The 64,424-nt window shown below is 39.0% G+C and overlaps 1 protein-coding gene across 3 annotated transcripts; it reads left to right on the forward strand.

Annotated features, from left to right (window-relative positions):
* Positions 1–8,986: 8,986 nt before the first annotated feature.
* Positions 8,987–59,289, forward strand: TAF1B (TATA-box binding protein associated factor, RNA polymerase I subunit B). Of its 3 annotated transcripts, XM_087776317.1 has the most exons (16): positions 8,987–9,146; positions 10,072–10,170; positions 10,666–10,753; positions 12,610–12,707; positions 12,992–13,087; positions 13,706–13,838; positions 17,232–17,388; positions 23,972–24,071; positions 45,958–46,105; positions 48,233–48,410; positions 48,711–48,757; positions 51,544–51,634; positions 52,092–52,162; positions 54,312–54,537; positions 57,322–57,411; positions 58,625–59,289. In XM_087776317.1, exons 1-16 carry the CDS (start codon positions 9,129–9,131, stop codon positions 58,815–58,817), a joined length of 1,833 nt encoding a protein of 610 aa, XP_087632443.1. In that variant the 5' UTR covers positions 8,987–9,128; the 3' UTR covers positions 58,818–59,289. The 3 variants fall into 3 exon arrangements, with proteins under 3 accessions (XP_087632443.1, XP_087632445.1, XP_087632444.1); XM_087776319.1 differs by lacking the exon at positions 57,322–57,411 and having other exon boundaries at positions 8,988–9,168; XM_087776318.1 differs by lacking the exon at positions 57,322–57,411 and having other exon boundaries at positions 8,989–9,146.
* The last annotated feature ends 5,135 nt before the right edge of the window (positions 59,290–64,424 follow it).

A 64,424-nucleotide genomic window follows, 5' to 3' on the forward strand; every position in this document is an offset into this window, starting at 1 on the left:
TGTCATTGCCTAATAGTGTATGTTTTCACAGGCAAGTGGAAAAGATTGAAATGTGTATGATGAGCTACAGAAAAACATTTTGACAACTTGAAGTGCATGTAATTTTCAACTTTTTAGCCTAGCAATTATTTAATTGTAGATTTAAAAAAAAAAAATTTCAGACAAAAGTTTTTCTTCAGTTTTTCCTCAACATTTCCACTTTTCAGCATCAGAAAAAGGGGAAAAACATTCCCCTGCCACCACCTCCCAATTTATTTTTTCAAACCTTCACATATCTACTTCTGCCTTATCTCTCCTTTCCCCACTTCCCTCCCTCTTGAGACAGAAATGCTGATGAGACGGGGTTTCCCTTCCTGACTGAACTTTGTAGGGCTTCTCCCAGTTAGGAGACCAGCTCCAGTCCCAGCAAATGCTATGAGTTACAGGGAAAAAAACAACCAACCAACAACTGTTGGCAAGACCGCAAAATACAGAGTGTAGGAGGAATATATTCTCATGCTGGGGAAATACTGAATTTTCACAACATTGAAGCAGATAATCTGGAGGAGGATGGAATTTTTTCCCTAGCACTCCCTAGTACAAATAAACACCGCTGAGAAAACAAACTTGTTTAGGTGAGAGAGGGTTGAATTAAACAGCGGTATCCATTTGTGGTCACCTAAAGCTGCTTCTATGCAGATCGCTTATCTTTGTTTACTGCTCTAAATTGCCTAAATGGTGTGAGCAATTCTGGGGATGGGTGTATGCTGTTTATGCCTTTGTTTGGGCTGGCTTGCCCTTGTCATATGGACAGGGATAAGATGAGAATAAGATTCCTGGTTTGACTTTCAGATCTCCTTTTTCTTCCTTTCCAATGATTGTGAAGGATGCTTAGAGTACATTAGAATTTTTAAATCAGTAGATTATTCCTTCCCTGTCTTGGATATACTTTTGAATTAGCGCGTAGTGTCTTATAGGCATGGCTAAAAAGAAGAAATAATAGAATAAAGATTGTGAAGGCACCAGTAATTTGGGCACGTGGCTTTTTTACCACACATTATATTCATATAAGAAAGCAAGCATCTATTTGGCTACCATCGAAAAAAATCCCTGAGTAAAATCAAGCCCCAAATCCCTACTCCATGAGGCCACATGATCTCACATGCTACCTTCAGAGTGTGATCAGACCACAAAGCAAAGGTGACTTTATTACACAGGTATGTGCTGGATTTTCCTCGGGGCGAGGGTGGGATTCCCATGTGTCAGGGATTTGCATCCCACCTTCCTGGTTTCAAAGTCTCTTCTGAGGAGAGCTCATTTGAAGAGGTGCTCTAGGTAGGCAGCAAGGATAGGGAAAGAGACTGACTATTTGTTTAAACCTCTATAGCCAACGTGAAACGTTTGCTCTGTGCAGACTGACCCAAGAAGTGGGGGCTGTAAGAAAATTAATTACTTATAATTTCTTCACATGCCAGGAATAGAAAAGAAGGTATAAATAAATAAATAACAAAGACACGGTGGGGAAAGAAATCCCTGATGCAATCGTAAGCTATCACCCCAGAATTACGTGCTGCAGGGTTATGCGTTGATCTGACTAACAGAACTCATAGTGTGCAGATCTACAGATCCATCTGCAAGTGGTGACAGCGATACTTCTGTTTCCCAAGGGTGAGCTAAGGCTAAATACATTCTTCCATGGTAATTACTACAGTACGCATACATGTACCTAGCCCAAGTCAGTGTCCAAGAGGGCATGATCAAAAATCCACTGAAATGAGTGAAAAATTTTCCACTGTCTTTAATGGACTTTGGATGGGATCTTGAAGCTTATACTTTAATGAACAACCAAATAGTTTTATGTTTAAAATCAGGAAAACAACTGGTGCAGGAACACAATGAGTACTTTTAATGGCATTGAAAGGCCACCAGATGGACAATTTTCAATCATAATTAAATCACTGTCCTCAAGTAGAGACTACATTGTTTAACAACTAAAAAGTTTTCAGATGAAACATATCAATCAGCTGAAAAAAGCATGACTCACCACTAGCTTTCCTCTTCTCATCCTCATTGCACAAAAACTCTTAAAAATTCATTTCAGTGTTTTTGTCCTCATTATAACGCTTGATCCCTTTGTCACTGCTAAACACATCCTCTTAAGCCAAAAATTTGCTAGAACTGTACTAATAAAACAGGGCTGCAATTTAATTTGCTATACTCAAAACAAGTCTTCATGGAGTCTCAGGTACACCTCAGTCGTGGCCAGAGCCTTTCTACACTTTTGATGTCCCCATTGTATAACTGATACCTGAACTAAAGACGTGTGCAGTCTTCAGCATTGCAGGAGCAAAGCTTTCCTCTGCGACCTTACTGTGTATCTACAGAAACAAGTTGTTTTAAGGATATTATGTAGGGGTGAGGCAAAAAGGAACCATCGTGGCTCTGTCCCCTTGTCATTTTGGTCTATTTAGTAACACCACCACCACAAATGCCCCAGTGCACAGGTGAGCTCAAAACAGCACTGAACCTTGCTGAGGCACAATATATTCACGCTGGTGTGAAGCTGTCTAGGTCCCATAGCATGCTGTAACTTACAGGCTTAATCAAGCTTTGAATAGGGATGGTGACCTTTTCTTTCTTCAGAAAGAAAGGACAGAAAAATAGATGGTCAGAAAAGGAGGGCAAAAGCTGTTGGGGAAATGAGATTGCAAGTCAAAGCAAAGCTATGTCTCTACTATTTTCATTTTTATTATTATAATAGCAACCACAACTACTTTTTATAGCCTCCCATTTAAAAAACAGTTCATGAACTGCAGGGGGTCCTAGAAATTTAATTGCAATTTTTTAAAATGTTGTACTTAGTTAGAAAATATATGTTTCTAAACTCTCCTTTTAAACTCCACAATCCTGCATAAGTATTTACAATAACAACTATCATAAAAGCTGTGTATTGGGGATGGGGAATAGAAATTGAGAAAGGGAAATATTTTTTTTATTTTAAGGGCATATTAAATATTAGTCTTGGTTTAATTTTCTTTGCGAACATTCACTTTGCCAGGACCATGTCTAGTTTAGAACGGCGTTTATCAAACATCCTTTGTAACCTTGAATGTGCACATCGGTTTTGAAGAGTACAGCATCCTGGCTAGGGTGATCCTACTGGTTCTTCTGGATTCTCCTGAATGCTGCTGCGCTCTCCTTTTGACAGAGACAACTTGGGAAGTGCAGACTTGAGTCCAAAGCTTGGGAATGTTCTGAAAAGAGGGGTTTGCATTCTGCTCACTTCTATTTCTTCTACATTTGGCTCTCCTTCACCTCTGTGTATTCTAATGTGGAATCATCTATCACGGTTTGTTTGGAACAAACATTGGAAACCTGCTCCTGGTGCTCTATGGATCCATGCATGATGGCCTCTTGGAAGCATGATGCAATGAAGTATGATAGGAAAAGTTACACCTTTTTTTGAGATTTCATTTTTTGAAACCACAACAGAAGTTGTCGGTTCCTTGCCATAGCCTTGTGGTGTCTTTTTCTGAATTTTCTCCTGCTACCACGTGCCATCTTATACGTGGTTACATTTAAATTACTGGGGAAAAATTAAACCAGTCTGAAGCGACCATTAAGGATACCAATAGATATCTCCTGTTTACCAAAACAATGTCTGAACAAAAGGGGAAACTAAACTCTATTAAGCATAAAGGATACGTTGGGCTTGTTTGTTAAGACTTGACCTAAAAAGAATGACTTGCTATTTGCTTTGTAGCGTGCTTTGGGATATTAATGACTGTTTAGCTAACAAGGATTTTGAAAGTGGTATCTTTTTTTACACTTAATTTCACTTAGAGCTCTGCTAGTGCGTAACTAATTAAAAAAGCTTCTGGAGCTGAAACCTGGCTCACTACAAGCTGGGTAAAAGCATGTAGAACTGCTCAGCGTTCAAGTCCTGCTCTGGACTTGGTTGTGTCACGATTCAATAACCAGACTGATCACCAGCAGATTATCAGCCATTTACCTCAGCAATGGCTTCTCCAGCACTTGGAGAAACTCCAGCATCACAGTCCCCTCTTTTCTGTGTGAGCTTCTTTAGATATTTAAGATCTACTGCTTAGAGGACTTTTAAAATTTGTGCTTACATAAAATACATTTTAAAGACATCATCTAATGACAGTATGTGCTGAAGATAAAGCTGCTGCTGCGTTAAGGTACTGAACAATATCAAACACCTCTCCTCTTGTTTTGGTAAGACCGTGTGCTGGTATCCATGTATTGGTACTGACAAGCAGCTCAGAGTTCATCATGAGAAATGATGGGAGAGAAATGGTAAAAGAACCATTTTATAGCTCCTATTGCAACCTCAGAACCAAGACTAATCTTTACTTCTATGCAGGAACAATGACTGGTGAATACTTCCAGTTATGGGTTATGTCTATCAGTGATCCCATCTTTGCTGTTTCTCTGGTTAGGGAGCATTTTTCCGTGACTTACATTCCTGCCTCCACTACCCACAAGTATATTTCTTTGCTGTCCGCTTTTAATCAGCAGAGGAGCCGTGTACTGCGCACTCACTGAATATGCGCAGACATGTGCATGTTTACCAGATTAACAACCTCCAGGATCCCGTTGGATCTGAATTCCTAGCAGTGAATAGCTGTTCCCAGCAGTATGATTTGGAGCCCCTTCGTGAATCCCAGCTCCACAAGGTGGCTCTCGATTCCTTTAAAAATACCACTGTGTTTGTGGATTAAACACATCCTAGAAGGATCTTGACAACGCTGTTCAGGGCTTTATGGACACACAAGGCTACAGGGGAACCCAAGATCCCCATCAGCATGCTGTGTATTTTTCTTTCAGTGAAGCTGGAAGCTAGACAAAGTCTGACACTATTAAAGTATTATAATTTGAAGGAATGTTTCACGTTAGCTGTTCAATAAAATCTGAAAAAGGAGAAAATAAAGGCATTATACCTGCCTGGAATGTGAAATGGGACACTGAAACACCCACTGCCTGCTCTGTTCCTTTGTGGCTGCTAAGATCACCTTTTCTCCTAGAAGCGTCCTTCCCCTACTCTGTATCTCTGTGGTATCAGGTTAACATAGTCACCAAGTACTGAGGGGTGCAACCTCTGCCAGTATGGACAGCGAGATAGCAGCTTGGTGCTCCTCTGGAAAGGTGAGGACCACAATGACGTCTTTACCTGACTCCAGCCAGCACTTCAGCATCCCCAGGCAGACCTCCCAAATCACTTCGTTGCTGACCACACATTAGCATGGCTTCAGGTCACACAAGGAGGTTGAACCCAAGGAGTTTTACCTCCTAGAGCAGCTCATCTGAATGTGAGGTCCTCCCCTGTGGTCTGTGTCTCCAAACACCCCTCGTTAGATGATCGCAGATGATCACCAGCTCTCTGAGGCATGGACAGTCACACGTGAAACTGGAGTGAGACTGTGGCATCGCAGTGCACCTCTGTGAGACGGGCTGGGCTGCAGCCTATGCGCAAGGCAGAAGCTGATGGTGAGAACCGCATACTCAGTGCATAAGACTGGATAAGTCTGCCCTCCCTCCTGGGTGCAGTATTGCTGCTTTTGGCAGTCAAAAATTCAACTTCATGCTGCTCACATCCTAAGAACAGCTCAAGAAAACCTGAATAAACTTTGGGAAAAAAGTTATCTGCTTTCTGTTGTTTTGGATGTTTGAGGTTGTATTTTCAAGTTTTCCACAGCAGGGCAAGAAATGTATTTTAAAAATAAAATTTGAGAGTCGAAGCTATATCATAAACACTATCGCAAGGCAATGCTGGGTGTGTCTGAGCTGTAACGTTAAATTCATTCTTCTTCTGGCTTCCTTCAAAGCTCCGCTGAGCTCAGCCCCTCCCTGGTTATCCTCTCCTGCCGAGCTTGCTGCAACCCCTACGCTTCGTGGCTGCTCCCACCTTTGTCCCTTCGCCTGCCGGCTTCTTGCACAACTGTCTCTCCCTGCCTTTGCCTCCACCGCGCTTCTGCTTGGCACAGCTTTTCCCCTGGGCCCTTTCTATAGTGTGGTCTCTTTTAAAGATCAGTTAGAGTGAAGCCATCTGCTTCTTGTTTTCCTAATTTCCCTTTTGTTTTCTGCCTGTCTTTAAACATGAGTTCTTCCATGGAGAGATGGTGCAAAAATCAAATTGTGGGTCCTCATAACTATGTATATTTTCTATGAACTTGAATCTGGTAGATCTGCCCTGTGTTGATCTGCACAATCTTTAGGCAGTTGAGGTTGCCTTTCTGCTCTAACTCTTTGTCGTAGGTGTCTGACAATGGGCAAAGACTCTGGGGAGAATCTCTGCTACAGAAGTTCATATCCTGAAGCCAGCACAATTTCATGAGCAATATCCCGAAGGATAGGCCAAAGGACATATCTTTCAGTCCAATATGTAGTTTTTAGGTTTTTACATGTAGAAAGTCTGCAGTCAAGAGCCAGAAATGTGATATCAGCAATGGAACCCAGTTCATTAAAAATTCAAATCAATGGAAACAACAGGACGTATTATTTATCTAAGCCTTGAATCAATCTGACTACTATGTGTAATGATCTTAATTAGAAAAGTGAGCCGAAGCAGGAAGACAGTCTGTCTCCTGGCTTTGAAATTATCATACCCCTATCAGTATGCTTGGGTAACTTGTAATTAGGGACAAAGGTTACACATAATTTTATATGCTGAAAAACCGGTTTTATACATGTCATTTCAAAAAATATTTAAGAAATAGACACAAGACTTGCTACCCCTATTACGCTTTGATTTTTTGCTGCTAGATTACTAGTCTGCACTAATTATTTGATGGTCTTAAGAAACACTGATAGAAGCTTTGCATTTATATAGAGCCTGGATACTGATAACTAACTAGTAATATCAGTATTAGTTTTTGTACAACTTCCCTTCCTATAGTTTGGTAGGTTTTCATATCTCTGTTTCACCTGCATGGAAAATGCAGTTCAGAAAAGCAGCATGGGTTGTCCAAAAGCAGAGAGCAAGCGCTTGCCTGTTCCAAAACTTCACTGGCACGTTACACCAGTATGCCCAGAATTACACCAATACAGTTCCCCGTGCAGTCACCCCCACTTTTCTTCTTGTCCTGCTTATCTTCAACTGCTGCCATTGAATATGAAGTGTTCTGGTTCTGACAAATTGACAGAGTCCTGTGATTACGCTTTAACATTTTTTTTTGACCAGCTGTAATTAGAAAGCAGAAGTCCTAACTCCGAGGTCCTGCCTCATCAAAGCAGTCACTTCCACGCTTAATTTAACCAAGTTCTTCAATGTAGTTAAATCCACTGAGCAGGCCCACTGCCTGCTCACAGCGTCGCGTCACACACGAGCACCGCTCTCAGCAGGAGCAATGCCTCATCTTCTGAACTGGAAGACAACTCCTCCTGTTTTATCACAGATACAGCTGCCCTGATTTTTTTCAAGGTAGTATTTAATCTTAGAAATTCATTACAAAAAGATCAAACTCTTTCTGTCGCACGAAATGGCCTTGCTTTCCCAGAACAGTATTTCCACAAACAAAAAATATGGAAATTAAAATCACAAGTAGGATCTGTTTCATCAAAGTATTAGCTACAGTTCTGTGAGGCTGACAATCACCTTTTTAACATGTCAGGAATTACATGCGTAATTCTCTTTAATGGGTGTTACAAATGTTCATCCCACACTGAAAAAAGATCACAGTTGGTATGAGTAATAACTTTTTTTCTTGAACATCAACAGTTCCCCTCTAGGTCTGTACATATCCTCCAACATCAATGTAACCACAGCTGTCAAGGCAGCCTCACCTCTTTCTATGTATATTTTAGCTTTAATTTTTTCCCATGCTTTCACTTAGTGGACCTTTTTTTTTTTTTTAAGGGGCCTAAACCTGTTCTCCAATTTTGTGGGCAAATTCATTGCAATAACAGATCTCAGTGTTTAGACATCTTTAAACATTATTATTAGCGTGCAAAAAATTAGAGACCTACATCAAGATCTAGAGGTTTGGGTTTTTTTTTTTAATTGAAAGCGAATTTCAAATCATAGTTTCCCTCATTCAAGGATCTCCAAGCACTTTACACAGTTAAATGAGTTCTTGTGGCCTCCTTTTGTACAGGCAGTAGCAGTTTCCCCTTCAACAGCTTCGGCACAGCCGCCCCCGCCGCGGTCACCCGCTGTGTGTACCCGGCCAGGGCGACGCAAGGGCAGGGACGCAGGAGCTCAGCGCAAAGGCATGGCGGTGGGCTGGGGCTGGAGGGGCATGTATCCCCTCCATTCCCTGGGACACTGCTGTGGAGAAGTGTCCCGTGTCCCCTCAGTGAAGCACTCAATGTCCTCTCAGAGGTGAAGCACCCATGTCCTCTCAGTGAAGTGCTCATGTTCCCTCAGAGGGGAAGCACCCATGTCCCCTCAGTGAAGTGCTCATGTTCCCTCAGAGGGGAAGCACCCATGTCCCCTCAGTGAAGCACTCAATGGCCCCTCAGAGGTGAAGCATTCATGTTCCCTCAGAGGGGAAGCACCCACGTCCCCTTAGGGAAGTGCCCAATGTCCCCTCAGTGAAGCACTCAATGGCCCCTCGGTAAAGCACTCAATGTCTCCTCAGAGGTGAAGCACCCATGTTCCCTCGGTGAAGTGCTCCATGTCCCCTCAGAGGTGAAGCACCCACATCCCCTCAGGGAAGTGCTCCACGTCCCCTCAGAGGCGAAGCACCCCATGCCACCTGAGCGGGGACGCGCCCACGTCCCCTCGCAAGGGAAGGGCCCCGCGCCCCCTCGGTGCCCCGCTCTCCCCTCGGGGCCCCAGGGGGCCCCCGGCCACCGCAGTGGGCCTGCGCCACCCCAAGCAGCGCCGGGGCGCAGAGGTCCCACAGCGCCTCCGGGCCGCACCGCCAAGAGCTCTTAGCCAAGGGCGAGGGGAGACGGGGAGACGGGGCGGCAGGGCGATACCCAGGGGCGCCCGAAGCCGCCGGCAGGGCGGGCGATGGCGGTCCCCCCGCCGGGGACAGGCTTGACAAAGGCAGCCAGGCCGGGGCTGCCCGGCCCCGCGGCGACCGCGGAACGCAAGTGCCGGGGCTGCCGTTTCCAGGCCGGCCCGCAGCGCCGGCGCTCGGCGCGGTTGCCATGGTGTGGGCCCCGGGGCGGCTGCCGGCATGGACGAGGAGGCCACGGTGGGGGCCGGCGCAGGGAACGGTGGGGGCGGCTGGCGGAGGGCGCTGGCGGAGCGCGGCGGCTGCGGCCGCGTAGGAGGCGCTTCCCCGCCGGGCGTTCAGCGGCTGCGGGCTGGGGGGGGGGGGTCCGGCGGGAGAGCGGAGGCGCCGCTGGGCGCTGCCTGCCCCGGCCCGGCCCTGCCCCGCCCCGCCCCGCCTGCCGGGCACGGCCGGGGCCTGGAGGCGGCGGGCGAGGCCCTGCCCGGACCCCTCGGCGAGGCGGCCGCGGGGTCGGCGCTCGGCAGCCGGCGGCGGCGGGGGCTTTGTCCCGGCCGGGGGCCGGTGCGGGGCCGCAGGTGTGCCGGCGGGTGCGCCGCCAGCCGCCCCGCCAGCCGCCCGCCCGGGCCCAGGGGAGCTGCCCGTCCCCAGCACGCTCCTGTGGGGTGCTTCTGAAAAACACCTTTTTGTAATCTGTTGTTTTCCCTCTTCGCTGCTTCCTCCTCCGGTTTCTCCAGGAAGTCGCCCTTTCTCCCAGCACGTCTCCTCACCGCCTTGCGCAGGCTTTCTGCCACTGCTTCTGTTTCTTCACAGTTCCAGAAATTTATTTTTACTTTCATCTCCCCCTCTCTGCTTTTTGTCTCTGCTTCCATTTATGATGTTCTGTGGTTTTTTTCAAGCCATGTCATGTGTGCTAGGTGTGGATTATTATTCCCCTTGCACTAATGTTCACATACACAAGAGCTCACGCTTGCCAGCTAAAATTATTTGTTCACAGTTATCTAGGACTGATAGCAAATGCTATGATTACTTGGTATCAACAAGAGCTAACATAAGGGGCATAAATATTCTCCTGTGAATAATCTCAAAAGCTGTGCAATAGCCTAGTAATGGTGCCATTTGTTTTACTTGAATGCATGTGAAACTCCGTATTTTTTTTTCCTTTTAGAGAGATTTTAATGAACGCTGTGCTCAGTGTTCAGAAGTGAACTGGGGTCTCACTGATGGAGGCAGATTTTATTGCAGATCTTGCCACAATGTTACTGAGGTAAAAAGCTAAGCTACTGGCCTTGGAAAAGGTTTATTTTGACTGTTTCTTGGGTTTATATTAAGAAAATGTTAGATTTCCTCTTTGGCATTAGGAGTTGAAGGCAGTATTGTGATTCTTCCTTTTTCATGCTTTACTTGAGACTGTTTAAAACTAATGTTCCTTGAAATCACAAAATTTAAAATGAGCTGTTTTAAGATGCTGTGTTGCTGTAGCTGTAGTGCCAGCACGCTGTCTAGGTGCATTAGAGTTATTGCCTGGGTATTGATGCACTTCAGTACAGCACCAATGTAGGCAAACCCTGATGCATGTCACCTGTATGTCCAGGATAGTAATCCTCCATTTTTGCAGTTTCTGAATGAAAAGTTCAGAATGTTCTGTCTCCCTTTAGTTTAGGAAATTTGAACAAGTTCTTCCAGTATGTTTTATGGTGGGACAATCTAGGCAAGTTAGGCCTGGCTTTTTTTCTTGCTAAGATATATTCCTGTTTTGCAGAGAACTAGAGAAGTTGTAAATGCCGATTTTGTTTCTAATGTAAGAATCCAGACAATCTCCAAAGGTTTAAGAAAGCAGGAAAAAACAGGTATGTATGAGTTTCCCTCTGTATTTTGCATAAGAGTGGCTGTTCAGCCAGGGTTCACCTAGCCCATTATGTCTTTGACAGGGGCCAAAAGCAGATAGCTAGGAAAGACTGTAAGAACTGGAACAAAAATACACCCCGCAAATGCTGTCAGTACCTCAAGTGCTCACCTTTGGTGACTTCCTGAGCCACAGGTGACCTTTGTGAGCCCAGTGGTGTTTTTTTGGCATTGAACAGAACTATGTGTTACTTATTGCCACTTTGATTTGTGGAAGCCAATACTCACTAAAGATACTGGTGGCATGCATTCAGATGTGGTGATCCCTTTGTTCCTTCCTTGTGATGGCTATCACAAAACCAGAAAAGTTGTCTGTCTTCGTAAGTGAGATGTGATGGTGATCCAGCTCTTAGAATGTCAGTCTGGCTTGCACTACAGGTACTTGGCCCTGTAACCTACACACAAACCTACATGGAGGAGATTTCATGCAGTTACAATAGCTAAACCAGCATTACATCTTTCATCCAGAGTCACTTCTGTACTTTTAATTTCATGATTCAGAAGAACAGTAGTCATTACCTATGATGATATATGCCGTGAGGATGTTATGGTAAGGCTGCTGCTGGAGCTATGTATGTATACTGTGATGGCTGGATAGATGTTTTACTGTTGTGGCCACTTTCAAAAATCAAAAATGCATTACAGTGCTAAATGAAGCACAGGGTTATCTTGGTCTCTGATACGCTGACCTGTCTTTGCTCTGCTGCGGTGGCAGTGGATTACTACATTCCTTTGAAAAGAAAAATTGCGGGGAAGCGAAGGGAGGAGTGAAAAGAGGAACAACTGTAACACCTTCACTTGTCCTTATCCTGTGTTGCTCCTAAAGTCTGAGCTGTGTACCACTTCAGACTTTTTATTTCTCCTGTTAGGAAGGTCATTAGCCATCCCCCAGGCTTCTTAAGAAAGCAATCCTTAGCTTTATACAGTCCCTTCTGTGAGCGCAGTTACATTATACTATGGCAGCTTATTTTCACGCATTTCTAGGAGTTAGCTGTATCTGTGGTTAACAGTTAAAGCCAACATCATTAAAGCAGGGCAGAAGCTTTGGGCAGATAACTTCTAAGATGATGAGATGCGAGGTGTGATTGGAAGGAAAAATAATGAAGAACAGGTGTGGAGGAATGAAAAGGAAGGTGAGAAATGCAGAGAAAATTTCTAAGACCAAAAGCCTGTAGAAAAGAAGTTGTAAATATAGAGAAGTAAGGGCAAAAAGTAAATCTAACACAGTCTGACAATAATGAACAGATTGGAGAAGGCTCATTCCTTATGAAATTCATGTTGTGCTGAGATCTGCTAGAAGCTCTGAATATCTGAGAAAGTTTCTTTCATTTAAATGTGTATGATTCTGTGGGAGAGAATGGTGAAGAACGTGGTGATATTGGTTGTTTTGCCTGACTCACCACCACAATGTGTTCCAGTTTTCTGTGCTGGGGATGGGAAAGAAATGATCATATTTCATTTTTTAATGACAGGTTCTCAGTTATTTTAAAACTGGTCACTTAACAACTCTCCACTGGATTGCCACACTAGAAATTATAGTGAAATATATTATTCTTGGGAAATGTGCTTGTTCAGTAGCTTTTCTTCTTGATTAAGACTGTGGATAAATGGAAGTTAATGGAGTATTCAGTGTAGCTGGTCTTTGCTCTAAGATCTGAAAGTATTTAATAGAGAGACATATCTCTGTCCTGATACGAAGAGAACAGAACATTAAGTGGAAATAAGTGTGCATAAGGCTAAAAAACCCCCAAAACACTACAAACAAAAAAAAAACCCTTATTTTTTTTGTTTTTTTACTTAGATGGAGGCTGTGAATGGTATGTTTGTGAAGGCTTTCAGCTTGTGCTCAAGAAACAAGCTGAAGCTTTGGAAGCGTTAGGAGTACATCCACAAATGAAGGTATGTAGATGTCAGTGTGAGTTCTGTACGCTGTGAGTGGGGTGCTATGTGAAAAGATTGTAGTTTTTAAAGTGAATTGAACAACTCCCTGTTTAAAAATACTGAGCATATGAAAACCAACTTAGTTTCTCTGGTAATTTTAAAACATCGTTTATAAATCACAGTTAATAAAATTAGAGCTGGAACATTATTCAGATTCCTGAGTTAGAAATTACACTCTGTTCTCTCAGCAATTAATGACCTTGTAAACTTTGCACTAATCACTGTCCATTTGTATTTATCAGGATGAAATTCTGTGCAATTTTTGGAGGCGTTATCTTCAGAAGAGCAAACAGGCGTATTGCAACAGACCGGCTGGGGAAACTGTCAAAGCATTCTCAGTAAGTGAAAAGCTCAAATCCCATGAGATGTTGGGTACCTTTTTAAAAAGCAACAACAGAAACCTTCTATGTTCAAGCTACACATCTAGCTTGTATTAATGGCACTTCAGTATGAAGGACGTCTTCTCAACAGGGTTCCACGTGTCCATTTTGTTGTTTGGGGTTTTTTTTCCCATTTTAAGAGACAAATACTTCTCCAAGTATGGAAAACTGCTTGTTTAAAAATACTGCTTTGTCTTGGCATAGATAGTCAGCAGATAGAGCAGAAATCACGATACAAAATGCATCATCAACTACCATCCTTTCTTGCCTGCTCTCTTGAAGTTACTTATTTCATCAGGCTTTGATTCTATGTATTGCCAACTTTCTGGTCATTGTAGCAGACTGAAATGTAATGTAATCACTAGAAATCTTTTTATCTTGAGCAATCCTTTAAAAATAATTTTTTTGCAGGGTTTCTTTAGGTACCGGTGATTCACAGAGAAAGTAAAAATGTGAACAGTTTGGGTTTAAACTTCATTTACTGTTGATCTTGCATCTACCGTGCTTTATTTGGTTTCCTCAGATTGAAACAGTAACTAACAGTAGATAATACGATGACTTATTTACAAAAAACAGGTATGCGATAGCAGTACCGATGTGGACAGTGAACCAGAGAGACCTAGCCTTCTTCACTTGTTGTCTCTCTCTGAAAGTGAGGGGGATCTACAAACTGATTGCAGCTTTGCCTCATCAACTAGCAAGGTCTCAGGTAGGAGCAATGAACTGAACTACCTGGAAACCATTTTTTGTATAGTTTTTAAAATATAAATATATAAAAAGTGTATTCATGTACAATGAATTGGAGGAACTGGTTGGAAAGTGTAAAATTTTCAGTCCTGTTTGCCACTAGAGCACTTTATATGCTACGAGAAATAGCAGACCTCCCCCCTAAACCCCACCCAAAGAGAAGAAAGTTGAACAGGACCTTGAAATACAATGGGCAATGCAGGAGGAAGTTCTATTTTATAATAAGTTTGCTCCATGCCTCCTGTTTGGAGTCAGAGAAAATTGCTCATATCTGCAAAGCTAGATGTTCACAAACATGGCAGCTTTAGAAAGTAAGCACTTGTTTAGCTAATAGCAGAGCTGTCAGTCGTGACTTTGATGTTAAAAAACATGAGTTTGTTCTTTTGGGGGGGTATTATTTTTTTTTCCTATCCTGTAGATCTATTTAGCTTTCTAATTTTTTTCCTTCCAGTATTTTCAGTACTTCTGTATCTTTTGTCTCTGCATTCTTTTTACTGCTTTTCCTATAACCCCTTCTGTCAAAAATCTTCTGTTAGCATTCCACCAGTTTTTCCTTTCTGATCACAATATCAACTTGAAAATAGTTACAGAATGCTAAACATTTTAATTAAAATGTTATAGAAAATTAGAGTGTTTGGTGCTACTGGGCAAGTGTAATGCCAGAGAATGCTGCAATGTCTGATACTGGAAATACATTTCAAGGCATATTTGAAAGCCTTTGCTTGCATTTTAAGCTTCTGATGTTTTTCTTTTTTGCTTTATCCTTTGCTTGCCTCTTCCTTCTTTGTCAGTTTCAGTGTTTCTTGTTCCCCTGTTATGTACTGTCATCTTTATGTCCCATTCCTGTTCTTCTATGATATTACCTGTGTGCTTTCCAAGAATGGAATCTTGTTCATGTTTTTCTCTTTATTTCATAAAGTTCAGAAATGGTAATAGAATGAGAAACTTGATCTCAGCAATTAAAAAAAATTAAGAAATTTTTAAAAATCCAAACAGAATTAGAGAGGGGAAAAAGGTGCAAAAATGGTGACAATTTTTGTGAATATAATATGAGTACCTTTCATTCTTAATATATTAAAGTGGCAGAATTTTCAGGTAAAGAGTCACTGTATGTTTGTACATGTAGCAGATCTTGGGTGTTACACAAATATATATTATATAACAAGGAAAGAATAGAGTGGAAGAATTCTAGTGAAATTATTCCATTGAATTTTCTTCCCCTTTTTGATGTCTAGAGGAACTCCTTTCTTCCTTGGTATTTGTGTCTTTTATAGTTGATGTTTCTTAGAGTTTTAGAACAGCTAGATAGCCTTAAGATAGGCCATAATTTAATGTGTTCTTGGTCTGTTTCAGAAATTGAATTCAGCTTTAAGTAGTCATACCAATTTCACTAAAAGCACTTGAAATGGATTAAGAGTTCAGCAACACTAAAAGTACATTTTAGTGAAATCAAACAAACATAGGAATTGTTTTGTATATTGGAATTTAAGACAAGTAATACTAGATGTGTTCTAGTTGGTAATAAATTGTTGTGAAGATTCATAGGTTTCCTTTTCTGTGCCATTTTTACTGAGCTGTTATTGCTATAGACTGGAAACCTCATTTTTTTTTTCCTAAGAGGCTTGTCCAATGTGCAAGCATTTTTTTTTTGTTGTTATTTTTGTATAGGGATAATAGCAAATTCCACTGAGTATAGCACTGAGATATTGCTAGAGAAGCTTATTAAACTCTTAAATTATTATATGTGTCTGACTGTGTGTTGTCATGCCTTGCATAAGCTGGAAGAAATAAAAGGAAATTCTGTGCCATCATTAAGGCCACAAATAGAACGAGGATTATTTTAAATTGAGTTGAATGTGAAATTAATAATGAAGCTTCAGTTGTGAAGCTGGCTTTAAGCACAAGTATCTATGTAAAAGGTGAAACTGTTGACTAAAAGGATTAACTGGTGTTCCTGCTTCTTTTTCCTCCGACGCACCTATGCGCGATAGACCTCGTAGGATGCTCTCATCTAGACCTTGTCTTAGTCGGTACGAGGGGTATGTTTGAGCCGGTTCTTTTAACCTGTTGCTGTGTCCCTGGTGCTACTGGCCGCCGTTTTAGGAGCCGGTAGGTGGCATCACAGACCAGTTCTGGCTCAGGAACACGCTATTTGCAGTGTCTGTCTTCTTCATATTGTGTGTCAGTGGGCGCTGGAGCTCTACCGCTGACCGCTGTCACCTTACAGGCTTGGCTGTCACCTGCCAGCATAACCGTGGAGCTGCCAAGCTCTCTCAAGTTTTGCAGGCTGCTTGCCATGGCCCTGCAGCTCCCATCCAGGGAGCTGTGGATCCAGCCCTCGCTGTTCCTTTCTCAACAGGTGAACAGTCTGTGGGGAAACACAGTGAGAAAAATCTCTACAGAATCGATGCTGATATTTTGTGCTGGTGTGCTTTAAATACAAACCACTTTCATTTGTCCTAGCTGGGTCATGATGTAGGGAAGAAGAGAAGCTTTTCTTTTTCTCTTCCTCCTTCCCTGAACTCCCAGGTTCCACTGCTCAAAAGGTTCCTAACTCATAGATCACTCCCCTAAATTAAATTTCTCATTGCTGCTTCTCTTAGTTTTCAGTGATTCATCTCAGTAAGGAAGTAAGGAGGTTTGGTTTTATGTTATTGGTTGTTCCCCCTGCCCTTTACCATTTGCTAAACTTTTGTTCTAAAGGTATTTTCTTTTTCACTGAATGTAGATATGTTTTTCAAAAGGATACTTATGTTTCCACAGTTAGAGGTTATATGGCAGATGGATACATACCTTAACCTCAGTAAAATTTCTGCATTGTAAATCATGTTTTTGTCAAAGTCCTGACTGTGCTGAAGTTTAAAACTCTGTGTTTTAATACCCAACTTCAAGGCACTGCTTTAAGCACACCACATTTTCCCTTGTTTCCCCACTGTTCCCTTCTCTCTCGAATGGAAAATAGCATTTCCAGCTCATAAGTACTGTTGCTTATATGTTGTATAAGAGTTAATGTCCATCTAGAACTCCAGGTTTAAGTGTAGCTCCCAACAAAAGGTCTGCTTTGATGGGTACCAGAGTGAGTTTTGTCTCTTCATATGATCCAGTGTCTTAGTCAAGTGAAGTAGCAGTTTGTGAAACAGGTTGTCATCTCAAGTTGTGGTAGATGAATAAATTAGCGTTAAGCTGTTTAGTAGAAAAGTACACAAACTACTCAAAGTAATGATTTCAAAATGTTACTAGTTGCTGAACAAGAGGCCTTGTATATTCCTTTATCTCGTTTTCTGTATGCCATGGATTGTGTGTATATCATATCAATTACTTTTTCTTTCTTTTCTGTTTTTAACATAAACCCAAGAAAGCACCTCTGTGTGCTCTGGATCGGTAGATGGTACCTGGTATTTAATGAAGAACCAAAAGGACAAACTGAGGATGACGATGCCAATGACCCTTTCATTTTGTTACATGGCATTACTCTGGTTGAGAGAACCAATGACGTTATCTGATCTCTTAAGGTATGAATAGTCTCTAGTGAAATATTTGTTGCATTTATAAGTAATATATTTTTTAAAAATCGGATCTGTACTATTGCCCCCTTACTAATTTGCTCAGTGATAGTGAGAAGTTCTCTATATTTAGTTGTCGTATCTTTTCTTTGACATAACAATTTGTGCTGCTGCTTTTGGAGTACATTCTCCTCTGGCAATGAATCTCAACTGTAAAGGAGAAGATTTTGGAACTAAAGAAGTTTTTTATCCTTCTTCAGAATTTCTTAAGATTCACTGGAGGTGCATGTGGTCACACTTTTGCTATTTTTGCTGTTGTCAGCATGCCAGAATTAAATGAGTAAACATTGTCCAGGACTTACATCAGTGTCATCATACAAACAATACCAGCAGTATATAGTGATCTGAAAGGTAGCTAAGTAGCTTCACGCAATGGAGCTGGGCACAGAAATTAATATATGAAGTCCTCTTTTGTCTTTGTATCTTTGTATCTGTAATTATCAGAGTTCAGAATAATACAGCTTTTAATATAGTAGAAATAAAATGTTCTAATAATAGGGTTTGATGCTAAATGGAGACCAGACTATTGCCAACAATGCAGTTCCCTTCTCCCCCTACAACAAGGCTATGACTACATCCCATGTTTACTTAAGGAATGAAAAATAGTTCAGCTTTTCTTGTTAGCAATAAATATTTTAAATCGGGCGCAAATAATTTAAATTCAGGAATTCTTAGATTTTCCTTGGAAGACCTTTTGTATACTGATACTCCTTTTTAACTAGTGTTGAAATACTGGGTATTTCTAAAAAGATGGGGAAAAAATGTTACTTTGCCAAAATTTAAGGAACAGAAAGACTCAAGTAACTGTACGTTGGCCATTCAAATTGCAAACTCAGACAAAATAAAGGAAAAACTGATTCAAAATTCAGTTGATACAGTAGATTTCAGTTCTTTAATTATTTTTTTTTTCAAATACATAACCTGTGAGGTAAAAGGCAAGGCAATGAGTGCATCATCCCCGACCTGTGGTGCATGTAACTAGTATTGCTGCTGGAAGTGTGATGAATGCAAAGGAAGCTTACCCCAGAGCTTGATCTTCCGTCATGGCCTCTCTCCCCCTGGAGTGCCAACTTCCACCTGCAGCTTTCTAGCTTTGTACAAGCTTTCCAAGAAGGATGGGTATTGAAGAATGCTCTTTTGCAAGTACTTTTAAAAAAGCAGAGGTTTGTGTGTCTCTAAGTACAGTAGTTAATGCTAGCTAATTTATTTCTATGCAAAACAATGTTAAACTCTTTGATTTAACTTTAGGGGCTGGCTGTTGCCTTCATCGATCAGAATTGCGCAAACCATGCATATTTGCATAACTGGTTATGCTGTTGTTGCATAAAGATGCTTGTAAAATGTTCAGCAAAATGCCACAGTATTCAGAATTCAATAAAGAAGTATTTATTGAGTGGATTAAGAAATAGTAGAACTATTCTAGTCTATTTCTAGTAGAACTAGAGTAGTTTTCAATAATAAGATTTGTTATTGACTATCTTCCTAAAAACATTCTGTAGGAATCGGAACTACTGTAGCGTACTCTGTGTTTTCATCAATGATTAGAAAATAAATACATAAATCCCGTCTGATAATGTTTGTATATGGCAAAAATCCAAGTAGTAAATTACAGTTACTGGGACGGAGCAAATGGTTCACAGTAAAGAGTTCTTGCTTAGCCCATCCTATTTGGAGAGAAAAATGAATAATTAAATATCTGTTCTCGGGTTACTGTATCTTGGAAACTGTTTTGGAAAGTATATGGGGTCATACAAGGCAAATACATCCTCACAAGTTCCCGTCTTACTATGATGGTGTGGTTTTAAAAAAAAAGAAAAAAACAGTCAAAGTCAACTGTTAAGAGGAACAGTAGATTGTGTTGTTTAATTAGTGGTATATTGCTGTATTTGGCACTTTAAAAATTGGGGACTGCAAAAAAAGGTCCATGAAAATGATTCAGAACCTGGAGAACATCCTTTGTACTGAGATCCTTAAGAGCTGAGCACATTTGCTTGAAAGGATTTAGAGGAAGCATGAAAACAGCAAAAAACGCTGGTAAAGGAGAGAAAAAAGATCAAGTACCAAATATAGCACAGAAAGGCATAATCAGAAACTAATAATTGGAAGTTGAAATAAGATGATTTGAATGAGAAGTTATCATTTAATTAGATACAATTTATACATTTAATATTTTTAACAGTGGGTAAATCAAAATGATTCAGTGACTTTAAATGCACTGAACATACAACTGAATTAAAGGCAGAAAGTGATGTTTAAAAGAATGTCATTTGTATTGCAAAGTTTTACAATGATACGATAGTTATATGAGACCATAATTATATTATCATGCTTCCCTCCCTACCCTTAAGGTCTTTGCCTTTCACAAGTTTGATGAAGAAGGGGAAATAATTTTAAATTGCGTGAACTACCATAAAACTCTTGTTTTCTAACTTCTGAATATTTAAGTTTTAAAAAAAATCAGACGTTAACATTTTTGCATGCATTAAGATACACAGATCAAAATAGTGACAGACCAGAGATGAAAACTATGCAGAGAAAACATTAAATAGTCAGCATTACCCTTTAAATCTTTGTAGGCAAATTGTTTTATTTAAACCACCCGAATTACAGTTGTGCTTAAACTTCTGCCTTGTTTTTTCCTGGGTTTGGTCTTCTCCCTGCCCTGAAGTCAGCTGACTACCGCTCCTCCCTTGTGATACATGCTTAGGCACTATGGTAGGGCAATCTGCCAGCTTTTAAAGGATTTACAACACCAAAAATATACTCCTCCTTGCTACCTGACACACTTAGAAGAAAAACACAATAATTACCTTCTCTCACAGGGACATTTTGTTTCAAAAATAACATTTTTATCAACCTTCTACTCAAGTCTATGCAACACATTAAATCCTTTGCCATTGTGAATAGTCTCACAATAGTCCATATGCTGTATATTATTTATCTATGTAATAAAATTGTTGGCTTGTGGAAAAAGTTTCAAGATGCTAGACTTTGAGATTCTGGGAATTAATGCCTTTCAAATGAGGTTATACCTAGCCGTGCTGGCAAGACTAAACTTGTCATCAGTTTGTGGCATTACTGTGTGGCTTTAACAGATGCATCATTTCCTCGTAGCATGCAGAGGACCTAGGATTTTTTTCATACTTGGACCTTGTTAATGTATGCTGCTGCTGTAATTAAAAGAACATGGACTGCGTACTGTATCTTCCAGTCAAGTTTTCAAGCACTTCACTGATACAACGTAGTCTTACAAGTGTTTTGATCATCTGTCTGTTAAATGAAAGGTTTGGAAGAACAGGAGAAGAAACTGTTCTGAAGTGCTCTTCCAAATTTGGGTTTTTGCAGTAAGTGTTAAAAACCTGAATCATCAGCACATTGTATTCATAACAGGGCATTTATGCTGTTTCATGTATTTTTAGAACGTAAAAACAACTCTTAACCTGAGGGAGAAGAGCATTCTTTTGTATGGAGACAGTAATTTCAAGCTAGGAAAGATGTCATTATTTTTTAAACAGTTGCAGTGCTTTGACTTGGTACAGCCAAGTCAGTGAAAACTTTTTTTTTGTTTGTTTGTTAAAAACCATTTTGATGGACATTGCTTGTCTCTTGCAGTGTAAGGATGCGGTTCCAGCATCAGTTTAAGCTGATCTGAGTTTCTGTTGCTGTGCTCCTGCATAAACATTCCTGCTCTTTCTCTTGCCCTCGGTACTAGCATTCATCTGGTTTATGGTATATTAGTTGAAAGAAGTAGATCTGCAGAAAATTAATTTTGCAAAAGAAAGTTTCACTGCATTCTTTTAGCACAGGCTGATTTGTTCACCGCAGTCAGTCCCTTTCAGCCTTGTGCTGGCAATAATGTTCCTGCAGTCAGCTGAGTCTGGAAATCTGTCTGGTTGAAATCAAACCCTGGAAAACAACAGACTAGTTCTCGATCTAATCCTCTGCCTGAGAAGTCACACAAGTGCTTTTGTCAGCAGGGAGGAGTGTGTGGCAGAGGACTGAAGGGAGGGTGGGATTTCCCATTTCAGAGGCAGCAAGCTGTTAGGGTGGTTTGGCTGCAATCACCACTACACCACACCCGAAGGAAGGTCTTGATTGTTTGTCCTCTTCCAGCTGCTGCTGTGCTGGCTCAGGAGGTTGCTGCTCTCAGTGTCTTGGTACCAGCTCCTCAGATCTGACAGCTGAATGTGTGATTGCGCCTTAACACGTGTCAGCCAAAGCTTATCATCAGCTGAGGCAGTAATGGGTCACTCTTGCTGAAAGAGGAAGGTCTTGCTTCCCTTTCTTCTCTCCTCCTGCCTGTGTGATGCATCCCCTTCTCTCTGCCGACCCTTGCGCTCGTTGGAGCCATCTGTGAGCCTCCTCAATGCATTAGATGATGGGAAACAAACTCTTCTTTCTTGCCATAGGGTAATGGGTCGTCTTCTGCTGTTGTGAGTTACATTTGTGGAAGAGGATGATGAGCAACAGGAGCACACAGCCAGACCAGGAGGAGGGAATTACGACTACTTATGTTGAGCTTTTAGGTTGGCTCAATCCATTTTGTGAAACCATCCCTCAAGTTTAAGTTCTTCAGTGTAGTGCAGCTGACCTTGACTAAAATGAGCTGAGGAGCTGTCGTGCAAGCTGCTCAGCAGATCGGGCAGGATGGCAAGGACAAGCAACTGGTGCTGGGTTTGGATGATAACCTCACCGAGTATGTGGACCAGTGCACGTCCCCCCTTGGGGTGGGGAAATGCTATTTACGCTCGTTGAGGAAAGCTACTGAAATTTCGTTAGCAAAATGTACATCACACAACTTGATTAGAAGGGATTGTGCAGCGACTTTTACCTCTTCGTTTAAGAGACTAATACGCAGAGCTTCAGAATAAAAAGTAGTGAGCAATGTGATTTTTCAGATTGCTGTTATTTTTCAGAAATCATTATAAATGGTGGGTTAATTCTAACTGAGAAAGAGTTTTGATTAAGAAGTGTACTTTTCATTTTAATCCTGGTTTGAATTAAATTTTTTAATTAAACTGAAAATTCAGTTACTGTTTTTAAAAAAAATTAGGCTGTAACTGTAAAACTTTGCAGTGACTAGCCTTTAAATAGAATTTTAGTCAACTTCAATAGGTATGCACTACATAACATGCAACAAATGGTGATTAGGGCACTGGACTGGGAGAGGGAAGGTGAGCTTGTGAATTGCCGTAGGCTCAGGAGGGAGGTGAATCCTCCTCAACAGTGGCTCCTCTCTCTGTGAAGACGTTGTTCTGCCTTATTTTTGGTCTCCCCCCCCCCCCCCCGACGCATTTTGAATGAAAGTAGCAGATTGCTGTGCTTTATGAGGAATTTGGTATTTCAGCTTGTGGGAGTGGATGCAGCTAGCGACCGCAGTGTTTAGGCACTGCCCCGCATTGGGAGCAGATGCGGAGCCCAGCCTTACAACTGCTGTAGGAACCTTGGAGGGACTTGTGGAGTTCGTAGACCAAGAAGTTACTAACCTACGTAGCAAGATCAGAGAGATACAGTGCAGGTAGCTGGCAGGAAGGAAAATTGTTTTCAAATCTCTAATATTCTTTAAAGAACGTGGTCTTCTCTGTTTGAAATGTTAACTTATTACAGTTTAACAAAATCGTTTTGGAGGAGACAGGAAGGCAGTTCTAGCTTAGTGCTGTGGGAGACCCCTAATACGCTTTAACCTGAACTGAGGGTAATGTCTGTTCCCTTGTGAAGATCGATGCTTGTTCAGTGCTTGCTTTGCCTGGTGTGAATGTCAGCGAAGATGTTAGATGAGAGCAGGGGTTTGGTGTGGTGGTGCCTGTTTATTGGTAGCTGTTGTTGAGTCCCATCTTTATATATACATATATATGAAAAAGTCAAGAAAAATTCCAAATAATACTGTCAACCACTTACCAAAGCCAATTTTTAACAAAAAATGCATTCTTAGGTGCAAATAAAAAATAAATTATTTTGTATTTATTAGTATACAAAATAATTTCAATTCATATGCGAATAATACTTTTTTAAAAAATCAGAATACAGATTGTAATTAATGGGGTTTCAGTTCTGTGTATCTGCTCATCATTCTGTGACTTTCCTCCCTACCACATTAAATGACTCAAACTCCTCCAGCAGAAAGTGTGTGTTTTAAAAGTAAAATTTACTTAAAGCTGTAGAGTTTTGAAAAAAAAAAAAAAAAAAATTCCATACCATTCAAAGGAGGCTTAAAGCAGTTTCAGAAATGCAGTAGCTGAAGAATGTGAAGAATAAACTCCATATGAAGTGTGTTGATTGTAAGCTTACTGCCATAACATTATTATTTGTCAATCATATCTGAGCTTGAACTTAAAGATCTGTTAAATGATTGAACTGGTTTTTGTCGTATGGAGCATTTAGGGATGTGTAACTTCAGATAGAATTGCTTAGGCAGTATAATACTGATGTTATTTCAAATCAGAAGTTGATTTGTATATTAATTTTAGAATAAACATATGCATTTGTCATACTAAATACTATTTTGATTTGGTCTTCATTTTTTCTTATGCAGGTTTGTCGTTGAAGGTCATATTCCATATTTGAATGTTTTTCAGCATTTTCCAGAGAAGATGAAATTATACGGACTTGATCTTAAGATCTTTTGTGTAGAGGTAATTTTTTTCTTAAAGGGAAATATTAAAAAACCCCCGACCAAAACCTAGTTATCTTGTGGTATTTTAATTTTTTTGGTCACTGTACTAATAAATTGATTAAATCTATTCTTATGTTGTAGAGTTCATGTTTTGAATTATTAGAGCCTGTGCAGAAACCAGTGCCCTCTGAGACTGGGAGTGCTTTAATCTTTAACCAGTCTTATTAAGCTGATTACCTAAGTTAAAACAAAATCAAGACGTACTTGTGAAGAAAAAGGTATTCAGAACTGCTTTTAGAACACTCGGAAATAGGATTTGGCTTCATGTCTGAGGGCAATATATTATCCTTTTTGGTGCTTATTTAAAATATCTCTTGAAATTGTTTGTAATTCCATATTCTTTTCATAAAATACGGTTTAGATGCTATCTCTTGTTCTGTTTCTTGCTGTACTGCTTGAAATATATCAAACCTAGAATCTACATAAGGGGTTATGGCCCTTCTAGAAGCTGAATAGTGATGGACTGTCTTGAGTAAAATGTAAATTTCCCTTATTTAAGGTTATTATGTATTGTGGTAATGGTTGCCCACTGGTGTTTGTGTTGCAGAAAAAAAGTTTATTATGGATTTTTGAAGCGTGCAAATAAAAGCTTTTAAGAGCAGAAAACAGCACTTCTGCTAACAGGAAAAGTTAGGTTTTGGTCTGCTATAAGGTGTTTGTAGCCCAAGCCCTCAGTGACGATGTTGCGAGTAATGTTACCGTTCTCCAATATGTAGCTTGTATTCAGCAGGTTGTGGGTTGTTCAGAAGCTAATCTGTAGCTTTTTTTTTTTTTTTTTTTTTTTTTAATACCACTGCTATCCTGTCTGGATAAATAATAATCATGACCTCAGCTTTTAAAAATCAGGAGATAAATCTAATATAAAACCTTTTGATTTCTTTTTCTGTCTTTGATCTGTCGTTAATAGAAAAGATACATCAGGTTGAAATGTGGGTGTAAATTTTCTTTTTTTTTTTTTTTTTTTAAACTCTCTCAATTCTCAGTCTCTCTGTCTTTCTCTGCCTCTGTCCTTTGGAGGTGTTTTTGTCTCTCAAAAATGGTTACATAGAACTTGTATTCTGGCCTGACTAAATGAAATAAACCCTGCGCCCCCCCCAATCCTACAAATCACACAGATAAAATTTTCATATGAATTGTAGCTGTAAAACTTGTACCATTCATCAAAGTGGGAGATCTGGTTTGCAGAGAGGAGATGACAACTGCCCTTGGAGGCTCCTACTTCTTTCTTTTGTGATAGAGCTGTTTCTGGCATGCAGGATGATCTGATGCCAATCCTGAAGGTGATTTCATCAGTTCCTATTAGCTTGCTTTCTCCCAGACCTGTCGGTTTGGATTATTCTACTGTCCTTCCATAAGTACACTTCCACTCTGGATTGTAGCATGTCCTGATGTGGGAATGGGACTTTACAACTTGAGAGCCACAAGGTGGTCAATTTAATCTCATTCCACCTTTATATAAAAGAGGAAGTCTAGCCACTTTGTTCCTCTGTCTTAAACACTTATATAGCAAATATACACTTTTCTTTTTTCACAAACTGGGGAAAAAAACGCCAAATCTGATTTTTTTTGTCTTAATATTGCTTATGATGAGTCTGTATCTAGTGTGGTCTGCTATGTAGCTTACAGGAAATTGCTGATCTAAAAGCTGAATTTGTGTAACTTTTGACTTCCATCTTGTTTGTCTGTGATACTGACACCTGCACCCCTCACTTCCAAAGTATAAGTAGATATGCATACTAATCAAGTCATCTCCTAACTTTGTTTTCATTGAGATACGTAAGTAAAGTTCTGTAAGCTTACACAGTTTGTTTTCCAGCCACTCCAGTATTATTGCGGCTTCCTCTTTCTAGGAATATCTGCTCCCTACTTTACCTTCAATGTTCCTTAGTAATGCAGCCTCAGGTTTATTTAGTTTTCACATTTTTGATACGTCATTGAGCTCATAACTGCAAAAGCCTTACTAGGTGTTTCCTACATCTTATGTTTCAGAATTGATCTTGCTGCTCATTGCAGCACTGAGATTACCAATAGCTTACTGTATCTAGTTTTGACATCTGAGTTTTGAGAAATTCAAGAGATGAGTTTATTGTCCTGGAGCAGGAAGTTGGATTGTGTAATACTCCATCCTGAGAATATAGCCTGCATTCTTTTCTCCTTGGTGTTCCGTATGTAATATTCTATAGACAATTATCTTCAAAACCTTTATGGGATTATGACTGTTAATAATCAGGCAGGTAAGATGCTCTACTGCCATTATTTGTTGTGCTTCAAGTCTGGTGAATGTAAGCTGCAAACATGTTCAAAAATCTTGATAACTGACAGGACTATTCAATATGTCTCCTTTTTATTTTGAACAGATTTTTGTGCTTTAATTGTGTCCTGTGCTAATTCCCTGCAGCCCAAATTTGAATCAAGAAGTAGTTATGTTGTAATAGCTTGAAGGATTTGAAGTCATACTAAGTATCATTTTATCAGTTAAATACAGATGAAGCCTAACTTGATAAGGCTCATCTTATATAAAAACATTCTCAGTGGCTTACAGGTTTTTTTTCCAGTAACAATTTCCCAGATACCCAAAATATACTGAATTTGTACAAGGCTGAAGTTGTTATGGCTTTAAAAAATAAATACAACAACTATTAGAAGGTGAGTCACATCTACTTTCTATCTTTCTGTGTAGTGATGTGTGTATGTGTACATGCACAAGTTTGTTTTTTTATGCCTCATCATTTAGTAATAGTGTTTCGTACACAAGGAGTGTGACTAGTCTCTGGCTTTCCAGCTGATGAACTTCCGTGCTGTGTAATACAGCAATGGAGTCCATATCACTGACAATTTTTCCCTGTCCTGCGTACAGTTTAGCAATTAGAGGTGATTGCAGCATCTGTCATACAAGGAGAGGCTGAGCGCGCTAGGATTTTTGTCTGTGAGAAGAGAAGGCTGGGGAGGGATTTCAGTAATGTGTATAAACACCTGACGGGAAGGAGTGGGGATGGAGTCAGAATCTCTTCTTGGTGGTGCACAGTGCAAGGACAGGAGTCAACGGGCACAAACTGAAATACAGGAAATTCCATTTAAACATAAAACTCTTTTACTGTAAGCATGATTGAACGCTGGAGCAGGCTGCCCTGAACCACTGTGGAGTCCGCATCTTTGGAGACGCACAAAACCTGACTGGACACAATCCTGAGCAACTTGCTGTAGTTGACCCTGCTTTGAGCAGAGGCGTTGGACTCGATGATCTCCAGAGGTCCCTTCCAACCTCAAGTATGCTATGATTCAGATGGCATAGTATACCTTGTATTCTATTTCACATTTTCAGTGTAGGTGGCAGATAAGCCCTTCATATGTTAGTAATGGAACAGCTAGCAAGAAGGGCATAATTTTTCATTCTGCCGAAACTGAACTTTAAAATACCTGCCACAAAGCTTATCGTATCTGGACATCTCTGTCTAGAAGTCTGGGAGCTCTGGGCGTGACCGCCTCATAAATAAAGAGAAAAGGAGCCTCCACCTCTTCGCATCATCTTTATCATGATGCATAACTGTTAGACACGTGTCAGGTCCTAGCTGGAGATAAGTACTACCTCACAAGTATTTTATGAAGGATAAAAGTACTTTATAAAAAGATCTTGGTGTAAAATGAGTTTTTTATCTTCCATTGCTCCAAGTCTCTTCTCTAAGCCTTCACTTGATTGGTCATCCTATTTATCCCTTCCTCTATTAAAATCATGTGTATGTTAGAAGTTAGCCTTTGGTAAATGGGTTTTACCTAAATGCACGATCAGAGGGTTCACAGGGCAAACAGCAGCAGTCGCAGGATGCTCCTGCTTAGTTCTTAGTTCAGAAGTTCGAAGTTCCCAATACAAGAGAAGAAAAGCAAGTTTTCATCTTACTCTGCAAAATTTCATTTTTTCTAAAGCAAGTGTTCTTATTCCATTTGATTAAAGCATTTTTTTGTGCATCAAGAAAGAATAAGATACTTAAGTTTTGGTTTTTGTTCTATGCAGGAGGTCAATTTTTTTTCTTGCTATTTGCAATTTGTTTAACTACAGTAAATTCCAGCTGATCTTGAGACTTGTGCCAGTAGCCAACACGTCTTGGATGAGTACAGTCATCTTTTCTCTTTTAGGTGGAAGTCATCTTTGTTTCCTTTTTAATGCAGACGATATCTATTTCTTTAAAAGGCTGGTAGTGTAGGAGTTAAAATGAATTTGTAAATTAGTAGTAGTACGTATAAAGTTCTGTGGGTAATTTGCTTTCAGCTGTTTTATTTTTATTGATAGTATCTGTCCTCCAGTGGAGCTGCACACAAATTTCCTCTTCCTTGTCTGGTGAAGTAGGGATACATCCTTAAGATACACAACCTCTGTTTTGCTTTTAGGGATTTGTCTTTATCCTCATAGAAAATTGATTAAAGCATCTGTTTTCTCTTGAGCTAGCAACAACTTGTCCTTGCCATAGATCTGTTTTTCCTTACATTTTTGACTCAGGACTGTATACCTGATTATCTTTTATGTAATTATTTTGTTTGTGCTTTAATGTTGGTTCTGCTTTGCTGTCTCAAGTTTACCTTTAGCTTTCATTACTTGTTATAAAACTCATTACTTTTTGGCACATTTTACCATTAATGCATTGCAGACTGATTTTTTTTTTTTTTTTTTTTAATTTCAAAAAATAATTTTTGGTTTTGATTCTCACATTCTTAACACACACATGCAAACTTAAATGTACATGTATATATATATATATATATGTAAGCAAGTCACTCCCATGGCTGTTGGGCAATATGATTTACTGAAGTACTGAAGATAACAAACGTGTCACTTTGCAGTATGTGCTGTGTGGAACAGGATAGGTGTAGTCTCATAAATATCCTTTGGATCCTGTTCTGAAGCACTTTGGGAATGGTCATCTTTTTAGATGCACAAGTGTCTAGAATTGGCAAGGAGGCCAATGTGTGTCCTCAGTGAAGTTCCCTTCTTTCAATCTCTCATCCAACTTTAAAATAACTCCTTTTTTCCTAAACTTGTTAAGAATCTGGGTTTTATCTAAGGGATGGGGGGGCTAGGAGAAGGTTGAGCTTGGTGAGTGTTAGATGAATTCTGTTTAGAAATTGTCCACCAACCTGCCCTCAAAGACAAAAGGAACAAGTATTTACCTGATTATCCTTGCTACTACTTCTGCCCTGGAGTGGGGTCACGGAGTGATTTCTCTGTATGAGCCTTTCGTTCCTTTTTTCTTTTTTTTCTTCTTTATTAATCTTGGATGGAAGTAGCTGCACAATTCTAAGTCTGTCTGAAACCTTCTGTCTTCTGAGAGGGCCACTGAATGTTTCGGTGTTGACAGTGTGTTGTTGATATACTTTGCTGTCTAGGAACCTATATCTTGAAAATGCTTCCTTTTTTGTTTTATGATTTAATTCCATTCCTCTCTGTCTTCCTCTGTGTATTTTTTTTTATAATCCACTGAGCATTGCTGTCCATAACAAGAAGTGTACTTATTTAGACAGCTTTGACCTTGCAACGTGAGAAAAGTAATATCCAGGTTACTTTTTGGTTGTCTTAGTATACGTTATTATTTTTTGTTTCCTTTTACACATCCTACCTCCAATTCACCCATATTAACAGAAGCACTGTTTAGTTTGAATTCTGCTCTATATAATTCACCTATTTCCATCCCTAGATGTCTTGATTCTTAAATAACTCCTAGTGTTACTTTTCAGGTTTTTCCATGGTACAGTAATGTTTTCTAAACTCCCAGCTGAGAGGGTTGTTAGCATCTTCCTTACCTTTGCCTGTGCCAAATTCTTGAATGCATCCTGGTAAAGTGGCAGCAATATATTGGGCTTCTCAGAAATCAGTGTTGCGGGCAAGAGGACAAGAATCATGAAACTCAAAAGCGCGTGTCAGGATTTTCTCCCCTTTCTCCCAGCTAACTGAAAGGCTTCTTGTTTCTTTCTTCTCCCTGATACCTTTTTTTCTTTCAGGCTTATCTTTCTGCATAAAAACGATGTCTGGTTTTGTCTGTCAGATTAGGCCAGTAGTTCTGGGCAGCTCTCCATTGTATTCAGTTTAACAAGAATTTTAACTCGTGCTCCATTATGAACTGATGTTGGCTTTGATGGGAAGAGTTTGAAAAGAAATATTTGCTGCCCTAAGAAAAGGTCTAATTCATCCAGGGTCTTCCTTTAAGTAACCTGTGATAGGTGTTGAAGTAGGTACCATAATGTATTTGTAAAGTAGACTGGAAAACTTTAGCTCTTTTGAGAATGTGCCTCTTCGGTGTGGAGTGTTTTATTCTGTATGACGCTTTGGATTTATTTCATTTGAATTGGAGGAGTATATACCTTGCACACATGCGTGCACACACAAACCCTCCCTAGCTTGGATTATTAAATTTCTTTCCTCTTTTATTTGGGAATGAAAAGTATGAACATTGAGAGATGATCATTCTTCTCTGTGCTGTCTGGAAACTTTCCAATTCTTTGGTTTCTTCTCTTACTGTATCCTATAGCTTGTATTTTCTTTTTGTTCTTCTCTTCTGTTTCTTTCTTTCTTTTTTTTTTTTTAATGTTGCTTGGTTTTGTTCTTGGCAGCAGTTTTGTGTCCGTATTGCTCTGCCACTAATCCTTTTGCCACCCATCTTTCTATGTCAGCTTCAGTCAAATCTCACTTTTGCTAAGGTTTTGAGAGATCCAATTTCTGAAATGAATTTGCCAAGATTTTCCTCTGGTATCAAGGATGCTTTTGTTTTGCTGCTTTGTTCTGCACACTTTGCTTTCCAGCGGAGCAGTTCTTGAGTTTTGAGTACAATTGAGTTACGGTCTTCCAGTGAGACTTTGTGGTAATTTTTTTTATTTGTGTCCCCTTTAGCTATCCCATAGCAAAGGAAAAAGATTTTTCAGAGCAGCAACACCAGTAGATTGTGCTGTCTTCCTTGTGGGAGCTGGAGCTTCAGTCTCCTCTCCTGACCTTATGAAGGTTGCTTGACTGACAGGATATTTTTAGCTTCCATTTTTCCCATTGCCATTGTATTATTTTGTTCGGGATCCATGCCAAGCTAATCATTCTAGAGTTCCTGAATCTCCCCTTTTACATTTTTTTTAAATACTGCATATTAATGTGGAGAGTCCTTTGATGTTTAGAATTTCTTAAGATTATTTAAAAAACAACATTTGTGTTTCAGAGAGCTCCTCAGTTATTTCCTTGAAGCTTCTTGTGTGTAAATTATCTGTGCCTCTCCTTTGTAAAATACTCGGTTTTATCAGATACTGGTTTGCTTTTTTGCAGACATAATTTTTCTCTTCCTTACATACGATTTTAATGAGATGGAACCATATTCTTTTTCCAGTTACAGAACAATCTTGCTTTTTCTTCATATTTGTTTCTTGACTTACCCATTTACCTGTGGCATTGAAATTCAAGGGTTTGGTTTTTGTTTTGTTTTTTTTTTTTAAATAGTTTCCCTGCTGCTTACGGCTTAGTCGCCTTTACCTCTTGCTTCATTGCAGAATATCTATAGTGCTGTTTCTTGCCTTTTTTTTTTTTTATCCAAGAGATTGTCCCTGAGCACTATGCAGTCAAATCCCCCCTCTGCTTCAAAAGGAGGATATTTTATTTGTGGTTTTCCCTGTATCCCATTATCCCACAATAAAAAGAGGGATATGACAGACCTGTCTGGGAGTGTAGTGACCTACCAGGACTGTATTTGGAGAGGTCTAAAGCAAGTGCTTTCATATCTAGGAGCTACACATTTTTGTATCATTTACTATCCTACTTGAGAACAAGTTTTAATCTCTGGACTTGTATCCTTGTGCATTACTACCCAGTGCGGGACTTGTCTTCCAGGTTTAAAATGATGATGTAATGTTAATCATTTATGGTACAATGTGGTTAAATGTTGCTGAGTTTTACTATGGCAAGAAGGTTAAAGATATCGAACCTCAGACTTAGCCGCTCTTTCTGATTCTCTTTGTTACAGGCAGCATTGCAATTGGAGTACAGTTATTAATACTTGTGCTGTATAAACATTTTGTGCCTTGTGACCATCTAATGACTCAGTTGCTCGGTAAAAACTGGTTTGAATTAAATGGGGATGCACCACAAAAATGTATTTGAATCAATTCAGCATTGTTCAAGCATAGTAAAAGCCATTTTGTTTTGTAAATTTAGCTGACAAGTTTAAGTAGTTTAAGACGCCTCCTGATTTTGATTTCCCTGTGAATGTTGGGGGCAGAAGAACTGTAAGGTAGCCTGGAGGAAAACATAAAATTTTAGGGTTTCTCATGGATTAAGAAAAGAAGATTTCTCAATATTTTGACAATTACCTGCTGTATACAACCAAAATTAGGACTTGGTTGTAGTCTTCAGCTTTCGAGGCTAATGGCTCAATTTCAGAAGTAATTTGGCATTCAGTCCTCATTAATTTCTAATCGCCTCTGCCAGCTTGTTATAAAGTGAGGGGGTTCATGTAATTTATGCTGCTAGGATTGGTTGAATAATTTGGCTGTGTTCTAACCAGAAGCGGCATCAGTATTACAGGCTTCTTGAAAACTAGTTCTTTGAATATATAGTACTGAATAACATGTGAAAACTGTCTATCACTGCTGTATCTAAGTGTATTGCTTGGCTTATTCACATTGGAAACACCTGTTTGCATTTTCTTGTTAAATACTTTGAGCTGCTTCTGTTTTGTTTTGTTTCCTGCAGTCAGGAGCGTATCACAAATTGATAAAATATTTTACTGTGTTTGAAGTGCCTAAACTTAGACAGATAGGATCTTCTTTGGGAGGCTTTGAAAAGTAGCTACCTCTCTCACTTACCGAGAGCATTTTCACTAGATAATTTAAATGTAGATACTGAAGAAGCACAGACAGAGATTAGCAGAGGGACTGTTATTAAGAGTATTGATGCTTCTCTCTTCTTACCTATGCTCAGCTCTTTTCCTGGTGGGCTGGGCAGGCTCATAGAGTTCACATGCTACTTTCACTCACGGTGGTAATTCTTCTCACCTTGAACCAAGAACAAAGCCTAAATACTTTTTCATCATTCTTTCGAATACAGAAAAAATTAGTATCTTCTCACATAATAAAACAGATGAGTGGTGAGCTTTATGCACTGCTTTATACTGTGTGATGAGCATAGGAAAGAGTGAGGTCTGTACTCAAACCATGAGGTGCTCAGGGACGAGCATGATGTCTGTGAGAACGTTCTTACTTGGGGGTGGCTGTAGAGCACACTGCTCCTATCTGCCCTTCTGCGTACGTAGAGCCAGGAGCTAGGTATTCTGGGTAAAGTCTAGTGGTGGCATAAGCTTATATGAAGTAGTAATACTGACCACTGAAGATCCTTAGAAATCTCACGATGACCGTTTTTAGCGTTGCTAAAAATACGGGTATTTGTCCTGCTCTTCAGGCGAATGCCTTCTTCAGGTTTGCTGGTATCGTTCCTTGGTTAGTACCCTAAATTGGATGCAATGTGGCTGAGTGCTTTTATACAGCAAATGATATTTCATTCTTTGTGATTGTTTTATATAAAAGATGCTATTTATGGTACTGTAATTTCATCAACTTAAAAGCAGAAGGATTAGCATTTGCTTCATTACAGAGTTTGGGTATGTGAATAGAAGTTTATAAACTTGACAGTATTTCTTAAGTGCTTGCGTTTCTTTAGTTGTGGGTGTGGATTTAGTCTCCTAATTATAGTACTCTTCTAGGAGGGGCAGATGAAGTGAATCGCTGTTCTAGGGCTTTATGTTTTTTTGTCCCACTGTCTAAGGAGGAGTGAAATTCCTCTGTATACTTTTGTATTCTGAATATTGCATGAGGTCACTGTACTGAAATTCTTACTGTGGAAATGATTTAAACCATTTGGTGACTGCTTTGGTATTGCTAATTTGATAGGTGACAACAATGCATTCCCTAAATTGACATTACTATTTTGAATGCTGATGTATTAAATCATTTTCTAGTCTGAAGATGGTTTTTAAAATAAAATGGTCTGCTGACCATTTTTTATGAGTAAACCTTGTAGGAAAAAGTAAAATGCATATCATTGATGCAAAAAACAAAAAGTCCCAGTGTAAACAAAAGTATACCTACAAGTTGCTTAGTCTTCATCATTCTATTCAGTCTTGTTTTTTCACTCTTGTTCTCTTCTTTCTTGGCAAAATTCTTAATCCTATGTTATGAGCAGTTTGGAACAAGTCTTGAAAAAATGCCACCCTCTTGATCAGATTTATTGGGGAAAAAAAAACCCAAACCAAAAAAAAAGGCAAACCTGCCCTGTTCTGCATCTACTGAAATATGTAATCTCTGGGCTTCACAGTTATGGGAATACAGATGGAGCAAATACAGCTTGAAATTTCTCAAATTTTCTTCCTGTCCAACAGTTGACTTAAAAAAAAATATCTTGAGTCTATTTGGAGAAAACAACATTAAGTAAAGAAAAACTGAGTGGGAAGGAGACCTTAAAAGACAGATACAATGCAAGTTTTGGTTTTTTTTGTATGGCATCATTACAGTGGGTAAGCCTTACATGTTAGTTTTTGGTTTTCTTTAAAAAAAGATTATAAGTCATTGACCCACAAGCTGCTATTAAAAAACACAGATATACTTTTTTCCCACCAACGTCTGTTTTGTGTCCAAGCACACCCGTGAAGTACATGTCAATCAACATATTTGTCCATGCTATTATGTGTGTTAAATAGGAAGAGATTTTATTTTTTAAAGAATAAAATTCGTAGCATTCTCCGAAAGCTGGTGTTATCAATGCTATCATGTTCATGTACCAGCCTTAATTTAAACATCTGTGTGATATTAATTATACATGTTTCTGTAATCCCTTGATGATGATGCTGTGTTCGAACATGCTGTTGTTGTAGCCCAGCTACATTGGAATTATTTTCTAATAACTCCTGACTTCTAATAAAGAAATGGAGATCAATTTTGTGTTAATGTATAAATCTATCATGCACCCATATTTTAAATACTTCATGGATTCCTGGTTGGGTTTTTTTTCCTTTTCTTACCCTCCCTCTTCTCAAAGTTATAGAAGAACTAAGAGGTATAGAGAGTCACAACAAGGATCATCAAATGTAGGGACAATTTTCCTACAAGAAACAATTATCTACTTAGCTTTCAACCTAAAGAAGAGGTGACTGAGAGGAAGATGGGGTGATAGTTTGTAGAACGTGTTTAGGAGGCAACTGTTCAATGTCTCTTCCAGTACAAGGACTGGGAGGTGTCAGAAAAGGTTCAGAATCAAACGGGAGGAAATGCTGCTTCATACATTTTGTGGGTAACTGGTGAAACTCCTTGCGGTAGGATGTTCTGGATGTTAAAAGGGCCAGATAATGACTGGACAAATGCCACGAAAGAAAAGGTAAATGGAACTAAAAAATGCAGAGATCTCACTGCTGACTCAGCCACAAACGGTGTGAAGCTGGACAGATACTTGGTAAAATGTCATTGTGGCTTGCTTGGTTCCTGAATTCCTCCCTACGCATCTCTCTTGCTCGCTGCTGGATGCAAGGCTAAATAGATCTTTTTGGATTGATGTGGTACAGCTGCTTTTTTTTCTGTTCTGGGATTTCAGTTACGGTTTCACTTTGTGGTTTTTGTGTTCTGGGGAGACTTTTTTTTAAGATCGTAAAACTTCGTTTTTCATTAACTAGTTATCTCACAAAACCTCTTTTTTAAGTCATAGTTCAAGCCTTTAAGTTAGGTGAACTAAATACCATCCTTTAAAGTTTCAGATTTAGAGATCTGGGGATGTTTCTTATTCAACTTGAAAAACGCTGAGGAATGATTAAATCGTAAAGTATGCAAAATCATTGCTTAAAACGGATATCTCTAGCCTATGGCAAAGAATCCTAAGCAATGAAAACTACACAGTTTTCTTAAGCAAAAACTTTGCTTTTTGAAAAAAGATTTTGCATGCTTGTATTTTTCTAGTGATCCTTTGTTTTGGTGGAGGGACTAAAAGAATTGCTTGTTTAAAAATTCACAGTGTAAAATTTCTTACTCTTAAGTAGCAGTGATGATCCCAATGCCAGGAGATAGAAGGAACGCTTGCAAGAAGTCTGGCCTAGAAACGTGGCAAGAGGAGAATGTGAAAAGCCATGTAAGAGTAAATAAATTCTAGGTCATGGGGGAGCCATCCTGGAATGGCAGAGATGGCAGCTTAAGGGTTTTTGTACTTTATCTCTAATATTTCTAAACAAACTTCAGTTCTGTGCAATTTTTCTTGGCCCTAAAAGCACAGGTCTTGGATTTGTGCATAGATTAAGCTAATACTAACTTCTTTTCATGTCTTTGAATAGCAATTACGGTTTTAAAGTTAAGCATATGGAATTTAGGAATTACTGGAATGAATTTGCTTTTAGCTGAGACTGATGTGTAAGTGCACTAGGGTGTAGTCATTAATCATTTCATCTCATATAGTTTCTAAACCAAGATAGCGTCTTAGTTTAGCATGCGGAAAATAATGAGCTGCTCTGTATATCTTTTCCTTTTCTTCATTTAATGTGGGAGTTTAAGCCTGCTGTAGCGCACACCATGTGAAGCCAGCAGCGTTGCAGAATATTTGGTTCTTCCTCTTCTTTTGATGCTGGTCATTCCCTCTCATCACGCAAGGGTGCCTTCAGCTGCCCGCTGGCAGCTCAGGGCCGGGCTCTCAGGGGTGGTGTTGTGCTGCTCTATCACAAGGTGGAAAACTGGGACAAAGAGACTTGCCTGAGGCAACGGGGTGGGTTTGTGACACCACTGTGAGGAAACCCGAAGATTTCCTAAACCCTGTAAAATTGTCCCCGTATTTATTTTTTTTTTTTTTTTTTTTTTTTTTTCTCCACACTGGCTTTTCAAAAGGATTTCGTATCACTTAATAATCTACTACTGGCTAATACCTGTGTCTTCAAGTCATCACACAGCTTGTAGAAAACTGCTGCTGTTCGGATTGTCTCACACTCCAGGTTTTGGTGGATTGCAGATTTATATTTTAGCTGGGATCTGATTCAAATGAAGTAATTCCTGACTAAATCTATTAATAAACTCATGAATGCAGGTCAAAATGTTTGCTCTGTTTTCTCCCAGAGTGTTCAGACTGCAATGACAGTGGCTTTCTGCTTCCCTGGAAAGCGTATCCACCAGACTGGCTTTTAGACACGTTCCTCTGTTCGTTGAGGTCCTTTTCTAAAAACATTCAAGGTCTGATCTGTAAGAGCCTCTTTTCCTGACTAAAATTTGGATAAGCTTAATTGCCATATGATTTTTTTTTTTCTTTTAGTGGTAACTATTTAAAGAATTCAAATTAAGACAGAAGCCGGTCATTCTTGTTCATTTAAAAAAAAAAATATTCTAAGAGGTATAAAATTCTAGCCATACAAATTTTGCTAATCAGCTATGCTGCTTTTACTTTCCAAAACAAGCAGCAATTCCTGCTTTGGTCTCCTGGTGTTTTGAGATACCTTGTAGTCTTAGTTTTGTTGGCGGTGGGTGTCTTTCTATCTGTGGGATTTTTTTTTTTCTGTCTAACTCTGTATTTTTTGGTGCATTTTAACAGGTGCATGCGGTACTTGTTCAGGATAGAAAGTAGTGCAGAATGAAAAGAAGCAAGGGTGAGGCTTTTATTTGAAAGGAAAAAAAAAAAGAGCTGAGGAGGAAGTTCACTGCTGAAAGGGTTATTGTAATCAAGTTTATCATGGGAGCTTGCTGTTGTGTAACAGAAACTCTAGCTTGTCCATACCTGTCTTAAAGCATTACTTAATGAAGAAAGAAAACAAACCTACCAAAATATTTATGAAATACAATAAAATTTGTTCCCAAACTCTTAAATTTCAATACATTATGACAGTTCAGCTCCTTATTGGATTACATTTGTAGAAAGACTACATTTTTTAGAAAAGTGATATTTGTCAATTAGCTTGTGAGCGTGATCAGGCTAATGCTGAAGCACATGTCTCTGTTGGTTTAACAATATTGAAACTCATTTATTCAAAAACCACTTTAGCCAGAAATTATGTAATGTACAAGATGTCTTCCTCTGAAAGTAGCATATTAAAAGGTCTGCTATGCATCCAACGAAAATCTCTTTTTTTTTTTTTTTTTTTTTTTTTTTTTTCTTCCTAGTGAATGAGTACATCTGTACTGGATGTTCAGTTAGTTTTTTCTCTTGTGTGTGGGTTGCTGGCTCATCCACATGCCACCTTGAATTCTTCTGTAAAAACTGCCTTTGTCAATTCAATGCAGTCTAATACTCTAGCACACCTAGATTTTTTTTTTCTCTCAAAAATGCATAAACATTGTTTATTGAGTCATCTTCTAAAATTAATCTTTTTTTCTATACAAAGATCCTTCTCAGTTCCTCTGCAGCAATGATCAGGAGTAATTTGTGATTTGAAGATGTAGTAGCTGTTTCAGCTGAGACAATTATCAAAGGGGAGAGCAAAGAGAGGCTGCCAGTGTGACTACTTCTATGATTTTCAAATGGTATCTTGACCTTCTCTTTTTTTTTTTTTTCTTTTCTTTTCTTTTTTTCTTTCCCTCTTCCTCTGCCCATTTGTTGCCAGACAGGTAATTTGGGCAACATGTTTGCCTGGCTTCAAGGTGGACAAATGGATTTCATTATCTTGTGTTAACCTTTCAGTTATCCTTTCTGCTTGATGAGAGGCTTGTAAAGCAGCAACTGTAAGCGTGTGTTTGGTCTCTTTATGTTTTTTCTAATGGAAGAAGTCTCATGAGATGCGTATTTCTTAGCAGTTATCTAAATGGAGTTGTAGCAGTTTCACCCGTCTTTGTTCTTCTTGTCATTTGGTTTCCTTTTAATAATTCCAGGCACACCCTCTCGCTGTTACATCAGCATCTGTGTGTGATTCATGGATATCAGGGTTTGAAGAAATGTATCCGCTCATTTAGTCCACATAAAAATGGCTGCACCAAGTCGGACTCGAGGCTCATTGAATCTGATCTTCTGTTTCTGATAATGACCTAGGAAGGGATGTAGGAGCAGGGTGCAGTGGCTCTCCCCACTGTACTTTCACACTCACCAGCAATTCACAAGCCTGGGACATTTCTACGCAAAAGTGGTAACAGTGCTTACAATGCCCAGCCTTTACATCGTGTGTGTCTCTTTTGTATACCCTGTGCTCTAGAAAGGAAGGCGTTCATGAAAAATTTAGCTTGAGACTACATTAGTTTTACTATCTAACCTAGCTGGGGAAAAAAGTATTAGTGAGTGCTGCTTATTTTTTAAAGTTTGTATTCATAATAAAGCACAGTGTTAAAGCACATTTAATTTGTGTGTGATGGCTGTTGCATTAATTTGCTGCTGTTCCAGGTGGGATGGTGATGGTCCCTGAGAGGTGGACAGAGGTTAGGCAAGGGGGAAAAAAAAAAGATGTTTAAAAAATATATATCAGCCAGATTCATTGGTGTGTGTTTGTATGGGAGGTAGCCACATTGTGTACTGTGAGAGTACACACAAAACATGAAAAAAAATCTTCAGTAATCTAGGAGTTTGGGCTAGCCAACGATGTTAAGGATGTAGTACATAATGATTGGTTCACGAGGTCATTTCATTCAGTTTTAAATACTAACTTGGGTGCAAATTTCACAGCTGATACAGTTATTGTCTTTATTGTCAGTTCTTTTATGTAACCTGCATGCACTGCGGCTGGCGTCGTCCCACATCAGGCTTATGCTGCAGATGCCCAGATATATCTGAAACAGTTGAGCAGCAGAAGCATAGGAAGGTCTTGCTTTACGCAAGGATTGAACCAAAATTCTGGATCATGTTGTAAAAACCCCTTCTCCAACACTCCTAACTTGATGTTTTCCAAATCTTCAAGTTAAATTGCTTTCTTAGTCCATTTCCTGAGGAGTTTGGTATGCTCTTTTTCAAACTTTGTCTAGGTTGATGCGGTCGTCTTAAAAATGATGAAGGCTTGCTGGTTTTTAGGTAATTCCAAGCATACCCAAACTCTAAATGTCAAAGATTCCCAGAGGCCTACAAAAAGCCAATAATGAAAAAGTGAAGTCGGACTTTATTAGATTCCAGTATTCAATGGTCATTAAAGGAATCACCTAGGAAAGATGTCCACTGCTGAAAATGAGCAGCACAGGTGAAGGCAGAGCCTTAGAGAATGTGCAGGCATGGGAAGAAAGGGTTCTCAGGATGGAAATTCACAGGTAGAAGGGTGATGAGGAAGGGAACTGTGCCGCGAAAAAATTACTGAACAGGAGAGGAGGATGGAAGGGGAAAAATAAAAGGGAGAACTTAAAACAACTCTATGATTAATTCTTTTCAGAAAGGATAGAACGTTATCACAATAGAATAAACTGAAGTGTGAATATGTAAGTAATGGCTGCTGGGATATTGTCCTGATACAGGAGAAGGAAACAACCTGTACAGTCATCTAAGAGGAGAGTCAGTCAGACCACATTTAAAACAAGAAGCTATGGAGCCTGCAAATGAATCTAGAAAGCCAGCCAATGCATACTGTTTTCTACTTGTTGATCAGCAACATTCTGATATTGTCCAAACAAGTAGGAGAGGCTGCAATCTTGGCTTACCCAAAACAATTACCTGTTACTGTGATCTGATTATCATGCTAATAGTTTGGCTCATCAGCTTCTGAAAACCAGCTTGTTCTTTTCTAATACAGGTGAAAAATTCCGTGTAACTTTGAAAGATAAAGGCAACCAATTTAAATAGTTAATGAATATTTATCATCATGAAAATCCTGTTCTAGACACTTCTTCACCAACTCAACAGTGTGTATTTTGTCCTCCTATGCTCAGTTGAAGATGGGGGGGGGGGGGAGGAGAGAAAAGAAAAACATGTTCTCAAGTAGTATTCATCTTTCCTACTGCTTTCTGGAGAAAACCTGAAATTACTGTATTTGTCACATGTGGGAAAAAGATACAGAGACTTTAAAGACAGTTAAGTTCTTGGTAACCTCTGTACCCAATCTAGACAAGTTATAGACTCTGTCAGTGTTGTTGATCAGCCTTGAAGAAATCCCAGCTTGCGAAACACCTGAAAAGGCTAGCAGGTGGCATAACTTTAGAAGAGTTTTCTGTCAGTCTTCCTGAAATTATTAAGTGCCCTCAAGGGTTTGTAACTGAGTATTATATGTGGAGTGTTTCCCAGGTTCTCAAAACAAGGTGAGAGCTCAGTAACTCCATGTGCTGATGGACAGGGGAGTTGTCCTGATATTTAGCACAGAAATACAACTTGAAAATACGTAACGCAAAATTTTTAAATTTATGATTGGATAAGTGAAAGTTATACTTGGAGAGTGTGTGGCGTATGACCTAATGCTGTTCCCCTCTTGTCCAAGTACTCCTCCCTTGGGGTTTAATCACGGGGTGCTGGAGGCAGAGTTTTTTCACCTGAAGAAGGGAGGCCCCAGCTCTAGATCTTGCTTTCCTCGTTGATTTCCTGGTTGACTTCCAGTGCAACTTGTTTTATCAGGTTCTTTTCTTCTGGCAGAGATACATAGCTAGGTAGAACATGATAAGTTTTATTAATTTTGAGGCTGCTTGTTTGCTGTATCTTGCTTCTTCTTAATATTGTCCTAACATTTGCTATGTAGGTTGTGTAGAATTTGGGTGTTCTTTCTGTTTTAACCCTCCCAGTATGTATGAAACTTTGCAGAGTAAGGGGTTTGCTGTAGGAACTCACAGCTCTTTCAGAATTAAACAGAGTACGAACAGGGTATGTAGTGACTGGTGAAAATTGTCAGTGCTTGATTGCTGAAACGCTCTGCAGTCCTCAACCTTTCAGCCTTCAGCCTTTTGCCAGGATGTGTCCTACTGAGATGTGATCTGGCGTTGGATTCAGTTTACGCTTGCAGTTTACAGTTCAAGAGATTACTGGGCGCTCCTGGAAGCGTGGTGTTCGGTTCAACTTGCATCGTCGTGACTCAGCGCTGCGTTGTAGAAACATGAGTACTACGGTGAATGGTTTTGAGCTTAGGGGGTCAAGCCCTGGAGAGTAGCAGTTGATTTGGTTGATCTTTATGGTGGATTAGTATGCCTTTCCTAGATCTGCATGTCCAATTGTGTTTACATCTCTTTATGAACACACATAAATTAAAACCAGTTTTTGTCTGTTAACATCCTCTCTAAAATAGCTCTCAGTATTAATTTTTTATTTGTAGTTTTTAGACACTTGTTTGATCTTCAAAAAAAAAAAAAAGCATCAGTTGTCATTGCAAAGCAAAGAGTGATTTCTAGCGATTTTGAAAAAGAACCGAATTGCCTTCTCTAAATTGCGAACAAAAGCTTTGAAACAAAAGTCGGTGTTGGGCTTGAGGAGGAAGGGATGATTCACTAGTACCTAGGATAGGAAAGCTGTCTCCTTAGCCTGGTGCAGTGAGAAAAGCTCAGATATAAGGTGATATAGGTGCCTACCTTGAGCCCTCCAATTAAGAGCTATGTTCCTTATAGTACCTCTGTGTTAAATTAGACTGCTCAGATAACTTCATAGGTGATAGTTTCATCTTTGAGAATGGAAATGCTTCAAATGACTGAATTCACGTGTCTTATTTTCATCTGCGATATATTATTAAGAAGCTACTAATTCAACTGCTTTTCATTAAAGGGAAAATGTATTTTCTTTATATCTAATTAGGAATAGCATTTATGTGATGCTTTTATTTGAATTATGTGGGACTTCAATTTTTCTCCAAATACACTCAAGAGAAGTTACATATGATTCAGGTTTTGTTCCAGATTGTTTTGGTATTCAATTTAGCACTGCTTTTTTAAGAGGTATGGAAAGTACCGTGAGCCTGGTCTTCTGTAGAAGTCTGGTAATGCATGTTTTTCTTGTTCCTCAGGACAGTCCTGTAGCAGTCTAAGTGAATTTTTAACACTGTTTAGAAAATATAATGAACATGATACAACTTCCTAACTGTTACAAAAGGTTGCATGTGTAAGAGTGACAGCAGTATTATTCATTTGCTCAAGCATGTGTTCACGCAGTTAAGCAAGTCTGAACTGCAGTCTGAGGGGAGATCTTTTGAAAAAAGAAAAGGAAATGTTGGCAATCATTCAAAACAATAAAATTTGAGCATTGGCTACACAGCTTACATTAAAATAGATGAAACCAAATGATTGAATAAAAATGCATTATTTCAGTCTTACTGGTATTGTAAACATGATTGCTTTGATTAAAAAAATCTGGTCTAGAAAAAACCAGAAGCCTGAATTCTCTCTCGTTCAGGAAAGTGTTGAATCTGTGCACGAAGTGTAAATTCCTATTAAAGGAAAGTACCTTATGCACAAATTGACTTGATAAATGTGAATACATGATAAAGTGCTCTGCTGAATTAGAACCACTAACACAAGCAGAAAGAGCATTGCTTTTTATATGTTTAAAATGGTAAAGTAGCCTGAACAACTGAAACTTAGCACTTTAAGAGGTAAATTCAAGTAATCATTTAAAATATAAAGAATTAAGAATGTTTAATAAAATAGTTAACGTATTAAGAAATGAGGGTTAAGTCTTACAGTCCATACTTACGCAAGTGACCTTGCTTAGGTCCTGCTGAGTTCATTATGAATGAGCATGTAAGTTATATTTTCCTCTAGTAGGAAAACCTCAGTAGAAATTGGGAGAACTTTCTTCATGCAGTCAACAGTTTTGAAAAGAGAGTTGCAGATTTATTTTCATGAATAAATATGCCAATATGGAACTAGATTTTTTTTTTTTTTAAAAATGAAATTATATTAAATATTCTGTGAAAAGGTTCTAGAGAACATGGGCCTGCTGCTGAATGGGAATGGGGACATGATCACAAAAAACAAGGAGAAAGCTAAGGTGATGAATGCTTTTTTTTGCCTCAGTCTTTGCTGATAAGACTGGCCTTCAGCAGTCCCAGGTCCTTGAAACCAGCGGGAAAGTCCAGGGGAAGGCAGACTTACCCTTGGTGGAGAAGGAGCAGGTTCGGGAATATTTGAACAAAGTGGACGTACAAAGGTTCATGGGCTGTGATAGGATGTAGCCACAAGTGCTCAGAGAGCTGGCTGGTGTCATTGCAAGGACACTGTCAATAATTTCTGAAGAGTCACGGTGACTGGGAGAGTTTTTTGAGGACTGGAAGAAAGTAAACATCACCCCTGTCTTCAAGAAGGGCAGGAAGGAGGATCTGGGGAACTAAAGGCCTGCCAGCCTCATATTGATCATATTAATATCAATAAATATTACAAATAAATATATAAATATGATAAATATGGAAGGTGATGGAGCAAATAAGTGTGGAAACCACTTCCAAATATAGAAGGTCAAGACGGTGACTAGGAGTACTCAGCACGGATTTATGAAGGGGAAATTGTCTGACCAACCTGATAACCTTCTATGATGAGCAGAAGGCTTGGTGGGTGTTTTTATCTTGACTTAAGTAAAGCTTTTGACACTGTCTTCCACAACATCCTCATTGACAAACTGATGAAGTTAAAAACTACTCAAGTGGACTGCAACGTGGATTGAAAACTAAGCAAGTTTGCAGACAGTGTGAAACTGGGAGGAGTGGTTGACAGACCAGATGGGCGTGCTGCCATTTAGAAGGACCTCAACAGGCTGGAGAAATGGGCCAACAGGAACCTCATGAGGTTCAACAAAGGGAAATGTCAAGTCCTTCACCTGGGGAGGAATAAATGAAGACACCTGCACATGCTGGGGGCCAACCAGCTGGAAAGCAGCTTTTCAGAGAAAGTCCTGGGAGTCTTGGTGGACAAGATGCTGTGAAGATGAATGTGAGCCAGCAATGTGCCCTTATGACAAAGACAAACATCATCCTGGGCTGCATTAGGCAGAGCATTGCCAGCAGGTCAAGGGAAGTGATCCTTCCTCTCTGCTCAGCACTGGTGAGACACATCTGGAGTGCTGGGTCCAGTTCTGGGCTCCCCAGTACAAGAAGACATGGACATACTGGAGTGAGTCCAGTAAAAGGCCATGAAGATGATGGAGTGGAGCATCAAGGAGGACAAACGATGAGAAGTTGAGAGAGCTGCCATTGTTCAGCCTGGAGATGGAGAAGACAAGACTGGGGGGCGGGGTATGATGTGTGTATGAATACCTGACAGGAGGGTGCAAAGGAGAAGCACCAGATCATCCTTAGTGGTATCCATTGACAGGATCAGTGGAAATGGAGACAAATTGAAATACAAGAAATTCCGTTTAAGGATAAGGGAAAAAAAAAAAAAACCAACAAACCTTTTTTCTTTTATAGAGTGAGGGTCGTGACACACTGGAGCAGATTTCCCACAGAGCTTGTGGAGTTGCCATCTATGGAGATATTCAAAATCCGACTGGACGTGGTCCTGGGCAACCTGCTCTAGCTGACCCGAGCAAGGGGCTTGGACCTGATCTCAAGCGCTGCCTGCCAACCTCCACTCTTCTGTGGTTCTGTGATCTCTTAGCTCTTTAGAGAGTTCACCCTCAATTGCACCCATTTGGGTTTTTTTCTTTTTTTTTTTTGTTTGGTTGGGTTTTGATTTTTTTTTCCGATGCTCTTTCAGTTTTGGAGCATCTGGAGACATACTGATCACAAAAAAGGTAGTGGGTTGGCTGCAGGTCTGAAGCAACTTTTTATTTGTGGTGGTGTTTTTTGTTTTTTTTTTAATATATTTCATGGGCTTTAAAACTAGCACGTTTCACTTTTTCTCTACAATCTGGTTCCATTCTTGCATGTGTGTTTAGTCATACAGAGTGCTAAAAGAGTCTGTATAAATAATTCGGTATTAAATAATACAGAATTTAAAATGGATAACTAATTTCACATCAATAACAAGTATGGTAATAGAGCAAATGTATAACACCTTCTAACCCTGTCTTTCAGTCGTGGCCTGTATATGAGGAAGTATACAGCAAAATGCTTGAGCTTGCAGCGTTTTTAGACCTGCCTCGTTTTCCAGATATAACAGACAGCTGCTTTCTTCATCCAGACATGTTGTGCATGAAGTACTTGATGGAAGCTAATTTACCTGGTAAATATTTTCCCAAACCCGAACTGATAAAATTTTTCTTTGATTTATTAAACTCTAGCAAAAAAACTTGAATTACTACTTTAAAAATGCCTGCTCTTTCTCTTCTAATTTATACCTGTTTAAGCTTGACCTGAAAGATAATTTCTATAGAAAGCACCTTCATCAAACATTTAGAGGATGTATTATAGGCCCAGATATGCAGGGGCACTCTGGTGCTCGCTCTCTAAGGCTGTGGAGTGGATACTTCATTTCAAATCTTTCAGTATCCATGTGAACTAAGAGGCACTAGTTGAAGTCACTTGACTTACTAACTTTAGCTAAATGATTCATGAAGTTGCGACCTGATTGCTTAGTACTGGATTGTCATATATAATAGTGAATATATATTCTATAATATTACATATTAGCATTAATTTCAGTATTAACAAGTGATGCTGTGAGACAAATCAGCTGCTGTCTCACTTGATTTCCGATTTAGTTTTGAAATTGTATATTGCATTAATATTGAAAATTTTTGTTTATCCTAAAATTAAGTCTTGAATATTGAATTGCCACAAAAAAGACCAATAAGTTGTAGTATGTGAACCGTCTGTTGGGCTGCCATACTTCCTATCAAATACCACTGTCACTGAAGATGAGTTATACAGACAAATAACCTGTAAATTAATATTTTTTTTTTCATCAAAGCATTCCAGCAATTAATAGTTTGGGGGGTTTTATTGTCTTATTTTGCAGTTAGTTACGTTGAATAAAGCCACTTGGCTTTTCTGCGTACTCACAGTTGAACGAGGAGAAGACAAACAACAGATTTAGGGCTAAAATTCCAGAGTAGAAATTCTAATTTTGTAGTTTTACACCAGTGTTGCGCTAGAGCCTATAGAGGATCACATTATGTTTCAGATTTTGAAGTATCAATTGAATCAAAGAAGCAGCTGGAAATTTGGCATTTTCACATTTATTACAGAGAAATACAAAGCTAAGTACTCTTTGAAAATTACTGTAAAAGAAGAATATATTGTCCTTTACTTTTTCCTTGCAACTAAACTTTTTATTATGTAGAAGCATTTTTTTACAATTTGAAGAAGGACTACTGATGTTGTCTAACAACTCCTAAAAAATAAATTAAGCAATGAATTGGCTGTGCCTCTTAGGATGTAATAATAATAACGATGAAAGGGCCATTTTAAGTATCTGAAATAAAAGAAAATATACTGACAGTATTTATAAGAAAATTTGTTTGCCAGATTTTGTTTAACTTTTACTGTTACGTATGAGAGGATTAAAAATGAGTTCCTACTGAACTCTTTGTAAGCAGCAAGAGAGTATAAAGTATAGCTGGATTAGGTTGTACTTAGTCATACATTGCTAACCTTTGTGGAATCTGATGGTGATGTAATCAACTCCTGCATTTCTTGCTGAACAGGAAAAGTGAGAAATTTGGGGGATTTGTATCTGTGAAAAATAAGCATAGAGTAATAGGAGACTGTATAGATATCATACTGCTGCTTTTGGAGCTGTCGTTGTATCTTTTTGACATAACCCAGCTTTATAGCGTAATGCCACTTTTAACCTCGGCTGGGATTGTCTGTGCCTCGGCCAGGTTTTGTCGGGGTAGCAGCAAGTGTTGCCGTACCATGCTGGGCTCCTGTTCATACCCAGCTATAACTTCTTTAAAACTAGCCTCTGTTCCTCTTTGCAGTACTGAATCTGTCCTTGCATGGATGTTTAGTCAACATGCAGGAAAAAAGTTTGCGACAAGTTTTTGGCTTTTGGGGTTTTTTGAAACTATATTTATATAGATCTAAGATAGGTTTTCCCACGACAACGTTCAGGATGATCCAACAACATCATTCGAGTAACATCAAAACACTATTAAAAATGTGAATTTTTTTTTTCTGCATGTGAATATATAATAAGTCACGACTGTTTTCCATGTACGCACAGTGAAGGTTGCCTAGTATCTTAAAAAATACCCCAAAATACTTTTTAGCCTGAAAAAAATTGCTGTCTAATGGTCCTAAAAGACATAAGCATTGTTTTCCTCAAATGACCAACATATTTGCACTGTAAAAGTACTTCTAGCGTGTCTCAACATACTAATTTTAAATTTTTATTTACATTAATCAGATGAATTGCATAATTGGACTTGTCGAGTGGTGAAAAAGATCTGTATTGGAGAAGTGGATTTCCTCACTCTTGTGCCTGGAAATAAGTCAACAAGAAACGTGAAATACGATGTTCTTGCTGCAGCAGTTATTGTAGTTGTGCTCAAATTATTGTTTTTATTAGATGATCACTATGAATGGTAAGTGTACAGGCAAATCTCTAGCAAAGCCCAAATTTCAAATAGTGTAAATGATTGTCTTGGATCATTCTTCCTTTAGTAATATTAAATTTAAAGTATTTGAATTTTGATTAAGTTCAGTAGCATAAAACATACACTGAAGGCATTTTAGACATTAAGTATTGCTTCTTTTTAAAAATCATCAATTTGAATCTGAAACTTGGAATAAAATTAGGGTGTCATTTTTGTTGGTTGTATTTGAACTTCATGTGAAAAGTGCAGTATTTGGATCTATAAAATAGCCTGATTTTTTTTTTTCAGGTTACTTTCAGACTTTGCTGAAGAAAGAAATAAAAATAACAAAGAAGGTACATAAATATTCTAGTAGAAGCAGTCTTATGATTTTGTAAATGAAATAACTTTGTAATCAGGCTTAGAAAGACTTGTCTTATTGATCATTAAAATGTGTTTTTGTCATTTATTCTTTTAGGGCAAATCTTTATTCAAAGAAAACAGTAGATCTTGTTTACGTAAAATCGTCTCAGTTTACCTGCATAATTCTTATTGTACTGGATAGGGGAATTTGGTACACATTTTGCTAGGTACTTTTTTGCTTCTCCTTGTGCGTGTTTGCCTCTTGTTTTAGAATTTTATGCATGGTAGGTGAAGATGCATGGATACGCAGTAAAGAGGGAATGCACTTTGATCGTAAATAGTAGATAGTTATTATGGGCATCAAACCACGTTTATGATAAAATCCAAACTTGTTTAGTCTTGTTAAATAAAATGTCTTAGTGTGTAACATATTTCAGATGTAATCTATTTTCTTAGTCCAAATAATCCTGAGAGAGTGTGGAAAAGCTAGCAGCAATTAAGATAGAGAAGATAATGGTGTGAACATGGTTCTTTGAGGGCAGAAAGACCAAATCAAAGATTAGAAATCTTCGGGAAGATGTTCCATGGCCTGATCCAGATCACAGTTGAAGATAAGATCAAAGATGTGTTACAGTGGTTTATCTTTTAAGCCTTCCATCCAGTTTTGGGTCCATTTGACCCTTCTGTTACTTTTTAAAAATTTAAGTCAATAATAAAATCGGTGTTAGCCATGCGTGAGCACAATTACTGCTGTATCTAGAGATAGTCATCACTGTTAACTAAAACCGGTAATTCTCATTTTCAGGTGGATACACAGACTTATTTTTGGATCTTTTTTTTTTCCCCCCCTTTCATTTCCCTTGAAAACTTGAAGTATGTAATAGTGACAAGAGTAGAAGTTGTGCAACTGCTTACAAGCTGAGGCTCAAAGCCACTAACGTCTTAATGGGGTTTCTCCCTTATTGACAAGTCTCATTGCCCTTGGGAATTAACAGCTCATTCTTTGCCCACTTTTTACTTTAAAATCTGCTGGTGCAAAATGATATATATGCAATGTTATGTTGTCCCTATCCTTAAAATGTTGGGGTGACAGTGAGCAGCTGTGCAGAGGAGCTGATGTGAGAATTTCTGTTAGAGCACTGATTATTGCCAGAGCTCAAAACTGCCTCTGGCATTTTCCCAAAGTTAGCGCACTGAAATGAATAATGGTTAATACTGAGTTTTAAAGATCCAATTTATGTTGACTCCATTCTCAATTTAACTATCCTTTCTCTAGTCTTTTTTTTTTTAATTAAAAAAAAATAGTATTTCAGTTCCTACAGTTTTTCAAGACAGACTGGAAGCTGTACAGTAGATAGTTGTAGTTACCTAGTGTGTTTGTGTGTGTATGTTCTGTGAACTGCACACATACACAGTACTGTTTATGTTCAAATAAAACATGTGACCGAGATGCATATATGTATGTGTGTATCACAGAGCTGTGTATTTTTCAGTCAGCTCAGCTATATGAACATCGGACCAGCAGTACTGGCCAGGTAAACAGTTGTTATAGTGTAGCATCATGTCCTGACAGTGGTTTTGCTTGTGACAGATGCTTAATAATTCATAGGAAGTTTAAAAAAAATTTCTGTCACCCCACCCTGGAATGCTCTCCCAGCACTTTAGGGGTACTTAAACCTCTGGGTTTAAAGAGTTCGTAAAAGAAGTTGTATCCACACCTTTGAATTTTAAGAACTACTGAAGGGTCTTTCTTCCCTTCATTTGCCTGGTGCTTTTTGAGTCCATCCATATTTCTAGCATCTAAGACATCCTGTGGCAGGATAACTTGAATAGCAAAAAGGCAGATAATACAAAACGTATATAAGCTTGATTATAAGAACAGTATATTCACCTTCAAAACAGTTTAAACAGCTAGCTGGCAAAGCTAAGCATCACATGCAGTGCAGCTGGGGTGATGGGGAAATGCAAAGCCTGGTTAATTCACAATGCAGATAATCCACCCACAGGTAATGAGAGTTGATTATATTTTAAGTATATAAATCTACACCATAGTTCTGTTCGAAATTCTTATACTTACTGTACCCAGTTGGTTTACTTCAGTCCTGTGCCTCTTTGGAGCATCGATGATAAATGTGCTGTTAGAATGCCATATGCCCTAATGTTCTTGCATGTGCTGGTAAATATTTGTTCCCATATCAATGAGTGAAGTTCCTGTGCTCAAAAACATGGGAAGCTGATACGAAGTGAGTACAGTTGTCTAGTCCATCCTTCCTGCCCTGTAACATTTCAAGGGTAGTAGGATAGACAGGGGGGAGTTGCTGAAACTATTTGAAATCTTAAATCTAAGCTTGTTTAGATCTTATTTGTTTAAACCTAACCTTGATGTATAGTTTCCTTAATCCCTTGAAGTTAGCTCTCAAAAAGATGAAGGCTACTTCACACTGTGGAGATCTAGTTCACTTGGTAGAGAGGGGGTGGTTTCAAGGCTTAATTTTCAAAAAGGAGGGAAAAGGGTTGAATTGTGGTAAATCTATGAAATTTATACTAAGCTAAGCAGCTTCTTTGCACTTCTTATGACATGCTGTTCTTTCACTGCATTTCTGCCTTTCTTTTTCTTACAGAATTGTTAGATCAGGTGTGTCTTCTTAAAGCACATAAAATTCAGGATAGGTTTGCATACAGGTGGAAGATGCAGGGTCTAACTGCGTGAAGACCACCTTCTGTGTATCACATGTTTCTTTGACTTCTTCCCAACCTAAAATGTGAATGTTTTATTCAGGTGGTCCGTATTTTGAGTTCAAAAAGTGGTACAAGGTTATAAAATGTTCCTTGGATGTAGAGCAAAAGAAATTGGACGAAGAAAGAGCCAAGTAAGAGGTTTTCAAGTACTTCATCTTTTTTAAGGTAGTCAGTTTTATATGAAATCCTGACTCCCACAGAAATTAAAAAGGTTAGGAATTTGCTCCATATTTCCATCCAGCAAGCTTGGGTGAATAGAGCTATTAAATCCCTATCTTAATTTTTTATTTACGCTCATAATATTTATCCAGCATATTAATTAAATGCTCATTTTCTGTGACAAGTAGCTTATACAACTGAACAATTAACTGATTACAGTAAATCTAGGCTTATGTGCCTCCGTTTGCCTTCTCTGAAAAAAGACTTCCTAGATGCATTGGGGGGGCAGTGGCTTTTAATAGCACTAACCATTAGATTATTCTGATTTTATTTTAATAGCTCTAGAAGTATTTCTAAGAAATTACTATTCTTCTACTTATTTGCTCCAGCTTTCTTTTTCCTAACAATTCTTATGTCTCTTACTGGTAGGTATCTGTGGAGATGTGAAAAGCCACTGTTTTATTCAGCGCAGAAGAAATCTAAAGTTCTTAAGAGAAGACGTGAGTAAACTTTGCCTCTTCCCAGCAACGCAGAAATCTGCTCCAACTTTTCCCATCATAGAAAATCTGCGGCCCGGACTGTGATAACATTTACATCTTAAAATACTTAATCTTCTCTCTTTCATCTCTGGGTGCAATTACTGTAGTACTGTTTTACAACCTGTGGCTGGAATTCTTCAAACAGACATTTTCCTCATGCTTAACTGAAACTGCCTTTGCCAGTCTTCCTAATGACCTACTGAACCTCATCTCAGAATGAGTACTCTGTCCTCATCTTCACTGGTTGGTCAGCTGCCTTTACGTAACTGCGATCTTTCTGAATTGTTGTTGGTCTTCCATAGCTTTCCAGTCCCTTTTCTCCTCTACTTCCTTGTATCCTTTGGTATGGATATCCCAGTATGTCCTTTGGTAGACCTTGCATGTCCCTCTTCTCTCCCACTGCTTCTTGCAGTCTTCTGTAGAAAGTGAGGAAGCCTTGTCTGAACGTGACCTTACTTAAACAGCTAGCTATACGTGGTCAGAATGCAGGTACATCTACTTTATTTTAGTAGCTCTAGAAGTACTTGAAAGAAATTACTGTGCTTTACCTTAACATAAAAGCAAACAAACAAAACAACAAAACCCCCACTTATCTGTGGAAATATGGAAAACCAGAATTTTATTCAACCAAAATAGATCTGAAGCTCTTCATTCTACATTTAATGGTATCTAGTAAGCAGCAGATATTTGGAGAGAGATGTTAAGTGTGGCAAGTGATATTTTTCCCTTTATATACTCTTCCAGTTTCTGGAAGTGAGTGGTTCGGGGACTTCTAAACAAGTTGAATAATCCTGTTTGGTTTGAATAACTCATGTTGGATTTCTCTTTCAAGAATGCAATTGGTGTTTCTTGAATGTTGTTAGTCTTCAAAATTCAGTAGGGGTGATCCTTCAGTCAAGTCATGTTCTGTGGAAAAACACACTTAGGTTTGTTTATTTCAAGCTGATCATTTGCTCAGATGTCCTTTAGTTCCTGTGTTTATAAGAAAAAGTGAATAATGATTCATTGTTCATCATTTCTGTGGCACTCTAGATTCCTCTTCTGACTTAGCTTCTCTTTGAGCTAGAAGAGGACCACTTAGATTACGGAGCTTTACTACTGGCTGTTGCAAGCAGGAATATCACGTAGTGCCATTGCAACTGGGCAAGATTAATCTTAAAACAAATTTAAAATAGTAGAGACAAAGAATACCTACGCAAAGAGTGCTCTAGAACACTTAGTGCCAGATACAGGTTTTCAGAAACTTTCCTCAGCCTTTGTTTTGATGGTAGATTTTAGTGTCCTCTTGAAAACTATGATTCCCAGGCCTTGGATTACTTTAGGATGTCTTTTCTGCTTTTTTTCCAGTTTATGAATTAGCTTATTCAGATGCAGATCATAAAAAGAAGTTGAAGCTCCAACAACAGTGTTTTTTAACCTGCTTTTTATCCTAGGAAAACATGGCTTAGGCGGTCATATTGTGTGTGCTGATCTATCATCATATCTTCTTTCCCTTCTCAGCCTCAGTAACTTATGAAAGTTTCTCATTCTTTCGCTAGCAGTGGGGAAAGGTGAAGTGGGTTGGGTTTTTTTTTGTTCGTTTTTTCCCAGTTGAAATTTGCACTATGAGAAGTTTAACCTTAAATCCATATGGGTATGAAACCAGGCTTCCTTAATTCTGGTACACAGGAAACTACTCAAAAGATCTTAGCCAGTCTGAGTGATAGCATACAACCAGGTAAATACAGAGAAAGGCATCCTGGCATGTGTCTTCTATCAGAATAAAAATACCAGCAGTATCAAATGGATTTTACTGTTTTTACTTGGGGAGTCCTTTTTGGAGTACCTCAGTATTAGTATCATTAGGTATGAATTGTCTTTAAATTTTTAAATTGTTTTAAATTGTCTTTCAAAATCTTTTCCCTAAAGCATGTGATGGAGTTGAATTTTAAAAGGAGTGGAGACAGACCTTCCAAGGTTTCTCGGTATTCCATACAGAGGTTTAAAGAAAAAAGAAATAAAAACTAAAAAAAAGGCACAGATACCCTATTTTCTTCCTGTATTAATCACCTCTAAACAGTATTCTAATACTTAATACTTTTGACTTGGTTTTTTGTTTCTATTTGTACAGAAATGGTTGTGAACTTACAAAATCAGTTTGGCAAGCTGTCTGGTTCAGTGCGACCTGCTGAGAAGCCAAATCCTTCAAGTTTTCAGTTACGTTGGTCTGAAGAAAACACAGATGGGAGCTGTTTTCACGGGCATAGCCTGAAGGGAATTTTGCAAGAAAAATGTGGTTTACTTACCGCCATGAACCCTGACTATTGGCTGTGTACAGTTAAACTATGTACTGAGAAGTAAGTATTCAAATTTTTGTTAAATACATTTTGGAAAGTTCTCCTGACAGTAAAGTGCTATATGCATTTTTACAAATGACAACTATGGGGTGTGTACACACCTATGTATTCACATATAGTTAAAATCATTTGTAGAAAAGGGCGTGTGTGAAATGGTTAGTCTTGGATTGGGAGTAGACAAATTGTAATATGAAGAGTGATCAAAGTGAGCTTTTGAGAAGAGAGGAGATGAGACAAAATCAACAACTAGAGTCACATGGCAAGAGTAGCAGCTAGATACAAATATTCACTTCCTTCTTCATAGTATTTTAGAAAAAACTTGCACCACAGCTCTCCAGAGAATGGGAAAACAGTTCTGTTCCTCTCTCCCCTGGACCCCAAAAAAGCATAGGAAATTAATTTTTTAAATCACTGTACTTCTTTTGTTGTGGCCTTAATCAAAATTAAAGTTAAAATTAGTATTCAGAGTTCAAATAAGCAGGCAATTAATGCTTCCAGAACATATTTTAAAAAAAAAAAAATTATGAGTGAAAAGGACTTATCACTATTTCATCTAGGCATATCGGCAATCAACAGTTGTATTTTGCAAGCAGAAAAGTAAAAGATGACATTTCTTTTACTGGAAAAGTCAAATAAGAAATATGGGAAAAGAAAACAGCTTGTGCTATTAAGGAAGTTTAGTGTCTGTCTTTACTAGAGAACTGTTCCCAAATCCTGACTTTCGCAAGTGAAAGGGATTTTTTTTTTTTCAATTAAGAGTATATCAAAACAGTCATGCTATTTGTTATAAAAATTATTTTCTTTAAAGGACCTAAGTAGCAAGGAGAATGATAGCCCAGCTAATCCAGCCTTGTAGAACGTTATAGGGATATTTCAGTACCTGCCTGGTTTGTGTTGAACTTCTCACTGGTCCTTTAATATCTTCTCCTCTTGTATCAAATTGAGCAAAAATTGGTGAATTTTCTGTTTGGTGGGTGCTGGCAGAGAATCATGGCCAGAGACAGGGAGCAAAAGCCCTGCTGAGGGAGCATAGGAGTTCAGCAGCATTTACTCCAAGGAATCAAAAATATCTAAAATAGTGTTTCTCACAAACTCCCTTGGTGGTGTAGATAAGGCTTCTGGATCATAGATCAGATTTTGGTTCTGCCATTGGTTGTATCACGAAATCCTAATCCAGAAAATGAATGTACCGGTGGGTATCAGTGAAAAAGATTAACTTTGCAGATGGATTGGATTCTCCTGAATTTCTCATGTGTGCAGTTGGAGGGTGTTTTTTGGAAAAGAGGTACGTTAATGTGAAATGAGTTTTCATTAGCACATTGAATAACATCTTAAATCTTTATCTGGTATATATTTCTAAATGTCAAGCTTAAGAGAGCAACAGCCCCTACAAAATCGTGGTGGTATGCTCCTGATTTTTAAGACGTTAAATATTCCCCTTGAATATAACTGGCTTTTACATGTATGCAGTCTTTTCTGTCTTTCAGTGGATTTATTTGCTTATCTTTTTTTTCCTTTTCATATTACCTTTCACATATCCACTGTGACAGAAATGGGTTGGAATAATGTAAACACAGTGTTATATTACAAGAGCTTTGGTTGTATGGATTCATTCTTTTGTATGAATAAGAAGCTTTTTTTTTTTTGAAGGGAGGAGAGGTAATAATCCTTTTACCACAAATTTGCGTAAATCTTGTGTACACACTGAGTGGATATTTTGGTGTATGCTTGTGTGAATAATATTTCATGCAAAGTCTGTTTTTAAGCCTGCATTTTAATATGTAATATATTAAAAAGTTAATGGCAAACTGTCATAGCCTTCATGAAACAAGATTTGAATTTAAATTCTAACTGGTTAAATTTCCCATTATATCATTTGCAATGCAAGTAGTTAATTATACATCTGACACTTACTTAACTGTGGAAAACATCATCTCCTTCCTCAGATATGAGGTTTTATCTTATGAAACTGTGTGTATGTATAATAGAACTAAAACCAAACTTAGAAATTCTCTAAAAATCAGCATGGTCTAACTCGGACTACTGAAATGCTTTAATCCTAGGGCTAAGGTATGATTTCAGTGTGGGCAAAGCTGAGATCGGTCAAATGGTTGGTAAAATGCTTTTATATTTTACTTTATTTTATTTTAAAACTTTCAGTTTTAAACTGGATTCTAAATTAATTTGGTATAGAAGTCTTTAGGTGATCTATGATGAGGTATTATAATGTGTGGAAAATGTTGAGAAAAATGGATTTCACTTATTACATCTAAATTTAAAATCACTTGGGATTTTTTTAGCTCTTCAGAGATGCTCTTAAGGTAAATCGCACAAAATGGGGCAAAAAGGTCTGTGTGTTTAGGTGCTCTTGTGAAAAGTGTAACTGTAGTTAATAGGTGGTTTACAGTATTGATGTAATTTATGTGTTTGCCTCAGAATATACAATATCACTCCCTTCCACCTGCCATGAAAACTGAGATTTGACACCTAAGTTGCCGTAAGAGCTGTAATTGCTGAATCTGGGGTTAGGACTAGGACGTAGCAAAATGCCTTAATTCATATTAGCCCAAAAATGCAGATTTGGTTCAGCCAACAACATCTCTCAGTGAAGCTGGAATTTAGCCTTGGGATGTGGGGTCAGCTAATTTGTTCTGATGCTGCCGAAATGTCTGATTTAATTTACTTTTTGTAAGAAGTCGCTGGCAGCTTTTGGGCAACATGAGGTAGGGCAGACGATGGGATGTACAGTGCAAGAGACCTAATTTCAGATTTCCCATCTGCCAGACTTCGGGAGGCTTTAAACAAAGACTCCGCTCCCTGTAGTGGGGCTTGCGTGGCACTCCAGGACGGGTCCGTCTGTTCCTCCAGTTTGAGGTAAAATGTAAATGTTCGTTGGGCCAGAGGGAGTGAGCAAATGACTCTATAGTCTAGTAATTAGCACACTTGCCTGTAAATTGGGACAGACAGGTTCCAGTCCTTGTTCTGGTGAATATTTAAGACCGCTGCTCTGAATCAGAGGGGAAATTTTAAACTCTGCTTCTCCACATCCGAGGGCAATACCTAGTAAGCTAGACGATGCATAGGGCTTATATGGTGAATAGCACCTAAATCCCCATATCAATGTGAAGGTTTTTTTTTTTTTTAAAATGAAATAGCTGAATTTTATACTATTTTAAACTTATCACTTTTAATAAAAACAAATTTGGGCCTAACCTCAAACAAGGTATTTTTCCAACCTAAATTGCTGAACTTAATGTTTATGGATCAATCTCTACAGTCTGTCCTCTGTGTCATCTTTTGTTCAGTCTGACACTTGTTACCAGCAAGTCTGGTCTGCTATTTTCATTAAATACTTCATCAATAAAATCACCTCATCATTTTCATTAACATTTTCACTGTGAAAGCTACAAAATAATTAAGCAGAAGGCTGCTACAGCACTAATTACTTTCTGTCGACCTGGTCAATGTTTGCCCCAGTGTTTCCTGTGTTATTCCATTGACTTGCACTTAGCTTTTCTCTCCTGTTTCTAGGCAGGTAATTTATAGTTAGCCCACAAAGGCAATGGACAAGAAATGGATGGGTTATAATCCCATGGCATAGTGTCAGGAATAGGAGAGGGGACCATACAGATAGCGTGGGCAAAGAATAGAGAAAAGAGCCTGGGGTGTCTGCACTGGATAGTCTTAGAAATTTTAAAAATAGATTAAGGTAGCCATTTTCACACTCTGCTACATTTGCTAAAAGCTGGCAGAACGAACACTGGTTCAATTTAGTCCGGAAAGGCAAAGAATGCATTCTTTGCCTGGTTGAGTATGGTCTTGATTCATAGTGCAAGAAGCTATATGGGCTTCTCCTTCTTACCGTGTCTACACCATCTCCGAACATGTCTTGGTCCGATCCTCTGCTTCAGGGTTTTGCAGGAGTGGATCCCTTCACAGAATCGACATTGTAGACCACAACTGTGATTTATGCTGTTGGTAAAATGTAGAGTTTTCCTCTAATTACAATTAAATATAGAAATGCTAGCTAAATACTAACTAAATACACTTGTAATTTAGGGCGCTTTTTTTTCCCCTTTCTTTTCAGATTGTGTGGTCATCTGGCTCATTACAGAGAAGTGGACTTTCCCCAGAGTTACCATTTTGTGCTAAGGTTATTCTCCTTTCTTCTGAGGGTAGAGCCCTCGTATATCCATGACGAGGTGTGTGTGATAGAACACAAACTTTTTAATAAAAAACTCTATAAAAAGCCAAAATACAACACAGGCCTAAGGAAGTAAAAAAGCCTAAAAATAACAGTATTAAAACTGTGTAAATTAGTTGGTTGGATCCCAAACCATGGTATTACATTTAAACTTAGATTGATCCTTTTGCCTGCATGGAAATTTTTTGTTAAGATAGTAGTGCTGAGATCTACTACTGTACTTTAGTTGTAGTGTCATTTTATCTATAATTTAAGTCACTGGTTTCCATCTGGGAAAGTTACCAAGGGAATTGTTTATCACAATTTATTTCCTCACTTTGCATCAGAGCCAACAGGAAGCTATGAAATTACCATTTTTTGGCATAATTGTACATACTTTGAGTGTACCGGACAGCACGTTAGCATCTAATTACATTGTGAGATTTTTGCAATTAAAATATTATCTATTTTTGTACCTACTGTTGCAGGACAGCGAATACATTTCTAGAAAGTAATGTTTACTTTGTTTTGAAATAGCGTGTTAACAAATAAAAGGAGCAGTTGGTTGATGTTTTCACTGCAGTGCGTTTTTTAGTCATCGTTTCTAAACAGGCTGTTCTGGAGCAACTCTGGCACTGTTTCCTACATTTCCTTCCATCCTCTGTATCTCCCAGTCTCTTGTTATGCCTGAGCCTCTCATTCTAGTTAATACCTTTCAGGTCCATGTTCCACTCCAGGCTTCACAGATTTTGCAGCTGCTTTTATACCTGGAACTGCCCATCCTACTTCTTGTGCAATGGTAACTGCCAGGTCCTCCTGTCATTCTTCTTTTGCAACGCTACTGTCGTTTGAATTTCTTCTGACCGCTTTATGATCCAGCATCTTCAGCAGCTTGTGCCTCAGCCATTCTACCAGTTTCTCATGCTTGATCTTATTTATGCACTGTGTTTTTAAAGTGTCCCAGGCAACGTGTAAATGAGGTTGGGTGCTGCCACTACATTAAAGACACCATAACATATACAGATGTTGAACAGAGATGTTGAGTAGATCCCCAGATGAATAACGCTGCTTTCAGTTGAATGAAATAAAATTCAGCAACTCTGACCATCAGTACGGAGTACAGAAGTTGCCAAATCTATTTGGTCAAAACCAAAATAAACAGCTGTTTCTAAGTATTATTATAGACAAGAAAAATGGTGTCTGCAGACTTCAAAAAGAGTAATAGCTTCCTTCCTGAGCAAGGGCTTCAGTGAGATGTAATCTGGGAAGGTAATCAGTTCAGCGAGTAGACTCTGAGCATGATGGAAGGGTTTAAAATCTGTTGCAGTTAAATCCGTGAAGCTGTTGTCTCAAAATTGAGAACAGGCAAATGATAGGAGAGGAGATGTGCTGCCCTACCTGTCTGGAGCAAAGTGATAAAGCAGTATTTCAAGCACAGGTAGAGCAGACAGGACTATTAAAGGTAAGTTGTAATAGTTACTTGGAAATACTGGCAAACCAGGAGGCTTTGCTGGCTCAGTAGAGGCAGGAGGTAATTGAGCGCAGTGTCCTGATTTAAGGTGACAGAAAAGACACGGTTTGGGTGGAAGTTTTTACTTTTTCAGATATTTTAAGTAGTTATTGCAGAACAGGGATTTAGAGCAATGGTCCTATAAAGTGATTGTAATATGCAGATGAGAAGGCATAGTTTTAGCCATACAGAGCTAACTGTGCGTGATGAGGGAAGAGCAGACTGAGCTGTTGTTGTATGTTAGAGATTTCATAAGTGTGTACAGTTTCACTGAATTTCATAAGCATCTGTTGCCACGTTGTGCTAGATACCTCCGATTTCTAACAAGATGTGTCTTGAACTGATGTTTGCATTAATGGACTCGGAATATACCAATTCGAATCTCATCTTGTGTCTGGTGTTTATGTTTTAAAATTAGCCATTATCTATTATGTTTGACCTCACCTGAGTGAATTACTAAAGTTTGTAAATATTTGGTAATATATAATTATTCGTTGTTCTTGTTTTAGATGAGTATTTTGTATCAGTTAAAAACCTACAGAAGTGTAATACCCATTGTCAGTGTTTTCAACAGCGCTTGCTCAAGCGACTGAAAGTGTCTCATTCTTTTTACTGCAATATCTGTTAAAGTTTTGAATTAACTATCTAAAACACACCTTATTATACATAAAGGATTCATTTAATTCAGAAGTCTTTATTTGAAAGACTTATGCACTTAATTATAGGTACACCTTTCTTTTAAAACTACTGTAGTAGTAAAATCCGAGCTTCATAAATTAAAAATACTGTGCTCATTGTTACATTGTTACAAATGTAACAAAGCTCCCTTAGATGTTAGAATAAATTAAAGCTGTACTTTAATAAACTGGAATAAAGCTTGCAGTTAATCATCAAGAGCCATGTGCCTTCTGGACACATAGGTTAAGAGTCAGATTTGAAAGTAAAGGGTGTGCCCCTAAAATACTTAATGTTAGTTCTATCCAGTTTAATCAATCAACACTTATGTTGGAGTAATGATGTTTAAGAAGCTGACGAGCCACAAGAGTGCCTTATCTTCAGTGAAGTGGAGTTGAGCTCTCTTGGGACAACTACTTTGAGTCCAGTTAACGTAACCCTGAGGTGGAGCCGCGCTGGTTGAACAGACAGCTGTCGGCGGATCGCTGAAGGGTAGGGTGTCTGCCGCAACCCAGCAGTTCCAGCCACCTCTTCTATCTACTTTTAAGCTGCGGCTCCTTTCCGTAACTATTTGCTGAAAATGTCCGGAGAAAGCTCAACTTTCTGGCAGCTACTTTTTTTGTACTTCTCCCCGTGGAAATTTTAAGTAAAGAGACTCGGTTTGTTTTGTTTCTTACTCTAAAAGTTGAATGAGAGTTCTTAAGTATATAGATAAAGGCAAGTGGTTTTTTTAGATTAAACTTTTAAAACATTATATATAGAGAAGATTTATAGTTAAATAATTATTAACTTAGACAATAGCAAATCAGTTATTCTGAGACCTTGATGTGCCTTCTAAAGTGAATTCAGGCTTTTTCCTAGTTTGTGTGTTATATTTTAACACAGGTTTTTTTCTGTCTTTAGGAGTGCAAAAGCAACCTTGCTTTATGAGTTCTCCTAAATAATGCAACCTTTCTGTTGTTTCAGTGGAGAAATACGAGAGATGTCTCATTTTCTTTTGAGAGGTACAGACTTCAGCAGAATTGGAATTTTCCCTTACTATTTTTTTCACTACCGTAGCATGTCTGCATTCTCAATATCAACTTAGTCTCAGTCAAATACATTTTTCTTTTTAAAGTTTTAACCATTTTCGAGACATGAAGGAGGGATGTTTGACTTTCTCCTTAACCTTTTACGCAGTGAGGGCCCTGAAACTGATTTAACCAGAGAATAAGAATCAGCAAAGCCCTATGCCTGCAAGCAATACTAGTCTAATTTATTGTCCACAGTGTGTTGTATGGGCTTCACTGTAATTACATGTTTCCAAACCTCTTTTTAGCATGACCCCTGAAACAATCATGTTTGGAAGCTTTGAGAAAGCTTCATGCAATGTTGCAGGCAATGCAATGAATAACTCGTTTTGTCATAACTTCTTGGGAAGCTCAAAAGTCCCTTCCTCAAAATGACTTTTCCCCCTTTATGGACAAACAAGACTTTTGCTGATGGTCTTGAAAAATGATTTCAGGGTATTTATAGAAAGTTGTTAAGAGGGTGCTTTTGCAGGGCTGGGAGCAAAGGGGCCAGGATCAGGACCCACAGGGCCTTTGGGAGAGGTAAAGTCTGGAAATGTTAAGTCCCTGAGTAAGTGTCTGCTCCTTGGTTCATCCATCCCTTCCCCATGTCAGGTTGAGTCAACTTTATGCTGCTTCACTTGCAGAGAAGAGTCGGGATAACTTCGATTAATGAATGTCCTATTTTGATCCAAAACAACATGGGCTTCCCAGCACATACCATCATAGATATTTCCTGGCTGAGCGTGTTAGTCTGTGGATTTGCCAAAGCAGTGTCTCTTGCTGCATTTGTCCTTGCACTAAATGCAGAATGCTTGCTTTCCAGTATCTCCTCCACAGTTACTGGTCTTGTTGCTCCCCACGTGTGAAGCTCCTTTGTTCCTGGCCGGATTAGATGAGGGAGAGCATAAAGGGGAGGCCAAGATGTGGAAACAGGCATATGTGAAAGACCTTTCCTCACCGCTGCTTCTGCTAGGATGCTGCTGAAATGGTTAACAACAGTGAGTAAGGATTGGCAGGAGAGGAGATGATGAATGCTTGTGTCCTCACGTGAGGTTATAGCTGCCCTTGTACAACTGCTAATGCCAGCATTTCCAGAGCCAGAACACTCCTCCCTGATCCTCAGCATCTATACTCTGCCTCTAGCAGTACATCAGGTAGTCTTAAAAGAAAATACAAGCACGTTCCTCTAATAATCTCACATGGCTGCTCTGTATTGTAGAAGAATTGTGTCTGCTCCCTGTTGTCCTAGCAGTGGCTTTGCTCATCGTCTGCAGACCCTGCCATTGCCTTGTGAGAACACTGTGGAGCATGTTTAGTGTCTGTGTTGCAATCCAAAAGCTTGATCTGGATCCTGGGGTGCTTCTGTGCTGCCTTTTCATGGGGGACGCCTGCGGTGGCTGGCTGAGCGAGCATTGCCTCCCTCTGACAGGGCTGCCTGAGGGGTGCGGAGTAGAGGCTGCTGCAAGAGAGAGGGGTGAAGACACCACTTCTTCACAGGCCCAGGGAAGAGAAGTGTCCTAAAACTACATCCACGTGCCCCAGCTGTCAAGGATGGGATATCAGGCTGCAGAGCTAGTGAGTTCCTAGTGAGCTGTCAGCTCCTCGCAAGCTAGGCAGGCTTCACGTCTGCGGGCAGGCTGGTTCTTGTGCTTCTGAGCAGGACTTCGACCGCGGTCCCTCAACAGGGTGCAGCAGGGCTCCCCGTGACCGCCCCTTGCAACTTGCTCTGACGCTAGGATGTGAAGGAATCCGCCTGGCCCTGGATCTCCTCAGCACAGTAAGTCGTGCTGTGTCGATAGAAGATTGTGACAAAGCATTTTTGTTTACTGAACTGAGATCCCTGGCATTCGTAACTCCTAACTGGGCAGCTGGGTGGTTTCCATGCTGCAGAGCAAAGCGGATTAGGCAGAGAACAGTATGCAGCCAAAGAGCTGCACGCGCTGTTCTCTTGCTACACCGCTATCAGCCTGTGCGGCAGGACCTATGTACACAGAAGTCAAACCCAGAGGAAGCAGAGACGAGAAACGTTTAGTGAGACTGGTTAGCATGCTGAAGACTTTATCATGGATAAAATTCTAGGCTTCAGGCTGACTTCTCTTTTTAATATATAGGCTACTGCAAAATTGATCCATTTACATTGTAGTTGTTTCACAGCATCCTCAGGCTGATGGAGCTGCATCTCCGGCCTCTGAATAGTCTGTATGCTCTCAACAGTTTCTACATAATCTTTAGGGCTAAAGACAGAATTAAAAGGGGAATCTTTAAGGAATGCCTGCAAGATTGCATGTAGGGATATGACTGAAGTGAAAACCAAACCATTTCTTTTCCTGTTCTGTATTTCACACATTGTGCTTTCATTTATTTCTTTACCCTTTTTTTTTCCCCTGGCCTTTTTCCATCTCTTTCCTACAAGGCGTTTCCAGCTTCCTTTTCCACTGCCACTTGCCTTTCTATGTCTTTCCACTGT

The sequence above is a fragment of the Nipponia nippon genome, unplaced genomic scaffold, assembly GCF_047370975.1.
Source record: "Nipponia nippon isolate SJK-2023a ecotype South Korea unplaced genomic scaffold, ASM4737097v1 scaffold_4, whole genome shotgun sequence".
Lineage (NCBI taxonomy): Eukaryota > Metazoa > Chordata > Aves > Pelecaniformes > Threskiornithidae > Nipponia > Nipponia nippon.

Coding starts and splice junctions, on each gene's coding strand:
- TAF1B (XM_087776317.1), top strand. Junction 13,839..17,231: donor ATCAACTAGCAAGGTCTCAG/GTAGGAGCAATG, acceptor CATAAACCCAAG/AAAGCACCTCTGTGTGCTCT. Junction 52,163..54,311: donor TAAAGTTCTTAAGAGAAGAC/GTGAGTAAACTT, acceptor CTATTTGTACAG/AAATGGTTGTGAACTTACAA.